Here is a 72,089-nt window from a genome sequence, read left to right as displayed (position 1 = left end):
TTGGCTACGGCTCCGACATTGGATTATCCCGATTTTGATCGCCCTTTCATTCTTGATACCGACGCGAGTGACACAGATAATGGGGCGGTATTATCACAGTCTGAAGGGGGCGTAGAGCGCGTCGTGGCGTATGGTAGCCGAGTCTTGTCGCCTGCGGAAACACGCTACTGTGTCACTCATAGAGAACTTTTGGCGGTTGGTTTTTCCTACGGCAATTTCGACCGTACCTTTACGGTCGTTCTTTTATTGTGGGTACGGATCATGCGGCCTTGCAATATGCACTTAAAATGGACCAGCCATCGGGACAGTGGGCACGTTGGTTGGACACGCTACAGGCATTTTCCTTCCAAATTCAACATCGGAAGGGAGTGCGCCATGCGAACGCTGACGCACTTTCCAGATTACCAGGGCGCGCCCCTTGTAAATGTGCATCGGGGACGCATAGGTGTTCGCCGATTCTAAACCCCCCTCAGCCGCTTACGTTGGCCGTCGAGAAGTCGGATACTCCGATGGAACCGGGACCGACTGACGGGGTTTTGAATCTGCCGCGGTCTGTCTGGATTCGGGAACAAATGATGGATGAGTTGTTGTTGTCCATGCGGAAGCGGTCTATGAGGGACAATGGGAGTCCGAGTACGGCTGTGGGGCCGCGAACCGCTCTCCGAGATGGTCTGCTTATGTGGCGAGAAGGGTTCCAGGAAAGCTGGCGTGTGGTGCTACCAACGTCCTCGCGATTCGAGTTGATGAGAACTCTCCATTGTGACACACTATTGCATTTAGGGGTGCAGAAGACTTTGTTGACGTTGCAACGTCATTATTTTTGGCAAGGCTGGTGTGTGTCCATCGCTGATGGGATAGTAAGGGAGGAGCATGGCCGAGTGCTGCTCATCCCCGAAATGGCACTAGCTGAGAGTATGGTAAATGGATGTTGCCGTGGGTTGACGACCACGGTGAGGGTTACGGCGAATTAAACGTTACCGCTGGGGAGCGTGGCTCTCTCCACGCGAGGGTGTGCGATTAGGGGTTGTTGGTTTGTTGAGAGTGACTGTGGGTACATGCTGTGTACGTCTGAGGTCTGTGCTGGTCCTCAAGGGAGGACTGCTGGTGGGTAAGAGCAGAAATTTTTTTGTTGTTGTTTTCACGTGTAAATAATATTGCTGTTAAAATGTAAATACTGGGGCGTCCATCGCGGTTATTTGGGTAATTATTGGGGTTTTCTTAAGCGGCCCGGAATTACATCATCTCCACTATCCTGGGGCCGGGTGGCTGTCGTGTACGACATGCGGATGTGCGTTGTGTTCTTTGTGCTGTTGTTGTTCTTGTTGTTATATTACATGCTTAGTGTCCTTTAAGGGGGAAGGTCGGTTCACCGCATTACGCTTTGGTATTGTTCAGCCGAGGTCGGCTGGGTTTTTTCTATGGGGGAGGGTGGTGTAATGCGGGCGTAAGCGACCTTCCGGATGTGACGTCACGAGGAGGCGGAGCCAGGTGACGTGGGTGAAAGGTAGGGGGTCCTTAAGCGGGTAAACCGGAAGGAGAAGGCAGTCGGGTTGTGAATGGAAAAGGGTGAGGCCACGAGGGCGAACGAGAGGAGGGGGGCACCGCCGGCGAGCGGGAGCCGACCCCAGAGTACAGCCAGGAAGGCTGTGTGTTAGAGGCAGCGGTGTGGCTGCAGAGAGTCGCAGGAGCGACGAAGAGAGAGGAGAGTACAGCCAGGAAGGCTGTGTGTTAGAGGCAGCGGTGTGGCTGCAGAGAGTCGCAGGAGCGACGAAGAGAGAGGGAGACAGCACGAGGCTGTCAGCGCTGCGGAGTGAGCAGCAGCGATTACAGCCAAGGGGGCTGAGAGTGAGTAACAGCAGCGGAGCTGCTGTGGGGGCTACAGGAGCGACAGAGGCCGACAGAGGGGCTGCTGGTGGAGAAGAGAGAGACATCGGAGTCGGCACTGTGGAGACAGCCGTGTGGGTAATACAGTACGGACCAAATAAAGGACACTGAGCCAGAGATCGTGGTCCAGTCGTTTATTACACATGTAACACCTGCTATACAAAGGTCTCTAGAGAAATTCAAATGGCTTTTCACAGTTAATTGAGTTAAAATATATGGAGCATTGGGGTGAAATGACAAGGCCTCTGTGAACGGTTGACTGTGCCTTAAGTGAAGGAAAAAAAAGTTAATGCGGGTTTTCTTTTTTATACGTCGGGAACAAGTATCCTTTGTCTCCTATCCAGTAACATTGCAAAAAAAAAACACGCACACTTTGATCTAAATCTGGTTGACAAAAACTACAAAAATGTAAAAAATGCATTTTAATAACAATACAGCACGAAGTTGTTAGTGTGCACGAGACAAAGCCATTTCGTGAGCATCCAGTCGGTATCCATCTCCCTGTTAACAGCCCGAAGCGAGTGGTGGAAATTCCAAATTCCTATGGGTGTGGGAGTCGACCCCATAGGAAAACCACTGTTGACTTCTCCACAAAGTGGTACTTGTTTTATTGACCCCCCCCCCACAGGGATGATGGGCTGAGTCAACCAACTCCAACCGTTGTGATTTAAACTCACAACTTTTCCAATGCGAGCCGCTTACTCTGCACAATAAACGATGAAGAATTTAAACTAATTAGTGGACGCAAGACATCAAAGGAAGATAATTTAAGTTATTTTGAGATACTATTCAGACAACCAGCATATGCCCCTTGTTGCTAAACGCAACCCAACCCCAATTATTATTTTTCTTCTTCTTCTTACGCTGTTGAGATCACCGGAATGCTAACATTGAACTCCGTGACCAGACTCTTTGGTTCAGTCGGTAAAGTCACGTAGATAGAAAATTTAATAGATCACGACGTTTCGATTGCGACACAAGCAACCGTCATCAGGTGGGACAACCACAGCAAGAACAAACTGCTGAAGTAGGAGACAGATCTGCCGTGGCACGAGGTTATATAGTAGTGTATAGTGTAGTGTATAGTAGTGTATAGTGTATAGTGTAGTGTATAGTGTAGTGTATAGTGTAGTGTATAGTGTAGTGTATAGTAGTGTATAGTGTAAACATCCCGCTAAGAACAGACCCACTCGTCCTACAAGTGGCGATGTGACCTGCATCTGGATGTTTGCCTGCGAGACCATGTTGCAAGGGACTGGAAGCACAGACGCACTTCTAAAGAGCGCATTTGTCCATCTAATTAATGTCACAAACATAAATTGTCCTTCAAGCTGTGGGTCTGGCAGCGTGTTGGCTGTCCCGACCCTGGTGTGTGGTTATCCCCTAAGGCTGTGAAGGCCGGAATAAAAAAGAGAGAGAGAGAGAACCTCCTACTAGTGTCTGTGAATTAGTACACTACACAAGCATGAACGTGCTCATAATCGGACATCCTTCCACCAGCAGTGACATGAGCAAGTAATGCCATCGCTGCAGCTGTTTCTATGCCAATTAGAGTTTGCCTGGCAGACCCCTGACGTCAATCAGTCGTCTCTCAAATCCAGTCCTCGTGACCACCCTCCCCCTACCCACACAGAATTCAGCTTTTTGCGACGACTAAGCATCAGGTGCATGCAGTGTGCACTGGCTTAATTTTCAATAGCAAAGGTCAGGAATTTCAAAAATGTGAAACGTGGGCTTGAGAAGCGGTTGAATTAGCAATGAGTACGGCTCCTCGCGCGCACACACACACACGAAATAAATGTTCAAAATACAGGGTGATCCGTTTATAGATATCCCACTGATTTATGAATCCTCTTGCTTGCTTCTCATCAGTTGACTGAATAATGCGAGAGCGACGTCTCCATATCTTCCACGTGGGAGTTTGACAATAATAGAAGTCATGCATTGAGATTGAAGGGAGACGTGTAGCGGTTGTCATATGTTCACGCTGCTTTATCCCGATTATTTTAGGATGGGTATCTATAAATGGATCACCCCGTATAAATGCAAATATTACATTAAATTAGGGTTGCACATAAAATGCATAATGACGTCAAATGTTTGCAGCCTAATTACTATTAATAATCACCATGCTTGCACTGGCGTGATTTTTTTTTTATATATAAATACACGTAATTTTCCATAATAATGATATCCATCTGTGCAGAATCGCGATCACAACACAGCCAAAGAATATTTTAAGAGGGAAACGAGTGTTCAAACGCCAACGCAAAATGTTGCTGATTTACCCCGAATACCCTACCACGTCCCAAGCTACCCCCAAATCAGCGCCGACTCGGACACTGTGTATATGTAAAATACGCGAACCAAACCTCCAAAATATCCCACGTTAAATTTCGATTTAAAGCTTTTGTGACTGCAGGGATTCATCTTCTTGGTTCTTTCGGTAAAGTCACGTAGAAGGGAAGTAATAAAATAATAAAAATAAAACATAATAAAATTATTATTTTATTGTATTCTTAGGTTTTTTCGGTAAAGTCACGTAGGTAAAAAATTAAAATAAATAAAAGTAAAATAAAAATAAAAATCACGACGTTTCGGAGGCAACACAAGCTTCCGTCTTCAGGTTGCCTCCGAAACGTCGTGATTTTTATTTTATTTTTATTTTACTTTTATTTATTTTAATTTTTTACCTACGTGACTTTACCGAAAAAACCTAAGAATATGAATCCTTGCAGTCACAAAAGCTTCAAATCTAGAATTATTTTATCATGTTTCATTTTTATTATTTTATTACTTTTTTATTACTTCAAACATAATAAAAATAAAACATAATAAAATAATTATTTTATTGTGTTATTATAAAATAATTATTTTATTATGTTTAATAATTATTTTATTGTGTTTTATTTTTATTATTTTATTACGTCCCTTCTACGTGACTTTACCGAAAGAACCAAGAAGATGATGTCCCACGTTGTCAGAGTGACATTTAAAAATCGCACGCGCAAAGCCCCTGCGTGGCCTTCGCACGAGGCTGAACGGCGCTGCAAACGTGCAGCCAACATCGGGCCAAAGGCATTCTTGCGATACGACCAGCGGGCTAAGCTATCGAGTGCACAATGCGGTGCAACTGCCACAGCTAACAGCAGCGGTGAGCAGCATCCACATCAGTCCTGGGGTCACCGCCACCACCATCCTGCTCTGCCCGGCATTGTTAAACAACCCAAGAGACCGATACGACATTGGCAGCCGAGAGGGGAGATAAGAATCTTGGTCATTTTATAAAACTGCAGCATTGGGTCATTGAACACATTCCTGCGGAGGGAGCTGGTAGGAACGTTGGGTTGCTCGGTCAATGGCCAGGGTCAACGGCGGCGTGGTGTATTCCGCAAATATGCCCGACTGTGAGGGCGGGCACAAGCCGGCGTGAGTAGGTTAAACGTTGAGTTTTATAAGGGCACCACGGGGTGACCAGCCCCTCCCCTCCCCACCCAGCCCCACCCCTCCCACCGCCCACCCAGCCCCACCCAGCCCCTCCCCACCAGCTTCTCCCCACCCAGCCCCTCCCCACCCTCCCCACCCAGCCCCTCCCCACACTCCCCTCCCCTCCTCACCCAGCCCCTCCCTCCCCACCCAGCCCCTCCCTGCACGACGGACGGACACAATAATCCCCTGTAATATAGTGTTAGCACACTGGAGGTATGCTAAGCTTATGTTGTTACATATAATGATGTTTTAAAAAAATGCAAACAGCAGTAGTAGCAATAGCACACTTTAATTAACTCTTGATACATACTAACCATCCAATTAGATTTTTTTTTTCAACTGTGTCCGCGGCGAATATGGAGATATTTCAGTGCATAACGTGGGATTTGAATGCAGGACTGTGTCTCTGGGTGCGTGTTTGGACACATTTTATCAAAATTCAAAAGGTGTTCATACTCTTAGTTCTTTCGGTAAAGTCACGTAGGTAAAAAATGAAATTAATAAAAATAAAACAATAAAATCACGACGTTTCGGAGGCAACACAAGTCTCCGTCATCAGGTGGGACCGTCACAGCCAGATTTGCTGCATCAAGTGAGGCAAGGATTCAAGATGTATTTAAGGGCTTGCATCTTGAATCCTTGCCTCACTTGATGCAGCAAATCTGGCTGTGACGGTCCCACCTGATGACGGAGACTTGTGTTGCCTCCGAAACGTCGTGATTTTATTGTTTTATTTTTATTAATTTCATTTTTTACCTACGTGACTTTACCGAAAGAACTAAGAGTATGAATCCTTGCAGTCACGAAAGCTTCAAATCTAGAATCAAAAGGTGTTGCCCTGCAATTTCTCGCTCAAACCACTGCTGGCAGAGGAGCCTCCAGTGAAGGGAGCTCTCGAGAACCCCTCTTCGAGGGTAGTTTTGGCCTACTCTTCCACACCGACCGAATGTCTCGTAAGTGGTGGTAGTACTCACACTTTACCCCATCACATTCAATCTTCCGATTCACGAAACTGTGCTGGACCCGGTTGTTTTTTTTTTTTTGCCGAGTGGACAAAGGCATGGAGGGAATTTTAGAAACTCGCTCAATGGTTCACTGCCTCGCGGGGCGAATGAACCTGTGACCTCTGTCGAGATTGACCTCTGAAGTCCAGCGGTGCTAACCATTGCCCCGTGGCATCGTTCCCATATATGATACACAGGTAAATAAAACAAAAACTTTAGTCCATTTGACGAATGTGCCTTCACACATAAAACGTATTCCACTGACAGATTTGCAGTGAATTTTCCACCCTTCTAATTGTAAAGTCGATTACAAAAATGTCTTTGCCCGTTCAAAGCCCCCAGTACAATATAATTAGTTTGCGCATTCACGCTCGCTCTGATTGACAAAGGCATAGGGAATTAAACTGCCTGCACTCAAGCATGTGGTCATGACTGCGCTCTGCACCGCCAATGCAAATTCGAGTCTCGGGTTACGTGCATTAGGCTCCACATTACTTTCACTGTAGCCTTTGGTCCAAAAAAGAGAAAATTAAAAGCTTTGGACTGATCATTCACGGTGGAGCCGCAGTGGAGTGGTGAGCGAGCTGCATGATGAATCCTGATGTGACCGCAGTTTGATTTCTTGTTAGGGGAAGCAAACCTTGGACCATCTCCCGAGATGCCCTACAGCGTCACAATGCACTCGTCAAGATTTGGCAATGCCAATACCGGAAGCGGTGGCCTGTGGCGATATAGGTTGGATAGGAGACACAAATTAAGAAGAAGTTTGATTTGTGGAGACAGCTAACAGCAGTGACAGATATCGTCAGAACCGGTCCTGCCCTCCACCCCCCCAACCGTACACCAACCCATACCAACCAGCTTGGTGAAGTATGGTCAAACAACCCCAACGATTGCCATGGAGTTGGGACGTCTTCATCCGCTGGTGGATTGAGAGTGGCTGGAATTTATTTCGATTCGTTTTGTTATTGACAATTAAACCGAAACCTACAAAGTGTATGTTTGTGTCTCATCGGCTGTAGTTAGGTGCCCAACTCAGAAATAGCTCAATGTATTCTCAAGTGAAGTGTTTATAGTAACATCAATTATGCAAGTAATAAATGGTACATTTATAGAATTACACTCATGGTTTGCGCTACAAACCCTATTGATAGGGCAGTTTTGTCACGACTCCCACACTACGATCAAACGCGATTGTTCCCGACCCTGATAGTGGTAGCGCCGTGTGCACAAACGCCGGTGGAGAAGTGCCTCTATTGGGTCGATGAAGTTCATTGTGCTACAGGGGACCAGAAGCTGCTGTACTTCCCCCCCCCCACTCCCCCTAAATTGGATTGCCAGGCACGATAGACCGCCAACTATGAAATGCAACAATCCAGACAGCCCTCCAGAAATATTGGCAAACGTCTCGCGCCACGCCATCTCGGTCCCTCTCGTCTTGAGCTCAATCCGTCCCACGTTCCCCTCAAGCTCTTCATTTCTCTCTCTCTCTCTCTTAGAAGCAGCGTTCACTTCGGTGGGGTGGGACGCCTCTCCCCTCTCCTCTGCTCATTTGCGAGATTCAACGGCTTCATATTCAACGGCTTTATTTGCACAACGCAAGCGCCAAATTAACTACGGGCGTGTTTCTCCAAAGGCTGCGTTTTTTCATCTCGGGGGCTTCTTGGAAACAAGCTCATTACGAATGTAACCAATTGTACGTGACATTTCGATGTAAATATATTTTTTTCTCGACAGATTTCAGCATCAGTTGTCGTCGCGTGCTCAAACACGACATTGCGGGTCCGTTGACGATCAAGACTGCGCTTTAACTGCACCGCCAATACGATCACCGGGAATGACCAAGCCAAAAGACAACTTCGCAGCGAACGTATAGCAATCGTACATAGCGCACCGCATCATCTTTCCACGTCAGATATCTTGTCGAACGTGCGACACGCGCGCGCGCGAGCCGCACACGCTTTCAAAAAGGAGGGGGGGGAGGAATCGATGGCATCACTAAACTCGTCGCGACATCACGGCAATGCGTCCGTCGGAGGCAACTTTTCCGAGGGACGCGTGGACGGCAGTGACCGGCGGCGGGACGAGGTGGCTCTGTCGCCGGGCGCCCTCTCCGTGTGCGCTCTCCTGTCGCTCATCGACATCGTCACGCTCTTCGGCAACGCGGCGGTGCTGCTGTGCCCCTTGGTGGAGCGGCGTCTGCGCACGGTCACCTACATGTTCATCATGTCCCTGGCCACCGCCGACCTGCTGGTCGCCTGCCTCGTCATGCCGTTCAGGTGAGTGGCGTCGTGCGCTCGTGCGGCAGCCACACGCGGCACAGCGCGACGTCTGTGCCCTCCAGCGAGGCGCTACACCGCGAGAGGTTCACGCGACCCAGGAGACAATTTAACGCGCCGTCGATTGCTAAGCACGCGATGCATGCGTCGAAACGCGTGTGTTGAAGATCGATGCTTTCCGGACTTTGTCCAGCAGTGGATTGCTCATGGCTGATGATGATGATGATGTGTTGCATGCCACTGGATACAGGTTTACCTGCGGCCACTGTTGGCCGTTTTGTGTGTCACATTTGTTCAACAAAAGAATGGATATTTAATTAAACTACTAGCAGCTGTAGAATGTATTCCACAAGGTAAGAATAACCCATTGAGACGTCAGTTATATTTTGCTATGGCAACCTGGGTTGCCGAGTGACTGAACAGACTCAGTAAGGGGGCGAATCATTACACTCCTACTACCCCGAAGTACCCTTCAGGCAGAATATATTTACAAAAATTCACGCAAGGAGACATTGCATCGTAACCATAACTCACTCGAGAGAGAGAAAGGGCTAACCATTATCACGATACAATGTGCAGGCGAGCCTGGCTAAAGCACTACTTATTTCATTATATCCGGTACCATTTTCAATACGCACACCTTACAAATGCTACGCAGTTTGTATGAAGGTTTTGAAGGAGGCTTTATCTGCGTGCGTGGGTTTGTTTGTATCCGTGTATGTGGACGCAGCATCATATACGAAGTCACGGGCGTTTGGATTTTCGGAGAGCTCTTTTGCAAAGTGTGGATTTCTTTTGACGTGATGTTCTGCACAGCCTCCATCGTGACCCTCTGCTTCATCAGCTTGGACAGATACTGTTCCGTGGCCACTCCAAACCACTACCCAACGCGCATGTCTGGGAAAAGGTCAGCATGCTCAGCACCTTATTGGCGCGCGAAGTGCAAATGCACCACGCTTTTTCGCACGCTCTTGAAGCCTCGCGCGATTCGAGAAACGCGTCGACTCCGCTCAGTCGCGACTCTTCACAGCGCCGTGATGTTGCTGGCCACTTGGAATGTTTGGCCTTTGAGCTTGTGCTCAGCAACCGCAATAGTGATAGCAACAGAAAGCGCTTACTGCATCAAGATTGGAGATATTTTTTTTTGTGTGTCCGAAATAACGAGACACTTCTAACCCCACGATTATGGGTATATTTCTTTTTTTTATTTCTAACTACGTGACTTTACCAAAAGAACCAAAGAGTACAGCAATTTTATTAGACGCATAATCAGCATGATCTAAGTTATTTATACATTTTTCTTTAGATGTGTGTAAACACGTTGCTGCGACACATGCGAGAAAACACCACCCCTTACGATTGCTGGGTGCCAAAACATCTCCGTATAATCGGTGATACGCATAGTGTCTTAGACAGAGCGTATTCTAGGTTGGTGCTTCACTTGCTCCAATCGCCTGCGCTAATATCAACGCGGATCAGAGGAGTCACATTCCCAGATGCCGCGGGTTCTTTGCCAACCATTAGAACAGCTGCAAGGTGTCTTTGGACACTGCCGAACTTTACAAACATTTCCTTCGTCCCTCTGGCCTCGTTTGTCCGACAAACCACCGTCATTCACCCCCCCCCCCCTCCCCAGGTGCATCGCGATGACCGTATCCATCTGGGTGTACTCGCTGCTCATCTCCTTCCTGCCAGTCACGCAGGGCTGGAACGAGATTCCGGGCGTACGATTCGACGCGCGCCGCGAGTGCCTTTTCATCACCAACTGGGCGTTCGTGCTTGTCGCCTCGACGCTGGCCTTCTACCTGCCCTTCATGGCCATGTGCACCATGTATTTCTTCGTGTACCGCGCGTCGCGCCTCAAGGCGGCGCGCATCGCCTCCCAGACGCTCGACATCCACTACCACCCCAAGAGCCAGCGGCCCAACAACCCTCAGCTGGAGAACAAGGCCACGCGCACCATGACCATCATCATCTCGGCCTTCGTCATGTGCTGGCTGCCCTACTTCGTCTTCAACGTGGCGATGAACGCGTACGGCTCCAAGCACGACAGGGTGGTGGTCACGATGTTTAAAGTCATGACGTGGCTCGGGTACTGCAACTCGGCCATCAATCCCGTGCTCTACGCCTTCCTCAACCGTGACTTCCAGCACGCGCTCAAGACGCTCTTTCTGTGCAGCCGCATGGGGTCAAGGGTTGGCAAGATTGGAGAAGACATGGTGTCCATGGTGACGATATCCAAGACGCTGGCGACGGAGCAGGAAGAGCCATGAGCGGGGAGTGAGAGAGGCGAGGGGGCCGTCAAACCTGCACAGAAAGAGTACAAACAACAATCAAATCAAAAGCCAGGTCACTCGCCCATTGTCCGTTTGTTAAATTGTATTTTATCGAAAGTTCCCCCCTGTGTCCGATTGTGAAGTGTTTTTTTCTTCCCTTCTTAAATTGATACCGCTGAAATAAATAACAGCGTGTAACATTATTGATGTTTTGAAAGAGTAGCACAGCGTTTCACCACCGTTATTGTGATTCGTGAATGTAAATGTCAATATACATTCCATTGGTACCTTATTTGACAGTAAATAATATGATAATTGGTTTTTTACCCTTTTATCTGGCAACAAAACTGACACCTTTTTTTACGAGGAGTCATATTTGCATAGACCACGATACCTGCAGTCATAATGCAAACAAAAAACATAACTCTGATAATGTATGCACTGTCCTTGAAGTTGATTGGTCCACACCCGAGACAGCTTTCCTTAAAGCCTAGTCTCACATGGTGTTGGACCAGATGACGCCAAAAGGCGCACAACTCAAAGACAATGCACCATCAGACTATGAGAGCACGGGCAAGCATTTACACCATTGGTACCTCATTTGCCAGTAATAAATATGATAATTGTTTTTTTTACCAATTATCACCCTTTTTTCTGACAACAAAAAGGTGTCAGTTTTGTTGCCAGATAAAAGGGTAAAAAAACAATTATGACAATATTTTTTTTTTAATAGAAAAAAAAAGCGTAAAAAATATATTTCACTGATTTTTGTCACTGCCAGACGAGGGCCTGCCCATGCCACGTGTAGTCATGAGGATATTGTTTGACCGTACTTCTCAACGCTGGTCAATGGGAGACTTTGAGTGTGGGAACTCGGTGCCGGTTCAGATATTACTCGCCACTGATCATGCTCGAAGCCATGGTTAATGAGTTCATAACTCAGTGTGCAAACCACTGGGCCCTGCTCCACCCCTTCTGATATTTAATTGAACATGTTGGCATGCTCAACCGTTCATTAATAATTCATTTTACTTTTGGATTGCTGCGACTTTAGTCGTTGGTGAACACACAGAGGAAGCTCGTGGAATCCAGCAGGGGTCACCAAAAGCTATCACAAACGTCCAACCAGTGACCCAGTGTCTTTTTCAATAAAGAAAAAGTGTTTACGATTTTTTTAAACAACGGTACAGAAGTAGAGTGCACAATTAGTGAGTGACTGGCGCACATGTGAAACGCCTCTGTGTCCCCCCATGTTTGATCTAGGAGGCCGAAACAGAAAGAAAAGAGGGGAAAGAGGAAGGGAGAGATAAGGATACGGGAAGAATAGAAGGAAAAGAGGAAAATTAGAGGCACATATTGGGAAACATAATTACGAAACGTAACTTAAAGACAACTTAAACTCGACACATGGAAGCCACTAGGATTGTCCGTGTGACCCAATAATTATATTTATCATCAATCAGACTGCTTACGGCGAGGAAACAAGATAACAAATACTAAACATTCGCTTGTCAAACAAATGTGAGAAGAGCAATTAAATCAAGCGTCAAGGTGAACCTTTATCTATGTTAGCTCGTGGTATTCAAAAGCCTTGTGCTGGATGACAGTGGCTGGTAATTACCACGCGGTATGCACCCGCACATGAAAGCACCTTTCGTCAATCCACTTCTGGATGAGGTTCTCCCCACACCTGTGTAGGTTAATGAAGGTGGGGAGGGAGGGGGCAAAGACACGAGAGCATAGAAGCACAGTATAGGTTTCCCTCGCTTTATGCGGTTCGGTTTCGTGCGATTTAGCATTTTTGCAGCTCACCTATTTCTACTCAAAATTCGCGATATGCTGGTTTGAATTGTACTCATGTCGCGATGCGGTCGGGCGTGGGATAACATTGTGTGTGTACTGGAGGCGCTGCTCGGCAAGCCAGCCAGCCAGCTGTCTCGTGCTGTCTTCGCTTTGTGCGCCCCCTTTTTGGAACGAATCTACCGCACAGAGCGAGAGGAAGCCTACATAGAAATGACGCAAGCCCACAAAGCAACACAACGGAGTTGTGCGTGCAGGTCAGCCGCCCATGCCAAGCACTGCCCAGGCTCGACTCCGATTATGCCGATGGTTCAAAATCCTCTTTTGCCGCATTGACTTCACAGGACTCTTACGCTGGTGTAACGGTTAGCACACTGGACCGGGCAATCCAGAAGTTCGCCAGTTCAACCTCCTCGTGCTGCGGTTAAAACGTGGGCAAGCCGATTCAATTCCCACCCCTCTGTCCCGCCCAGCTAGAATGGATGGGCACCACCCGTCATGTGTCGCGGGTTTTCCAAACCTACTCCAAGCTCAAGCAGCCGTCCCTTCTACGTGACTTTACCGAAAGAACCAAGAATATGAATCCATGCAGTCACGAAAGCTTTAAATTATCAGAGGTGTGTTTTTGTTTGTATTCCGACTGCAGGTATTGTGGTCAATGCAAACATGACTCCTTGTAAAAAAGGTGTCAGTTTTGTTGCCAGATAAAAGGGTAAAAAAACAATTATCACTACTCCAAGTTATCTGGTCAGAGCGAGAGAGTAGACCAAATACCCCCCCCTACCTCCTCGTAGAGGGACTCTTCTCGACCAGCGGTTCCCAACCTTCTCCGAGTGTGCGGACCCCTTTTCAACCTTCCAAACATTTCTTGAAACCACCGCACGCTACAACTAGTTTTTTTTTGGAATCGTACACAAAAAAGAATCGTACATTTCCTCGGTGAGGACGTTACTATTATTATTTTCTTCTTCTTTTTTTCCACGGACCCCCCCCCCACCCTCCTCCTCCCCACACCCCGTAGCAGCCTCGCGAACCACCAGGGGGTCGACGAGGCTTACCACAGACTGGGAACCGCAGCTCTCGAGCTTCGAACAGAGGCCCTTTCGCCTGCAGTGGCGTGAGCGAGCAATCCGCAGGGCTTCTTCGCCTCTTCACTTTCCACTCATCGACATGTCAATTGCGGTGCTCTCAATGCTCAGTCCTGCGAATCACCGCAACTTTACCTGCAAAGCACTACCAAATCACCACGAATTGACTACAAGGTACCCCAAAGGGCCCCCTCCCTCCCTGCCAGCACCTTCCCTTCTCCCCGATGCCCTCACCGCATGTTCCATGCGTCACGCTAAACTACTGCGATGTGGAGCTCGGCTCTGGAATTTATCCAAAGGGATGGGAACCGAGAAGCTGTAATCTCCGCGGGGCGTTAATGTTTTAACATTTACTGTTACACAAAAAAAACTAGTTTAAGTGTAAACTCTTACGGGGCTCGTTACTCGGCATTTAATGATTCACCTCCGTTCACAAGCCAGGGTTCATGGTTAGACTCCAGAACGCATTGTGTCATCTTGCTTGTCCGGCCTTGTTTGAACTGTCGGTCTGATCTGTAGCTAACATGCTTTAACGTATAATTTGTTATTTCTCATTCATGCCATGAGCCTAAAGGTAACATTTAAATGCATCTTGCCAATAATTTGCATACAGTACATATTAAATAATTGATGCATGCACAATTCTATACTTGTATCGTACACATGCCAATCGACGCATCATTGCGTGCCTACTCATCACCCTACTGGGTAACAGTTTGGCATATACGCTTACAGTTATCTTCTGCCATGAGACGAGATTAAAGGTTATGCTTCGGGTTATGGGCAAGGTTCAGAGCCAGGGTTGGGACCACCCCAGCCCTAAAACCAGACTCAAGCCTAATCCTGAGCATTTCCAGTGACCAGTAAGTGTACAGGCGGTGCAACTGCATTGGACCCCATGGGCCAAAACAGCAAAGGTGCCAGGCTGCAAATCAATTGGGTCGGGTAGACAAATAACCATGTTCAATCCTTTGCACTACGGCTCACACTATGCTACTGGGCATCGCCTTAAACTTAATTATCGAAACAGGGTTTTTGGTTAGGGCGAGGACAACAGTAAACCATAACTCTAAACGCAAACCTAATTTTCAGCCTCGGGTTTAGTGTTAGGATTTGTGTTAGGTTTTTTTTTATATATATAATTGTTTTAAGTCAAAGTTAATTGCGTGATAAAATGAACGTAGAGATGGTGCTCATTTTCCTGTTGATAGCCTGGAGTCGCCAGTGGTGGAAATTCCTCATTCCTATGGAGGGGACGAGTTTATTCACAGGACAACTGTGAGCAGCATTGCTCCATCTCTGAGTCATCTGGCTGGGTAAGGCTAGGCCTGGGAATCATTACCATTCTTACAACAACAACAAGAACTATGAATATTCTTACAATAACAATACTTCTCAGAAGTAGATTTAAACACCCATTTTTACGTGGGGCTCGTCACTGTATCATCAAAGCGGAGTGTTGAATTAAAGTAAATCTGTAGTCATGCGGTGTATGAGAAGTAGGTCAGTGCATCGCGTAGGAGAGGGTTCTGCATCACATCAGCGCTGACGCTGCCTTTCAGATATTTTTTTTTCGTTCCGAGACAGTGATACATTCCCGGACTCCTCAAAATGACAGCAAAGGGCTGCTGATAGAGTACGACTGATTGGCAGAAGTGGAGGGTGTGTGCGTGCGTGCGCGTGCTGTTTTTAATTTCTAGAAATGTTGGGCGAAAGCCACTGTAGGGGCAGCATGGGGACATGGGAATCAAGAGAGAGAGAAAGAGGAATCAAACCCGGGAGGCACGCCACCGATCACCGAGGATTGATGGCGCGTTGCTTGAGTATACGCGAAGGTCTTCCAGAGCTATAAATATTGATTCGCTTTAATTACTCCCGTCAGGTTGATGACTTTGTGCGTGCTCAATGCGTGCGACCAACGCAGTTTCACTTCGCTTCGTACAACGCCGTCGTCGCGAGCGCAATCTCTCACGACGCATCATTAGTCTCAGTCTCTACAGCTGAAGAGGAGAGAGAGGAGTAGGGAATTTCGCAAAGCTACGCTTATTAGCGGGGCGTAAAATGTGCAGGTTGGCCCGTTAATGTATAATATATATTCGTCAGCTTGCGATTTGGGCATTGATGCGCACTTAGAAGGAATTCATGCTTTCAATTTGTATGTCATTGTGCAAAGGGCTTGTACGACTCGAAATATAGGATCACAGAGCATGGCCAAGTATTGCGTTGTCTGTGGTTCCCGCGCATCTGAATCACTCACTCGGAATGTACAATAAAAACTGTGCCCATTACTACTTGTTACTTTTATGATGTTTTCGAAAATATTTTTAAAACAAAAGTGACGGTGAAATGAGGGAGATTTTGTTTTACCACACATAGGCATTAGCGAATCTGTTTTTTTTTATATATAAAGAAAAAAATGTTAAATGTATGTGTTTTAGCCATTAAACATAAAATAGTAAGTGCAGTAATTTGCTTAATTATTTTTTTCAAAGTGTCAAGAGTGAACTCAATTAACCATGAACGGGGAAACTGAAGCTGCTGCCCAAATTTTTTTGTATCGCTCCCACTTGCCAACATTCAGTCGATCACAAACGCACGCTCGCTAAAGAGTGAATACAATCCTCGTGGAGAATTCGATCCAGATGCTGGTATCTGGAGATGAATTATCATCGGACTTTGCAGCTTAAATAAAACACATCAATTTCTAAGAGTGGTATCCTATCAGCCCGAAGCTTTCTCCAGTCGACACATTGACTTGACAATAAAGCAATCGTGCTCAAAATAAAATACTGCTTTACACACGATGCACGGGTTTCACAAACTTTGCCCAAGCATTTTCCACGATTCTATGTTTCAGTCAAAAATACGATTAATTTTTATATGTACAAAAAATACGGTAAAAAACAAGGTCAAATAACATAAATCATATCTGTTCCACATGGAGGCAGTTCTTGATCAATTACATAACGCTGGCAATTCATTTCTGTAAGTGTACTCATGACCAGCCTCTGACCTCCCTTCAGTAGTTGATTTTTTTGGACCAAAGCTCCGTAGTAGCAGTAATAACAATAAACATTAAAGATGTTTGAGCCAAAGTGTGTAATTCAACCGTTGCCATAACGAATGGTGGGCTAAGAAGATGTGGTGGGAGGGACTCTTAAAGTGGGCCACACACATAAAAGATTGAGCCCACCCATGGCATGGGTATAGATAGGGATGGGTGTTGCCCACATACCATTGGCTATTTCTGGAAAATATTACGTCCACCCCTTTCTCTCTGCACTCTCCTCTCTTCTCCTAATGCACTCCCGCCTAGGGTGCTGTTTCACCTTAATGCCATGTGTTTTATTGCAAGTATTTGTGAACTTTATCAAAGGACACAAAACAAATGCCACTGTCTGCATCGGTGGCGTGGCGTTGACAAGGGTGATGTATGGGCCCCACTCAGGTCACCCTGACACCATGGAAGAGAATGCACTTAGCTGCACGCAAACACTAATGTTGCCCCCATGAACTTTGCGCATGACCCTTGGTTTTTGTGAAACTTAAACTAAACCATTTTTAGTTTTTACCAGGTAAGGCCCACTGAGCTATATAGTAGCTCTTTTTCAGAAGGAACCTGGCTATCACAAATGATAGCTCAACGAAGTTGCCCATCACATGGACATTTATATTGGCCAAATACTCTAAACGCATGTTCGCAAAATGTGGAGGGGACAAAAAAAAAACGGTGGACACGGAGAAAATCTACGCAACCACGGGGAGAACACGCAGACTCCAAATATACATGTGTTAGAGCCGGGATCGAACTCACGACCTCCTACAGGAGAGGGAAAGTAATTTTGCCTAACTGTTGGTTGTCGCTGCTAAAACATTGTTTTTGTTTGAATTTGTTGTCTGCGGCTGCATTCATGGGGTTGTCGTTTCCTGAGTTGCTTGAGGCGCTTCTTGTGCGTGTGTATATAAATATGCATCATAAGTTATTATAAGCACTGCCCGCACTTCTTGCGTGGGATCTAACTTCACCGCATCCTTGTCTGTGCTCACGTGATGATTTGGGTGTTAAGTGCGATTATGTCACCACGGCGTCACACAGCCATGTAGGATGATGTCACCACGACGTCATACAGACCTGTATGGTGATGTCATCACGACGTCACACAGACCAATAGGATGATGTCACCACGACGTCACACAGACCTGTAGGATGATGTCACCACTACGTCACACAGACCAATGGGATGATGTCACCACAACGTCACACAGACCTGTAGGATGATGTCACCACGGCGTCACACAGACCTGTAGGATGATGTCACCAAGACGTCACATAGACCTATAGGATGATGTCACCACGACGTCACACAGACCTGTAGGATGATGTCACCAAGACGTCACATAGACCTATAGGATGATGTCACCACGACGTCACACAGACCTGTAGGATGATGTCATCACGATGTCACACGGACCTGTAGGATGATGTCACCACGACGTCACACAGACCTGTAGGGTGATGTCAGCGCGTCGAAGCTATAAGCGACGATGTCGTTGTGCGGAAAGGGTTAAAATACAATTCAATGGGGATTCACACGTCCAGACAACTCTTCTAATAGAATGCGAGTCACCTTTCCGGAAGATGTTGTCTCCCATTGGTTTGTATTGGGCATTATGACACCAGATATCAGGGGCTGAATGCTCATTTGGAGAGGTGATCATTTGGGGGGGGGAATGTCGCCAAGAATGTTTTCATGTTCGTTTCGTACGACGAACCGTTTGAGAGATCCAGAGCGCATTCTGTAAACTATTAGCAGTACGGGTTGACATTTAGGGAGGCAATTAAGCAATGTTCTCAAATTCAGCCCTTCGTGAATCTACTGCTGGATGAAAGCCTCATCGTGATATGTCAGTGACGGAAATTGTTTGACCAGTGTTATCTGTAGGCTGGTCAGTGCTGGTTGGAAGTTGTAAAGAGAGGCAGGACTGGCTCAGATATACGACCAACTGATGTTAGGAATTGAACTCGGATCACTAGATTAATAACGCAGTGTGCTAACTACTGTACCACCACTCCCCCCTGTCCCCAATGATTAGCCAATTACTCACAGGATACAAACTTAATGTACTGGAAAGAAAGATGATTGAGCCCATCCCGACCTGGACTGCTGCTCTCTCAGTGTGTCCACTCACACAGGTTATAAGAGGGCCTCATTTAATGCATGAGGAGCTTCAAATGAAGTCACTCTATAAATATGTTCCTTCAAAGCCAATCTTTTTTGTTCACAGGCAAGGCTGTTTAAATTTGTATAGACGTCATTGGCACGGACGCCTCGCACGGCCAGTCAGAATTAATCAGGGCATTATGTTAGGACATTCAAATGGCTAGCCATGAAATTAATTGTTTAAACGAATGTATGATTGAAACGTATAGAATGGGTAAAACTCTTGAGACGCATTGTCAATTATCATAGTTTTGCTACAATATGGCGTGATTTCTCGAGAAAATGCCAATGTGTATGACCGAGTCACGACGTGAACAGTCGATTGAATCAAGAAGTTTCATTGGGTAAAGTAACATTTTTACACAGGTTCATACCATATGCCATGTGCAGGTGATCCATTGCAATTACTTTCACCAAACCCTTTAACAGCAAAATCCACACTTAACTGGAAGGAGATGCCAATTACGAGTGAAGCTAAAGGCGCAGCCTGGCAATTTCTTGCTCAAAACACTGCTGGCAGAAAGGTCTCCACGAGATGGAGTTCTAGAGGATGTTTGGTCTACTCTTCCATGCTGGCCGTACATCTTGGAAGAGGTGGGAGTGCCCTTTATCCTACCAGATGCAGCCAGCTGGTCGACTAATTGTGGTGGATCAATGTATATTGCTATTGGGGTCAGGTGGTTGGGTGGGGCGATTTAATGAACATGCCCATTGTTTTAATACACTGTCGATGGACGACCTTTGGCCCACTCGGGTAATACGATTGTTACCCGGTGTTCATTGTGGCACAAGTGGACTGACTGAAGACCGAAGCATTTTATAAGCAGGCAAAGGCAAAATCCCTGCTACGTGAGCTGCAAAACACGTGGAGGGCAAAGGGGTGCAGCGAACGCAGTCGAGGCATGTCCGCGTGGCACCCTGTGCGACTGTGGGAAGATGGATGGGATTAGTCAAGGCGTGAGGATGAGTAGAAACAGGCACATATTTGAACCACTCCTGACTCACGGAGCGAGGGGGCCCGTTTCTACAGCACGTGAGGGCAAACAGAGGGTTCCCGGAATAGTGCAAAATGTGACTGGTGGTGTGCTATCGAAAAGCCAAAACTTGCAGCAATTAATGAGAAGCAATAGATGGGCAAATACTGTGTGGGATGAAATTGTTTTAAATTACAGGTAAAAAATATTTATCTTTACTCCAGAAAATGTAATCTGGGAAGTGTTCGTTTCTAAACTTCCGTTAAACAATATATAGGGCTTATCTGTGTATCCCAACCAGGGCATGCCACAGGGGCATTTGACATTTTCCTTGAAACCACGAAGTTATCAGGGAGTACTGAGCTCTGTGGAACTTCTTTAATACAAAGTGGAGCGCCACTGTCGTAATTTCCAGTACCTGTGCATTTTAAAAATATAATGAATCAGAATAAAACATCTTTATTTAGACTACAGGAGGAATCCGATGAGCTATGAATCTTTTTTTTTCACAGATGTTCAGTATGGGCGGGTCAGCAATGAAGATGACCCTGGTTCCAAATTCCCAAAGACATGCAAGATTGCATGAATGATCAAGCGATAACATTTCCTATGGAGAGATTTTCAAATTCATCGGTACTCAACTCAATGAATAAATGCTCAAGTTGGCGACAATACAATGCAATATTGTTTGCACCACACGTGTGATAAATTTAATGAGCAACTTGGCTACAAAGGGAAAAAATGCATAGCCTGTTGCGTGTACAACATCTCCCATAAACCCCACACCCCGCACTCCGGCTGACATCGTGAGATTGACAGCTCACACTTTTTGGTGCCATTAATTTATCTGGGTTGCCCCCCCCCCTCTCAAAAAAGGTACAGTATAATTAAAGCTGTCCTTGTGATATGCGCCTGGGTATGCGATAAGTGAAGGAATTAATTTCACACACAACGCAGCATTTGTTCCCAGTATTGCAGTGGCAGAGTTTGCCAATAACCATCTGTTGATAACCAGGCCTGTAACCTCTGTGACACACACACCACAATATAGAGTTTAACTCCAAAGTGAGGTTGTGGTGGGAAGACGAAGAAGAATTAAAAAAACATTCCCCTTCGTAATTACGTTAAAAGTGTCAGCCGCATAAAAGGTTTTGTAAAACACGTAAGCACATTTTCTGCAAATATGACAAAAAAAATCTTCCGTCAAGCCTCCAGAGACCGTCGGGGCAATGAAGACCGGGACGTCGCAAGACGAGGTGGCATGAACAGCACCACGCCCGGCCGCCTTTGTCTCCCCCGGTTCTGATGTTTACAGCCTGTAACAGGCACCCATGTCAAGCCAAGCCAATTTAGAAGAGGCACAAGAGCGGGTTAGTCAATAGCCACCGATGTTGGCCATCGTCGGGAATAGAAATCGGGCAGCCAGGTTTGGAGAGCAGTGTGCTAGCCACTAGGCCACTGCTCCCCATACGTTTTTGCCCACACACACACACACATAGACACAGAACCCCACATCAAAGTTTCAACGTAAAAAAACGATGTACATGCTAAGGAAAATGCCGCACTTACCCAGTGAAAAATAAATCATGTTGTATTGCATGTTGTTAACGTTGGTGCTTTTAACACAGCGAATATTGTGTTGCAATACTGCCATTTTAAGTTTGCAAAGGGCACAGATGACACTCATCAGAAAATTTAAGATGACATTTTTACAACATACATGCCAATCAATCAGTGCCCAGGCACTGATTGATTGGCCACTCGTCCATTTGAGAAAAAAATATCTCGTCGAGTGACATGAGCCTCGTTTAAAAATCAGCATTAGGAGAGTGTCATGTGCGTCACGCGTAATTCCATCCGTGGGATGGGCTGTCCATTTCATATGAATAGGTAAACAAAGCACAATGAGTGTACACAATTTTGTACAAGAGAACAAATGATGTAGGTCAGTGTGAACGTGAAAGGTAAAGGTGGAGCCCTGCAACTCCCTGCGCTCGGCACTGCTGTATGTATGGATGTTGAACTTTGTGTTCTCACCGCACGTAGCCAACCGTGCTAATCGGATGCGTTGATGGAAAGGCCCCCACTCGAGAAAGCTCTGGACAGCCAATAAATGATGATTTGCCTGCTCTACTCTGCTCGAAAGACATTTGGAAGATGTGGGATTAGCCATAAACATAAACCCACCACGCCACCTGCCCATCGACTAGCAATGGTGCATCCATTTATATTTCTCAGTGGACAGAAACGGCGGGGTGGGGGGGGGGTTAAGAAACGTCCACGATTTTGACTGCCGCGCCAGGAGTTCGAATCGGCAACGTCTGGATTGCAAGTCTGGTGAGCAAAGCCACTTAACAAAAATGGCAGAGAGTTGAGTTAATTCCCTTTAATTTGACAGTGACCTCACCATTTGTGTTGGTTATTTAAACCGCTCCATCAACCTGCCGTTGCAACAATCGCAGGAACGTCCAATAATTGGGGACTCCACGGCCGGGAAACTGGTGTACAAAAATCCGTGGGAAAGCCTTCTGTTACAAGCTAACAGGTTTCAGGTGTATGATCGGGTGATGACATTTGTGGCTCGCTGCCAGCGAGTCACCGCTGACGGATGAAGGGCAAGAGAAGGCAGCGGTGACAAAATGACATTCTGTGGAGCTGGCGGCACCTTTCAGGCTACGCGTCGCATAAAGAGCTCGCGGATCTCGGCCGCTTCTCAGATCAAGGCAATTGCGCTCGGCCGGGTGGGCGAACGCCAAGCCTTGGTGGCGTGTGCCTGTCATCTGGACGCTCTCCGAACGTTGTGGGATGGTGGGCTTTTTTTTTTGCTCGAGGATGGGAGAATTGCGTCCACTGTAATTTTCGGTGGCATCTTTCTGAAACACCGAGGAGCACCTTGGCATGGAGTCCTGGGTAAAAAAGGGAAAAAATGTTTTCTTTATTAACATGCCAACATGGGTAGAATTTTTTTCCCTTTATTAAAATGCCAAACGCAACATCACAGAAAGCTTTCACAATTTCAAAATTTCATATGATGACCTTCGAGTTATTTTGCAATGTGTTATTATATACAGGTTGATAATTTAAGATTAAAATTCAAGATATTTGAATATTCCATAAAGGTTATATTACAAAGAAAAGTGAAAGTGATTTTCTGCTCAAATAAGCTTTGAGGCGGTGTTCATTTTCGATTCACAACCCTCGAGCCAGTGGTGTAAATTCTGTATTCCTATGGTAGGATCGAGTACATCCATGAAATAACCACTGTGGGCTTCCCCACCAAGTGGTATTCGTTTTATGATCCCCAGAGCTGTGTTTCAAGTTTCATTAATTAGGTATAGCCCTGTGAGCCATGCGACTCTTGAGTCGGGTGCAACCGCAACAAACAAAATATGAACAGAGACCATCTTAAAGCGACGAGGCGCAACAGAAACATCCTGGATAAACCAACAAATCTTCCAGAAAAAAAACCCACCGTATTACAACGCTGTGTGCAAAAATCCCAGTGCGATGCAAGTCAAACAATAACAACCATTAGATAATTTGATTTAAAGCTTTCGTGACTGCAGGGATTCATATTCTTGGTTCGATCGGTAAAGTAACGTAGAAGGGAAATAATAAAATAATAATAATATAAAACATTGTTTTTTATTTTTATGTGACGTTACCGAAAGAACCAAGAATAACCATTAGACAATATAGATGTAATGGTGGATTGAGTGAAATACCGGACCACGGTTTGAAGTTTCAACCTTCCGATTGCGATCAGCCCACTCTATCACCAAGCCACCTGGCCAAATAAATCCAAGGCATTTTCAATATTCCCGTTCTCCAATGTGCAGCTGCTTAGGGAGGCCAGAAAAAAAATCCCAGATGAAGCACCGCAGAGTAAAACCCGATTCCATGAATCAAGGGCCCGACAACAATTTGCAGCTCGCATTTCAGGAATCAAATCTAAACGAGATGAAAAATCACGCGTGTCAGACAACTTCCAAATTGAATCGCTCTCGGAGCATAAATTACGCTCGCTTTTAATGGAGTCGCTTTTTATATATATATTTTTTTATAAACGGCTGCCTGTTATGATAGCGCTGATGTAACGCGGTCTCCCACATCTGGACATCCACAACCGGTCATGGGTCAGCGCTCAACCCTGATCTCCCACGAGTTGTATTTTTCCACAAAAACACAGCCCCCTTTACAGTACGAGCAGATACGCTCCCACCACCACCACCTCCCCCACCCCCCACGGAGGCCAAACGTCTCCACTGGCGACCCGCTGGTGCTGTGGCGTGAACAAAGGGACAAATCCCGAATCGTGTCGAGATTGACGACCGATTACTTCTTCTTTGCCTTCCTATTTTTGCCGGAGAGCCCCGTCACTCGATGCGACAACGAAACTTTTGCATCATCGCGTTCAAAGCGCGCGTTACGAAGCACGTAGCATCGTCGTCATCATCAGCAGTCACATTGCATCGTTACATGTTCTGGAAAAGGTACATCCTTCGAATAACTTTCTCGAATCATTGCACTTTGCGTAGTGTATACACGTGCCCTCTCTGTGTACCCGAACGGTTTGTTCAATAAAAAAACACTTTTGGAAAATAACTTACTCGTGACACGGCTGGCATTGGTGGGCATCTGCAAGAGGTGGCGGGGGGAGGGTGGTGGTTTAGACAGCCCCTCTAGAAGGGTATGTTGGCCTGACATCCACATTGGGCAGACGTCTTGCAAGGGGTGAAAGTACTTACACTTTACCCCCACCGTGCATGACCTGACAATTGACTACCGTGTACCCACCTACACTGCTGTGCAGACAGAGGTGGAGAAATGTGTACGCATGTATGTATGTCGAATTTCTTTCGCACCGCACGTAGCCAACCGTGCTAGGGGGAAGGAAGAAACGTTCCCGTTCTTTCAAATGCCCCGCTGGAATAACGAACAGGCGACCTCTGGATTGCACAACGGCAGATTCCACTTTCGAGTAACGGGAAACACAATCTTCGTTTTCCCACGGACACATTGCTCTGGTCTTGTCAGACCTTGGTTTCAGGCTGGCTCGTACTCGTATGGGAGACTGCGTGAATATGCTATGTTTTAACACGTAGGCTTTCGCGACCAATATAATCCACGATTAAGGTTTTTTTGGGGGTTAGATCGCGTAAATATATAAATGTGTCGTTAACCCCGCCACCACCTGACAGCTGTACTAGTAACGAGATACACGCACAACACACCGGTGTGTTGTACTAGCAACGAATTGCCATGTTCTGTTTACGTGACAAACCTTACAAATTGGCTGTGTCGGGTGGTTGCGGGTTTAACGACACATTAATATATGTATGCGATCTAACCCCAAAAAACTGTATTATGGATGCCCTGTTTTGTTGGCTCGGTCTGCAAAGGTGGCCAGGAAGATTGATGTACGGCAAAATATTATTGAATCCGTCTATGCGGAGGTTCGTGTGTTTATGCCCTCTTTTTTCGTGGATTTTCTCTACGTACTCAAGTTTCCTTCCACGTGAGAAACAAGTGAGATTAGGAACTTATTCTTTCCTGAAAGAGTCTTGAGACCTGACCTCTATCTCCTAGGTAAGTAAAGATTATTATTATTATTACCACCACTTCATCACCACTTTATCAAAGTGGTGGTGATAATCATAATGGTCCTTTTTACTTTATTTACCTAGGAGATAAAGGTCAGGTCTTAATACTCTTTTAGGAGATAATATGAACTTTCATAAAGTGGAGGCGATAATATCAATAAATTACATTTCATATATCCAGTTTATTTATAAACACACAAGAGCCCATAGAAAAATCTTTGGCGAGCAAACTAGAGCTTAACAGATTGTGCATACCACCATATAGCAGGTGGACATGGAGGAGGCCCACACCTGTAATCCACCAGCACTTTGGAAGCAAGCGTTGGTGGATCACCCAATTTTTTTTAAATATCCTAAAAAGCAGTGCGCTGCGACGTGGTCGGGTGATGGTCGCACGGATTGTGGGCCAATATATTGAGGCTTTTGAGTGCGCAAGTTTTTTTCTCAGGGTATGTAGGTTTCCTCCCACACACACACACACTCACTCTCTTTAATGGAATTGGCCAAACATTCCAAAACAGGACTCTATTGAAAGAGTTGAGACTTACAGCGGCTTTCTTGCGTAATTAATGGCATTACGTGGCGTTATCTATATTTGCCTGCCCTTCGTCAATCGACTGTTGGAGGAAGGCCTCCTTGTGCAATGTGCATCATGGGCGTTGTTCGACTTTACTTCACCGTGCTGGTCAGTGCGGGTTAGTCAAGGGGGTACAGGGATTCAAGGGGATGCCACGGTGGCGAGATGTTAACTCCCTCGCCTGGCATACAGGAGGTTGTGGGTTCGATCCCGACCCTGACACCTGTGTATGTGGAGTTTGCATGTTCTCCCCGTGGTCACGTGGATTTTTCTCCGGGTTCTCCGGTTTTTCCCTCCACATTTAGAAACGTGCGTTTAGAGTATTTGGCTGCTATAAATGTGCACATGATAAGCCACTTCGTTGAGCAATCATTTGTGGCCAGGTTGCTCATGAAAAAGAGCTACATAGCTCAGTAGGCCTTACCTGTAAACATAAAACATAGTTTAGTTTTTAAGTACCACTCAGCATTGACGCCAAATGGATGTTCACGATATATATAAAAATACACATATTCAGCATTTGCATTGGTGAAAATCACTGTAAACACGAGCCCATCCACAGATTTTCCATTCGAGCTCACAGAAGTTGCTGGGGCAAGTGCTGTTGAGCAAGCTGCTGTTTTAAGGCCAGCATGGCACACGAGGGGTGGTGGAACTGGATTCTTCTGCCCAGTGCTGATGTTCATATCCCGCACCAGGCACTCATTTAAGGCTGAGTCGAGCTTGGGGAGAGGCTAGGGAGCAATTTACATGTTTGCCATTCATCATTGGCTGTGGCTAAGAATCAAACCCAACCCGCCGGGTTTCTGACTCAGTGGCACTAAACCGCTTTGCCATCACTATAACAAAGACAAAGATCCCCCCCCCCATATAGCCTTAACAGACTATTAGGGCAAGTGCTCTTTGCAGGCACCTATCAAGGCCAGTACGGCACATGAGGGGGTGGGTAGCCAGCACCACGCCCGGCTGCCTTTGTCTCCCCAGTTGCGATGTGTACACATCGCACCAGGTACTCATTTGAGGCTAAGTTGACCTCGGGGAGGTCCGAGACAGGTTCAAATATTTGTCACTGGTGTTGGCCGTGAGCGGGGATCGAACTCGGGTCCCCGGGTTCGTAGCACAGTGTACTAACTGCTGCACCACCGCTACACACACACAGCACTAACAGTTATTGGTGGAAAGAACATGGCATACCCACAAGCATCCGCACAGAAACGCAGGCACAAACAGAACCGACCTGTATATTTTTTTGGGGGGGGGGGGGGGTAAAAGTGGGTTCACCGAGAAGATGATGCTGGGGCACATGGCCCCCAATGTGGAGCAGTCGCCGATTGGTCAGATGGCTAGAGGCCCCATCGCCGAGTGAAGGTGCGGACCGCCCACTTAACTAATAAATGATGCCAAGGGACGCATCCTCCACAGAAAACACGGAGTAACGAAGGGCAGTGCTTATGCACTGTAACCTGATCGGACAACCAAAGAGACGCCGCAGGCAAAGAATTTTGCGGGGTAAGTATATTACACAATTATACGTGTAGGCGGTTATTATTTATTACGTACGGATTAATACAAAAATATTGTTTTTTTTTTAAGTGCCAGTTGGCCAATTTGTTTTCAGAAGTGGAATGATAAGCTACGACTGTTTGCTTAAGTTAGCTTAATTTGCAGGCAACTGTTATCTTTATTTTAAAAAGAAATAAATGTTCCCATGTAATCGCAGCAAAAAAAGAGAGAAAATTCCACTGCGTAACCACCGCACTTGTATATTGTAAACAGTTCTGCCAAGTCACTGCAAAAAAGAAGAACGGGACAGCGGAGGAAGCACAGAAGCCTCTCGAAACTGCAAGTAACGACTTTCCGAAGCGTGTTAAGGTGAAGTGTTCCACGAGAGATCTCACATTCGCACCGGAGTTGCGGAAATTGTGAAATTGCCGACGCCACAGCAGCCCGAGCAGTGGTTCTGCTGCTTTGTGATGTCGTCGTTGTTAATATTCAGCGGAACTAAATCTGACCTAGAAAAGTGCATACGCAGCACTTAAAAGTGAGGCATTTAAAAAAATGTTAATTTATATTTTACCATACCAAGAAACTTGTGTTTTTGTTTAAATTATGTATAGCTTGCAAATGCACTCTATATAGATATATATAAAGTCTCAAATGCGTCAGGGACGACTGAAAAATGTTTGCAAAATGCATTTTCAGACAGTTGGAATTGGCTACTGCCTGAATTACCAAGCAATCTGCATTACATTAGCAGTAGCTTGCTTTAACGTTCAGGCCTGTTTGACTTATCAATAGCCTCTGAACATACTTGAGTATAAGTGATTTTCCCCAATATTTTTTTTGCAAGTGTGCTCGAAAATGATAACCAAGTTGCTGTCAACGCTCTAAGATATCGCGTACACCAACCCTCAGGACTAACCCATCATCGTGGGGACATTGGTGGGGCAGTCGAGTGGAAGATGGATCGGCGGACAGCGGCTGTTATTTACCTGGCGTTTCCTCTCCTTGTGGCCACCCTGACGGGAGCCGAGATGATCTACCATCGCAGGGATCACTCAGACATCAGCACTAACCACATCTCCGAGCCGGTGAAATCAGCGGATTCTGCAGAGGTATATCTCTAACCGGGAATGGTTTCTTTGGGAGGGGGGGGGGGGTTGAGGTGGGGGGGGCTGTTGGGGATTTGTAGAGAATGGGGTGGGCAGGATGACCCCACACAAATGCCAATGGGGAAATCCCTGCAGCAACAAGGGGGCGGAGGGGTGTGCGGCTGGTAAAGATTGCTCGTGTTTAATGCCGGTGTCGTTTGGCAGCACTACCTGTCCAAGTACGGATGGATAGAGGAGGTGAACTGGGAAGAAGTCCCTTACCACGACGTGCCAGTGCCCACGAACGACGACCCGGCGCCGAGAGACACCGTGGAGCTGATAGAAGAGGCGGACTCCTCACTCCGCTCCGAGGGCGGCGACGCGGCACCCCACGGCGAACCCACGCAGAGCCCCGCTTTCGCCCTCGCCCTCGAGCACTTCCAGGAGGCAAACGGCCTCCCCGTCACGGGCGTCCTGGACGAGGCCACCAAGGAGGCCATGAACAGGCCACGCTGCGGCGTTCCCGACCAGCCGGAAGATCTCGACTCCGCCGCCACCGCCACCAACGACACCGCCAACGACACCGCCAACGGGACCGCACGGAACGACTCGGCGGTGGCGGCGGAGGGGCAGCCCTCGACCTCCTCCTCTCCGAGCGCAGGAGAGGAGGTCAAGGGCAGGAAGAGGAGGTCCTTGCAGAGGTTCGTGGACAGGGCCCGCTCCAAGAGGGCCAGGGACGAGGGGGGCACGGGGCGAGCGGTGCAGGTGTTCTCCAAGCGGCAGCTCAAGTGGAGGCTCATCGGGGAGGGGTACAGCCAGCAGCTGAGCGTGGACGATCAGAGGGCCATCTTGCGCCTGGCTTTCCGCATGTGGAGCGAGGTCACCCCGCTGGAATTCATCGAGGACCTGACCACCCCCACGGCCGAGCTCGACGTCAAGTTAGGCTTCGGCAGAGGTGAGCAGCGGATACGCGGATGAGCGACTGAGTGGATAACTGAGTGAGTCGCTCTTGTGCCCCCCACATTGAGCTGCATGTACATTTCCAGGAAGGTTGCCCGACCCAAGTCCCTTCAAGCGCATTTCGGCAGTAGTGGTCAAGGATGGCGATATTTTTACTGATGAGGGTGAAATTGATATATCCAGTTGCTTCGTTATCCTACTGCATAAATACAACCTTGTTGCTTTTGAGATGATGGCTACAATGATAAAAAATATATCATGAAGTGGCAATCTGCAGAATCTGCACAAGAATGACGATGTCGTCTTGACATGCCAAGCATGCTGTCGTTTCATTTTTTTGCCGTTGAATGCACCTTTTAACGTGCTGAATAATTGTTTCGCACATATTCATAACCCATTGTAACAGCATCGCAAAAGTTGCAACAAAAAAACCTAAAATATATTGAAAAAAAACCACCGTTCTTATTATATGATATGAAGAAAGTTCATTGCTTAGAAGCGAGCCGAGCTACCATATTATTTATAGGGCGGCGTCGATGATGAGGCGTTGAGTGTTTCAGTGCGTGCGCATTTCTGCCAGCACATTCTCATATTTTTTAATATATATGACAGGACTTCATCCAGAAGTGGATTGACCATGGCCGATATTGATTACATTGTAGCATAGCTTACATGGCCTTAGATATAACGATACGGCTCAATGCATTGTGCGACCTATTGGCTGCATGCACACGGCTGTATAACACGCGTTTGGGGCTTCGTTCCTGTATAAAAAAAAATATAATATATAAATAAGATATGGGTAATGATGATGATCATTACGTTATTTGGGTGGCATCTTTCATTAAATAGACGTTTTCCTTAACGTCAGCCAAGTGAACATGCCGAAGTTAGACCAACGTTGGCATTGTGGTTATAACCGTTGGCCCAACGTCCCACGTTTTGCTGCGAGAGTGTTGGGCAAATGTCCGTTCCACAGTTATCATTCCTGAAGGGTGGCAGAGCTAGAGACCGCATCCATCGGAGTAAAAGTCGAGAGGGTGCGTCTTGTAATCCGGAAGGTGCGCGTGTGTGTGTGTGTAACAAGACAACAAGTTTGAGATGCGTCATATTACGGTACAGTGGTAGGTCAACAACACACGGAGCCACGTGTGGGTGCCAATTCACTTTATTAAGGCTGCATTTGAGATTACTATTCGCTGGTATAAACCGACTTAAGATATTTAACTTTTACGTGGAAATACGAAATGAAGCTTTCATTACGTGGTTATTTAATCACCATAAATGCTTCAACGTAGACGCGTCAGGTAGCAGGTATTTATTTATTTATTTGCACTACATTGCGTTTTCTCTCAACATGGCCCCATCATGCAGGGGAGTGCTCTTGCCCATAACATCTGACAACCCCAGCAATGTTTGCTCAAGCAGCTCGACTGCCGATGAGTTCCTTGAGGTCAAAACCGGTTACACGGTTTGCCCCCTGAGATACACAGCAAGGCCCCGAATCCGATTGAGCGCGCGGCAGTTTTATGTGAAGAGAGACGAAACGATGTGGACTCTTGCTGTTACCTTCGTGACTGGAGCGGTGGCGCAGTGGTTAGCGCACCCTGCGCCATGAACCCGAGCACGGCTAACTCAAGTGGCGAGTGAACTTTAAACGCGTCCTAGGAACCCTCCCTGCCCAGCCCCACCGCTTCTTCACACATTCCCACTAACGAACGTGGTGAAGTATGGTCAAACAACCCCCCCCACTTATACAACTGATTTGGTAATATTGGCTTGGCAGTGGTGCACAAGTAAATATAACAGAACAGCTCGCGTTTGTCAATCAGACCTCCTTAATCGCACAAATGTATGTGCTGTGAAGGGGATCGTTGCCCGAAACGTCACTCGTTATATATTTTTCATGTTGAAGGCCACGTTGGTATTAAACGCGCTTTACACACCCACCGCTGGGCCTCCACATGCCGTGCGGGTCCCATGGGCGGAGTTATTGGACCGTACCCCGAACAGCGCGGGTTGATGAAGCCGGGCAGCATGGAAGTTTGGGTACAACCGATTGCTTCCTCTCCGCCTCACTCCATCCCCGCACCCCTATCATAAAGTCGCCCAATCCAAGCCGTCACTATCCCCGGCTCGACAAACCCCGCTCGGCTTCTTCTGAGACCACCGCGGGCGGATTTGGTCCGAGGCGCCAAATTGCGTAAACCGTGACCAGGATTCCGTGTGCACGTGCCTCGGCACCCACTCTCCAGGGCGTCACCTGGGCTGCTCCCAGGTGTTTGACGGCAGCGGGCAGGAGTTCGCCCACGCGTGGCACCTCGGAGACGTCCACTTTGACGACGACGAACATTTCACGAAGCCCCGGAGCGAAGAAGGCATCAGTCTGCTGAAGGTGAACGCCGATCAGACAAAGCGCAACGGGTTTTTTTTATTGTGTTGATCGTTTTTGTTTTAAATCGTGGGGCGCGGCAGTGTAGCGGTTAGTGCTAAGAAGCCGGCGACCCGAGTTCGATTCCTGCTCACGGCCAACACCAGTGGCGATTTTCTGAACCGGTTCTGGGCCTCCCCTAGGTCGACTCAGCCTCAAAAGACTACCTAGTGCGGTGTGTAAACATCGACACTGGGGAGACAAAGGCGGCCGAGCGTGATACTAGGCACCCACCCCTTCGTGTACCGTTCCGGCCTTAATAGGTGCTCGCTAACAGCACTTGCCCCAACAGTCTGTTCAGGCTATACGGGGGTCTTTTTTGTCTTAAATCGCCCAGCGAAATAATTTAACGTTACTCTGCGATGTGTCGTTCAGGTGGTTACCGCGCGTTGCCTGACGTTTCGCGTATCGTCACCAAGCGCAGGAAACTCTATTCCAAGGAACTTAATTTAATATCCTGCATTGGAATGCAATTTAGATTTGAAGCGTTCGTGACTGCAGGAATCCATACTCTTTGGTTCTTTCGGTAAAGTCACGTAGGTAGAAATAAAATAAAACAAATCAAGACGTTTCGATCGCAACACAAGTGCCTGATGGCGACCGCTTGTGTTGCGATCGAAACGTCGTGATTTGTTTTATTTTATTGTATTTCTAACTACGTGACTTTACCGACAGAACCAAAGAGTATGGAATGCAATTATCAGTTTCTGAAGATCCTACTCAGCACTTAGCGTTGTATTATGTGGCGGGGGGGGGGGAGCTGTTTAGGTAACCGAATTGGATATTATTTTATTCCAAAAGCATTATTTTATTGAGCATACACATAGTATACAGCACACTCCAAGGGGACAACTGGAGAAAGACGCAGACACAGGCTCATTTTTATTGAATAGCAAGTTTTGTCGTGAGTGTAAATATAAGAGAGAGAGAAGGCCATGGCGAGTGCACGAGTGGGTGGTGCTAAGGGGAGCGGATCCTTTGTCAATTGTGTGAAGGGCAATGGAGCAAGTTGATGAAAAAACAACCCAATATCCTCAGGGAATTAGAAATTATTAATTGCAAGTGACTGTTCAAGTTACTCCGAGCATGCTCGCAATACCAGACCGTGGAGCAAAACGTCCAACGCGATGCTGAACAAATGCCCAGTAACAACACGCACAGGAAGATAGCCACAGAGTACAACCCCCGCAAACCCCAAGCAAGAATATTCTAATGCTACTTAGAACTCGTGAGCTATTTTGGGGAGGTCTGGATGGGTGGGATGGGGTGGAGCAGTGGGGGGGGGGCAGATTAATAACAATTTGCGTGCGCGCGTGTCTCACAAAGGTCGCCGTTCATGAAATTGGACACGTGCTCGGCTTACCGCACATTTACCGGAGCGGATCTGTCATGCAGCCAAATTATATCCCGAAGGATTCCGGATTCGAACTGGATTGGAACGACAGGAAAGCAATCCAGCGTCTCTATGGTGAGTAGTGTACGCGTCGGCCGATGCGCGTGCATCCTTCGTTGATGCCCCTTGTTGCCGACATCACGCACACCGCGACGCGTCGAGTAAATGATAAACAATGATTCTCTTATCCCATTAGCGTCGTCACAATAACGAAGGTCACAGCAGTGGGTGCGCGCGCGCGCGCGCGTGCACAGGTAGTAATCTGTTAACATAGTCAAGAAGTGCCGCATTGCGAGAGAGATTGCATCAGTCCAGTGGAATGGGGACATGGAAGGGCAGTAATCGTACAAAGTCGGCCACCGACGTTAATGATCGTCCCACACTTTAATTGAGTGTGATTGTAGATAGCGAACGTCAGTGAATGGTGCATTCTGGTTCAACAACATCGTAGTGAAATGCTGTAATCACAATTCATTATTGCAGCATCGTGTACACTCAGTCTGTTACTGCCAGTCCACACTGCTGGATGAGGGCCGTATCGGTCATGGCGATTGTTTTGACCATACATCGCCCCACTGCTCAGTGCGTGTTTGTGAAGACGGGAGGCATAGGCGGTGGAGGATAGTGCAGTACAACGATGGGTGTCGCTGCACCGCCTTCGACTAACAGCGTAGCTCCGCAGCAGACTGAGCCGATAAGTGCCACGTCTCTTGCACACGTCGCATGCAAGACCACCGTTGAACCGCTTGCCGAGCAATACCAGTGTGGTGAATGGTCGTCGACCAACTCAAGCACTACCCAGGCTGAACGCTGCTTAGCTTGCCAGTTCTCACGAGATGCGATGCATTCCGCGTGATTTTGGTCACGGGCGGTTGTGGTATATTAAGTGCAATATCTGGAAGTGTTTCAACACTCGTGAAATCGTTCCGCTCTTTTTAAGTGTTCCAACGAAGAAGGGAGGCAGTAAATGCATTTGCTCTGTCCGTCCGTCCGTCTGTTTGTCACGTTATCTCTCGTAAAGATAACACAATATAAAAAAAAAACACATGACAGTTGCGCTGCTATTCGAAAACCGGCCAAATGTATCAAAGTAGTGCTCAAAACGTGGCATAAAAAACCAGCGCTAAAAGATTTGTGGCTTGGAAATCAGTGTGACGTCACAAGTCCTGCGCGGCGTGACGTCACATCACGCGGTTATAAACGTTAGGACGGGGGGGGGCGGGGGCGGGGCACGTTGTAAAAGCGTTTCAAAGTCACATGCGTGTGCATGATTTGTCCTTTCTTGCTCGCTCTTTCTTTCTTTTTGTTCTGTCCGTCCGCTCTAGGTGTTTGCGAAGGTTCATTCAACGCCGTGTTTGACTGGATACGCGAAGAGAGAAACAGGGACGGGCAATTAATTCGTCGTCGTTTCAACACCTATTTCTTCAGACGCCAGTGGTACTGGATGTACGAGAACGCCAAGAACAAGACGCGCTCGGGAGACCCAGCGCCCATTGCACGCGGCTGGAAGTCCATCCCAGATAGCGTTGACGCGTACGTGCACGTGTCCGGCCTTAGCAGGGACGAGGCGTATTTCTTTAAAGGTGCGAAAGCCCCATGGGGCCTGTTTACACTGGGTCACAAGGTCACCCCGTAGGTGGCTGTGGAGTTCTATTTAGCGAATGCAAAGACCCTCTAAGCCAAGCGGTTGCTTCCGGTTCTGCCGTGTCGAGGGTGAGTCGGCGTCTGCTGAGTTTGTGGATTTGGGCAGACTTCTAGGATGCGGTTGGCATGGTTTGCTCCACCTCGCAGGGACATTGGGGGCTTGCTCGTGTGGCACCCATTGGTGGAGGTTGGCGAGGCATGGCCCGTGACCAATCCTGAACCTGTTGAGGGTGGAGTGAAAGAGGCGATTGAACTGTCCTTGATTATTTTTTTCTGGGTAAAAGGTAAAAGTGCGGCCCTGTAAATTACTTGCTCACGCCACTGCTGCCGGACAATCATCCTCAAGAGGGAGCACGAGAAAATCCCTCTCTCTCTCGAGAGAGAGACCGACTACTCTCTCTCTCGAGAGAGAGAGAGAGTAGTCGGTCTACTCTAACACACTGTCCAGACGTCTTTGAAGAGGTTGTATGGGTGCATACTCATTTATTAATTTATTTGTATTGTCCAGATCCGTACTCTGGTTTTCTCCCACGTGAATGTATGTTGAGCTTCTTTCGCACCGTACGTAGCCAACCATGCTAATCGGGGGTGCTGGGGGAATGACAACAAACTAAACGCCAACATCAGGTCTAAATAAATGAGTTTTCAATTTAATTAAATGAGTTTTCAATCTAAAAATGAGTTTTCCGTCACTAATAAATGGAACCAATAATGAATGGAATTCAACAAATATCCCAGTGCAGTACAGGACCCTGCATGCTGTTAGCCGTGGCTCAGAAGGAATCGAACTCAGGTTGCCAAAATTCACGGCACAATGCGCTAACCACTTTGACCACCGCTCCCCTAACTTCACTTTCCCTCTAAATCGCCTGCGCTGATATCGGCAGAAAACTGATAGCCATGGCATGGGCTGCTGAGGTTATGAAGGGATGTGATTGGGAACTTTTGGACCGGAAGAGCTGGTGGGAGTGGAGAGCGACGGAATCGGTGGGATTTGACCCACGCCTGCGCTGCTTATCGAGGCGCTCAGCCGCACACGTGCTCTGAATGCTAGGTGCGCAAGAGAAGTCCACTCATCTGGATGATTGGCAACGCAGACAAAATAGAAGTTCACTCCTCTCCCCTCCTCCCCTCCCCTTCCTGCCACCCTTTGCCCATAATGTTCCTATTGCTACGTTCATAAGACATGTCTATCTAAAGCCGTCTACTGTGTGTCCAAGCGAAAACAATAAGAACATCCCTCTCGGCACGTTTGCAGTCTAGGCTCATGTTAACCGGCAGCATATTTGAGCGTGTTAACTTTGGGCCAGTTTCGACGTTTTTGGATCTCATGAACAAGTCACGCTTGCTTAGCAAATACTCCGGGTTTACCAGCTGTTATGGGTGACAATGTTCGAGGTCAGATATCGCTTGCCACTGATGTTAACCGTGGCTGGGAATCGAGCGAAGCTGATCGCTCGGTATTGGGAGCTCAGTGCACCAATCGCTGAGCAGTAATCCAGTTTATGAAGAAAAAAACCCGTCGTGAAATAACTCACGCGTTATCGACATATTAAATCTCGCCTTTAAAGCGCAACTTCACGAAGTCTAATCAACGTGTGTGTTTTCATCCGTTCAGGAACGCAGTACTGGAGGTACGACAATCAGAACGACTGTGTGTACACAGAGGATCCGCAGGGTCTGCCTTACCCGAGACCAATTTCAGAGAAGTTCCCAAACGTCCCGCACCCTATCGACACGGCTTTCTTCGACGGCAGAGATCAGAACATATACTTCTTTAAGGCGAATAATGTGAGTGTCCCTGTTTATTTGGATGTATTCCTATCGCAACACGTGGGTATTGGTGCCAGCCGGATGTGCCACGGCTTGCCTCGTCTTGCAAAATCCCCCCTCGCCTATTCAATTGAACGGTCGATTACACTGGTCAACAGACTTTTTCTGGCATAAGGTATTCCAACGGGTTTAAGGTAATTCTGGGGTGCTGATTCCAAATCTGGCATCAGTTTTTGTCTATCACATCAGGTTTTTGAGATATCAAAACTTGCATTTTCAATAAAAACTGCAGAAGAAAAATATTAAATAAATGTTGATATCTACATAATATTTTATTATAAACACACTATCCTAAAAATACAGCACCATATTTGAACACTAAAGCAGTCACTGACTCGCAACAACTTGCAATCATAAGTGACAGAGTTCATTTCGGGTAAAATCAATGAAAATGGGGTATGCCGATAGCATAAGATGAGATGTGATAGAGCAAATCTGAGATCAGATTTGGAATCAGCACCCTGAAATTAGTCTAAAACAGCTGCAAAAGTCCAGGCCAGAAAAAAATGTTTTTTTTTTTACCAGTGTTATTTTATTTTGCCAGTCGTCGTGGTTCACGTAGGGGTCGCGAGTTTGGCGCCGTCAAATTGTTGGCAGTTCATCGAACGTCCACCGCTGATGGCGATTCGCTACATTTAAGAGGCTTAAACACCCACCGGAGATCCAGAAGGCCTGTAAGGGGGGCAGCACAGCAAGGCAAATAACGGCAGATGCTTCTGCGTGCGAGTGGCGACTCAAGGGACGAGGGGTAAAACGGGGGCACAACTAAGTAACGAGGGGGGCGTACGTACAATCGCAGAAATATTACAGCAGCATGGTGTCACTTTATGAAAAGTAAGAAGAGGTTTCACGCCTTTTTGGCAATAAAAGAGGTGTTAAGATGTTCAAACACCAAATAAAAACCTTTTGCGAGTAAACAAGTGTGCGTTAACCATACACAGTACTTGTGGTGAACATGCAAACAAACATGCTCTATAATGTCTGCATTGTCTTTGAAACTGTGTCAGACCAGAGAACGCCAAAAGGCGAACAGTGCATAGACAATGCCACACGTATCAGAGCATGCATAGCTCGGGATGAGAAGCTAAATTATGGGACCTGTTTTCCAGTATCAAAGTATGAAAAGTAAGAACACGTTTTACCATTGTCTGGTAATAAAATCTCTAAACACCTGTTTTATTGCCAGAAAGGGTGAAACGTATTCTTATTTTTCACATATCGATACTGCCAAAATGGTCCCACAGGTTTCACTTTATGAACACTGTTGACGAAGGCAAGAGGAATTCATCGCAACTGTCCTTCCCGAGTCATGGCTCAAGGAACCCGAGTACGGAGCCCGTGGCGTTGCTAGATACAAAGGGGCATCGGATAGGATGGAGTGAGCTGGAGCCGCTAACCTGGAGAACTTCAGGCCTGGGAACTTAAGAATGGGAAGAGTCCACACCTACGACGAGTACGGTTGCCCACGTGCTGTACGAAAGAAGTTAAACTTGCATGCATACAAGTGTCCCTTTTGAAAGACACCACTGCTTGACACAGACGTTTTTCGCCTGCGACAAGTCACGGCGTTCAACAATTGATACAGAAGTGTACAATAGAAACGATCGTACGATATCCCCCTCCCCCCTATTGAAAGATTTTTCTACCCGCTAAGCCTCGGCAAGGTAATGTAATTGACCCTTTTACCGGGTAAAAGGGTAAAGGTAAAGCTGTCGACATGCCAAGGAGTAAGGTAAAGGGTAGGGTAAAGGTAGCGCAAAGTATTACCCAGTAAATACCTTGTTTACCGCTCGCTAAAAGCTCCGTGGCACAGTCCGTGGCCTCCATTTAAAATTTGAATCATCGAGAGTATTCTATACGAGCTTTACTACCCAGCTTCGCCCGAGACTTGAATTCTTGTCTTGGATTAATACACGGCCTACGCGGAGGGTGGGGGGGGGATGTGTGACGTCAGCAGGCACACTGCGTGACGCTGCCGCATGCGGGTGACATCACAGATGTGACGTCACCACTCACTTGCCGTGCAAATTATATCCATTATTGCCCACCCCCCCCCCCCCAAAATGCCAAAATCTATTTTTATACTTTATGCATTGTGTACAGTCTGGAAGCTACCCTCATGCCAAATTTCAAGTTTGTTGCATGTCGGGAAGTATGCTAAACATTTCGAACAGACACACATTCACAAATTTCCCGTTTACATATAGATGAATAAAGCGCTCTACCTAGCATTTACCTGTCATAAACCTTTTTCATGTGTAGTACCCCAGTAATTACCCTGTAATCGGGTAGTTTGTATGGGATAAGGGTAAAAGGTAGGGTAAAGGTAGGCTCGTTGCTTTTGACCTTTTACCTTACCTTGCCGAGGCCTACTACCCGCACTCCAGCGATGCGAACGGCACCGTGACAATCCCCTCCGACGAGACGCTGACGCTGCATTTTCCCCGCGCGTGCCCCAGGTCACGGCGTTCAGCGTGAACACCCAGCAGAAGGTGAGCGGCTACCCCAAGCGAGTGACGGACGTCTTCCCGGCCGTGGTCGCGGGCGACCACCCCGGGGGCAACCTGGACGCGGTGTACTACTCGTACTCGCACATGGCCATCTTCTTCTTCAAGGGCGGCTACTTCTGGAAGGTGGTGGACGACCGCGACCGCCAGGGCAACCCGGCGCTGCCGTACAACGGGCTGTTGGCACGCCGGCGCGTGTCCGACCATTGGTTCGACATCTGCGACGTCCACCAGACGATGCTGCTGAGCAACCGCAACTGAGGGGCAGTGGCGGGGAGGATCGGGTAACTGTACTAGACGGCCCAGTTTGGCTGAGAGCATGGGAATTGTAAGTGTTGATGATGTTGTTGTTGTTATCAGCCTGGAACAACTTCCCACTGCTTGACAAAGGCCTCCCCCCATCTTCATCCGTTCCATCCTTCCCCCAGTTGCTACTCTCCAGTCGTGGCCTCAGAACTCTGAGATGTCATCTCACTCATCGCTGTCTCACTCTGCTTCTCCTTCCATCGCTTGGCCTCCACTCTGGAATGAATTTCGTCTCTCATCTCTCGTCAGCTGCTCTCACGTATGCGTGCTGCCCATTTCCACTCGATTTATTTCGCTTTAGCAACATAATCGGTGACCCCCCTGTTCTGTAATTTATTCATTCCTTATCCTCTACTCTTCGACCAACTCTTAAAATACTATTTTCCATAGAATCAGAATCTTTTCTTATCTTGGAGAAATCCGATGAGCTATGAAGCTCTTCACATATGTCCAGTAGGGGCGGGTCAGAAATCTACAACAACGAACAATACACAAACTATCGGAGTGCAGAGCATACATCTTTAGCGAACTTATAGTTTGTTTTTACTTGTTTATGAGCATACGACCCTGTCTGCAAATTTGGCAACTAAAACTGGAAATGTACACGTTGGTTTGGAGGGAGTCCTTTACGTGGAAGGAAAATAGAAACATACGTGGGTTGTTTTATTTTTATGGTCCAATTCATCTAAGCCACACAGACCACTCGGGTTTGGCTAATTAGGGCCACTCAAAGTGCAGTTTGTCGGTCTGTACAAATCCCAGATAATTCCGATGGCAAACATCTCGCACCACGCCACCTCGTGACTGGACTGCGCATAATGCCCATACCTCGCTAGATGCGGCACACAGATGCCCATGCAGGAGTTATAGGTTATCTGGAATTTATACATTTAATAATGAAATAGTTTTAACATATATATCAGAGCCCTGAGTACATCTCTAGAGCTCCCTCTCGTGGAAATCGTTTCACCAGCCGTGACATGAGCAAACAATTGCAGGACTGCACATTTACCTTCAAACACTGGCACCAGTGCATCTTACTTGAGCCCAGGTAAGATGACCTTATCTGCTCTATATATCCAGCAAAACATACACTGCCCACACACAACTCTCCTTCTACCGAGAGACTGGCGTGGCCTGAACTCTGCAGTACAATTTCACCCGTCCAGTCTCACACCACCACCACCACGTGGTCAATCTAATCTGTCCTCGTCGTGCACTGGCGTCGCCTGGTGGAGGCGTAAGGGCACGTCACCGTCTCGAGTACACACAAACTCATGGTGCGTTGTTGCGGTGCTGTGTTGGTAAAAGCGTATACGAGTACGAGCATAACTCCATCATGCATCTCCACATAATTATTTTTAGTCCGTTGGCCTATTTATTGGCTTTCCAAAGCAATATAGTCCTTGGGCCAGAGCAAAAATTGGTACGAATAATGAGACAGAACGTTAATGATTCAAATGAATTAACTTGGGTGAATTGATGCATTTCAAATGATTATCATACAATTCCTTGTTATTGGCCTCATAAATAAATTTGAACCGCTAATATTAAGCCACATGTGGTACCGACATGTGATATATCTGGTCAGGGCTCGTGGACTGATCTTATCCAAGTGGCATTTGTTTAAGCGAGCAAACGCTGGACCTGTTTCGACCCTGTTGTTCTCTTCAGCAGGGTCGGGCTCGTGAAACGAATGCTGCTGGGTTGCCAGGTGTTATCGGAAAGAGTGCTCAACAATAGTTACACTGTTCAACGCAAAAAAGCAAACTGTTTTTTAGGATCACTTGTTGCGTTGTTGCATTATGGGTAACGCATATATGAGCAGAATTCCGTTTTGTGTTTCTACATACACAATTTTTTGTTTTAGTCCATCGCCCTGTTGGCTTTCGAGACAAATATTATCCAGCAGCATTTGTTTAAATAAGCAAAGTCTGGGCTGATTTTCGACCTCATCACCCTCGTGGTTCTCCCTTCCCTGCCACAAAGAATATTGACTCCGAAGAGACACAGCAATCCGATTCCTGCTTGCCAAATGACTCTTGCCAAATTCACGCACCAAAGCAGGATAGCTGCGTCGATATTATGTAACACAATACGTTTCACTTGACACGGGCAGCCCTGAAAAATCTCAACTTTCATCTCATATGCGGCTTTGCCTTTTTGTATTCTAACTGCCAATCTGATACAGGACTTTTGGTAGCAACTTTTGCACTTAGTAATTCATAACCAATATGTTGCTTGAGCTTCTAATATCGTAGCCAAATATTACGTACACTCTAAAAATGTATCAGTTAGAGTTGAGGCACAAACTCGGCAAACGATTATTGGAGACGTGTCGAATTTTCAGGTCATGCTCGAATGGCTACTGCCTGAATTATTAGACATTCCGCATGACATTTTCAAGCAATTTTGATGAACTCTAAAATTATAGGTCTATCTAAACAACCTAAAGCATTCCATGTTATTTTCTTGACTTTTCTTTTTAAAGAGTGCAACAACAAAAAACTGCCGAGTACGTAATCCGTAGTGTCTGCCAAATTCTGCGGACAATTTAAATGCCACGCGCGTAACAAAGGGAACTCTAGCTCTAGTTTTCTCTGCTATTCTTTGCAAGTTGTACACGACAACGCAGTTAAATACGGGCGTGTTAGGCCATTAACAGCATATGCACCGCTGCCTTCTCACTGCTTTTTATAATCACCAAATGCCCTTCGATTGACCAGAAATTGACTCGGGACGAGGAGATGTCTCAAGGTGGAATTTTCAGAATTTTGAGATTTGTAACTTTTGCGATGCTGACGATACAGGAAGGTTACTCTTTTGTTGAGAGGGTGCTTGCTTTGCAGTATACGTATTTAAGCTGTAATTTGACTGTGAGCTCTGAAACAAGTGCTCTCGCTGTGGAATGACATATCATAATAAAGAAAAAATATATAGCTTTCTATACAAATAAACTTTTGTTCTAACCATCGATGAATACAGCGTTTTTTGTTCCACTCCGACATTTACACAACGGCACTGAGCGTGCGCACAGCCCGTGCTGAGTTGCCTCGTGCCGTACAGGAATAACGACCACTGGGGGTCCCCTTCGAACGGTTGAAACGAGATTAGATGTAAGGCATTTAAGTGCCCAATGAAGCAAATGATGACGATATTTCACAGGGATATGGACCATATGGGGATGGGAGTCCGTTGCGCCCACAACTTTTGAGACTTGGAAGAATGTATTTCTTTAGGCTGGTCTCCAGATTATTTCGGATTGGGCGGGGGGGGGGGCAGTACAGCTGTTGTGTGGGGGTCACCATAGAGCAGAATAACCCACAAAGGAGAATGACCTTGGGTTGGACAATGGGACATTGTGGTGGCAACGAGCCCACCCCGGCACCCGCCTAGCGCTGGCCCTGTGTGTGTTTCGTACCTCATGTGCCCCTTGGCTATAGATGCCCCCTCAAAGTTCAATATCTCCCCCCAAGTGCCTGGTGTCCCATGAGTGAAAATATCCTGCACGCACACGGGTCGAGACACGTTAAATGTGACCCGAGAAAAGGCACCGTGGAATTTTTCCCAGCTAGCATTTAAATTTATTTATTCCCATAGGATGAGGAATTATTAATACATCTGATGCATGTCAACTGTTTGACATGCCCACTACATTCCGTTCGAGGTGACTCAAATATTGACAGCGTCTAGGAAAAACGTGATAATGCACAGAATGTCATTGTCCAGAAAGTAGGCTTTTGTTGCTGATTCCGTGGTTAGGAAAACAAAAGTGAATTGCAGATGCATTGCGTGACCATCTATGAGAATGTTGAATAATTAATATGACGAAAAGTGGATTGTAAAGTGTATCGATTGAAGCTATCATGGGTTATTTGTAATATATGTGTGCGTTATTATGTTTATAGACAGCCTTTAATTAACGCCGACCTCTTGAATGATAAGGTGGTAGGAATGGCTATTTCTTAATTTTCATAGTTTGAATGACATCGTTAGGCAGTATTGATCAATTCGCAATGGTTTAATAACAGCTAATCAGGTCTTACACCAGCAATGAATTGGCTGATGATGATGATGATGACAGATGCCTGACCCTCTCGAGTGTCGAGAGAAGCATTTTACAGCAGCACTGCTCAAGCAGATAAACACTCGGCCGGTTTCGACTGTCTGGATCTGTTGCGTTAAAAAAAAAAATTGCCGCGTTATTCTTTTCTCCAATTCCTAATGTGTATACTCCTGAACAGTGGCGGCTCCTGCAAAATCTCTCAGGGGGGGCAAATGTCTGGATGATTGATAAGGATAAGGTCCACCCATGCAATGGATAAATTAACAGCTTAAGCATGTAAAGGCAACTTCACTTCTTTAATATTAATGAAAAATAAAGTGACTCTTACAATACATCTAGTTTGTTTATATACTCACTATTAAAAGAAACCATTCAAGTTTCTTTTATTAAAGATTCCACTAGGTGGCGACAAATTATATTGTTGGATGAAACGCGCTTACGTATGATGACGTAAGCACGTATGATGACGTAAGCACGTTAGGGCGAGCCCTCCCGGAAGCCATAGAGAATGCATTGCAGCGCCCCCGTTCGAAAAAAAACATCTTTTAATGTAAGTCTATGGGACCACTCGGGGCGATTCTCAGCTGGAGGGAAATCGCCCAAAAAGAGGCGGTACTCCACAGAACGTAGCATGACGCTGATTGGACTATATCCAGAGGCACAGTGACGGCTAGCGTGACTCTGGTTGAATGACATTGGTGGTGTGTCGCCCAATCGCCCTAATCAAGAAACCGCCCCTGCTCCTGAATTAAATACGCTCCGGATTCATACGACTCGCTCCCAACTTTTTAGCTTTAAAAATACTAGGTAAAAAGTGCACCCTGTAATCCAGAGGTGTAAAGCGACATCGCGGCTAAAGGTTAAAACAACATTAATATCAATGCAAGACACACAATACGGGCATTCCCAAATTCTCGCTACAGAGCAAACTTGTTTCATTAAACGTGCGTGTGTTTTAATGGCGGTTGCTATAGGGGGCCGTCCACAAATGACGTCACGCACCTAGGGGGGGGTCAGACATTTGTGACGATGTGTGACGAGTGGGGGGGGGGTTGAGAAATGTGACGTCACATCAAAATGTGCAACTTTAAACAAATATAGACAACACGTTCTACTTAATTAAATATACTTTTTATTTATTCTACAACATCAGAGTGCAGCGCCACATTAAATACGCACTACAATGACAATAGTTTAAAGCGATTTGAAGCATTTTTTTTTTGGGGAGGGGGGCAGAGCTTTGTGAGGTCATATTTGAGGGGGGTCTGACTTTTTGTGACGCCGTGTGTCGAAGGGGGGGGGTCAAAAATCGTCCAAAATCGCGTGACGTCATTTATGGACGGCCCCTAAGCGCTAGTCCGAAAACGCCAACATGACCAGCAACAATCAGCATTGTTGAACGTGTAATTGTTTAGAGTTAAGCTCTTTCTTAAATTTCTAGCAAGGTTATGAAACACTCTGGGAAAAACATGGGCGCAAAGTGCGTCTTTTAATCCGGACGATAAGATAAATAGTTTGTGCCCGAAACGAGCAGATTCATATATGAGGCCTATACCAGAACGTGATGGACCGGATAAGCATTTTCCAAATCAAAACAAAGAACATTGCGCCCCCTGTTGGCAAGAAAGCGCGTTGCTCATGAAGCGTCGCTATGGGACATGTTACGAACAAAGCGAATAATAATTTGGTTCTTTCGGTAAAGTCAAGTAGAAACAAATTAAATTAAATAATAATAGAATACGACTTTTCGATTGCAACACAAGCAACCATCATCAGGTACAAATGAATGAGAAAACAAACATAGTAAACTTGGACACTCTGTCTACAGGAAAGCCACCCACACGGATGCCTATATCAAGCCTGACTCCCACCACCATCCAGCCCAGAAGAATACCCTCATCAAAACACTACACCATAGGGCCCGTTGCATCTCCGACCAGCACCACCTAGCCAGTGAGCTGGAGCACGTACACCAAGCCCTCAGGATGAATGGATATTCTGACCGTAAAATCCGCAAAGCTGTCTCCCCAGCCATGGGGAGACAACCATCTGAGGATTCAACCAATACCATCACTTTGCCATACCTAGCAGGGGTTTCAAAAAAGATTTCCAAAATGTTAAACAAACACAAGATCCAGGTCCGTTTCAACACAGTACACAAAATCCGTAATTTAATCCCATCTGTAAAGGATATGAATTCCTGATATGTAATACCCGGGTGTCTACAAACTGAGTTGTGGCTGCGGCAACAATTACATTGGGGAAACGAAACGACATGTCTCGGACCGCGTTCGTGAACACAAAGCAGATCTGAAACACGGTAGGACCAATACCTCTGCCGTTGCTGATTATTGTTTTAGCGCTGTGGGCTCACACGAAATTGACTTTTCCCAGACGGAGGAACTCTGCAAATCCACCGGCTATTATCAGACATTTGTTCATGAAGCCATCCAGATATATAAACACAGACACAACTTCAACCGAGAAGATGGGTACAAACTTAGCAATCATTGGAAGGACGTTATTAACCAGGTAAAGTCTTAACTGACTGTGATGTTGCAATCCTACCTGCCTATGTCAGCTGTTATTTCCGACTCTCTCTGTGTCTTTATCTCTCTCTCGATGCATCTCTCTCCGATCTGCCCCCCCCCCTTCTCTCTCCCCCCCCCCCCGGCAGACGACCTCTCCAGTGCTGCCGTGGTGGTCCACTTTACTCCAGTGACCCGGGTGCTGCGGCGGGGTCCACTTTCTGCCCCACCTCCTTCCCCCCCCCCTTCTCTCTCCCCCCCTACTGCCGAGGCCTACTATACACTACTATACACTACTATACACTACACTATACACTACACTATACACTACTATACACTACACTATACACTACTATACACTACTATACACTACACTATACACTACACTATACACTACACTATACACTACTATACACTACACTATACACTACACTATACACTACTATACACTACACTATACACTACACTATACACTACACTATACACTACACTATACACTACACTATACACTACACTATACACTACTATACACTACACTATACACTACACTATACACTACTATACACTACTATACACTACACTATACACTACACTATACACTACACTATACACTACACTATACACTACACTATACACTACTATACACTACACTATACACTACACTATACACTACACTATACACTACACTATACACTACACTATACACTACACTATACACTACACTATACACTACACTATACACTACTATACACTACACTATACACTACACTATACACTACTATACACTACACTATACACTACACTATACACTACTATACACTACTATACACTACACTATACACTACACTATACACTACTATACACTACACTATACACTACACTATACACTACACTATACACTACTATACACTACACTATACACTACACTATACACTACACTATACACTACACTATACACTATACACTACACTATACACTACTATACACTACACTATACACTACTATATAACCTCGTGCCACGGCAGATCTGTCTCCTACTTCAGCAGTTTTTTCTTGCTGTGGTTGTACCACCTGATGACGGTTGCTTGTGTTAGCGATCGAAACGTCGTGATCTATTATTTTTCTACCTTACGTGACTTTAACCGAAAGAACCAAAGAATAATTCCTGCAGTCACGAAAGCTTCGAATCTAGTTTAAAGCGACTAATCCCTCACTTCGCATACCTACCTCTCCACACAAGTACAAATACCACAATGTCTACACAAACCGTCGATCACACGGCCTTCCTGGAATTCACCTGACCAGCACCGCTGGTTCATGAAAGCAAATATGGGGGTGTAGGTCTGATACGTTATTTTTAGACTACAGTACTGTGATGGATGATGGGTGGGCGGGGGTATTTTTAAATAGAACAAAAATAAACATTAGCGTATGACCGCACAGGACCCAAGCAGATAATAGCAATTGTGAACAAAATTGCCATATTGTGTTGGACAAGAACCATCAACAACAACAACAAAAAATGGGCCCTGTGTGTTGGTGCCTCTTTGGGTGGCCATGGTGCTTATTCCAGGCACGCCCTTCCCCAATGTTCGTCGCACGCCCGACAGCTCCCTTCCAATTCTCTCGCTCGGCGTTGGTCACACACACACACCCACCCGTTCACTCCCGTGCCACTGCTCCGCGCGGCTTTGATCTCACCAAGAAAACAACGGCGCTCCCCTTGGGACCGAATGGGAGCAGCAAACCCGGTCGCCGAGAACCACACGATGGGACCGAGCAATTGCTGTCCTACGCCCGCTCTCCGGCGGACTGAGCGGTTATTAAGTCGCGCAACGCCCGAACTTAATCGCATGGCTCGCAGAGTGAAACGTGGACGCGTGATTTACACAGACCTGCCCCACGCTAGAGGATGGAGGCTCCCTTGCCAGGCATGGCCTGCAACGTGTCCTTGCTCTTATCCTGTGGTCAAGCAACTGCATTCGTTAACTGATTCGCGACAGCCTGCCTCTTCCTGTATCCACGTATGTATGTTGAACTTCTTTCGCACCGTACGTAGTCAACCGTGCGGGTGAAGGACAACAAACTAAACACAAATAACTGTTCTAAATAAATTAGTTTAAATCTAGATCTAAAAGTGCATGGCTCCCAGCGGCTTCCTAATACAATATAGGAAGGAGAACGTTCCAGACGGCCGCAGAAGCGCATCTGAAAGCGCGCGATGCAATGACCGACTTTGTCAGATCGTTAGCCAAAAGCCGCTGCTGTGATGATGACCAGAGTTGGTATGAAGGCTTTGAGCAACGTAACTCGTCACCACGGTGGCGAGATGTTAACTACCTCGCCTGAGATACATGAGGTCGTCGGTTCGATCCCGAGGCTGATGCCTGTATGTTTGGAGTTTGCATGTATCTCCCCGTGACCGCGTGGATCTTTCTCCAGATCCTCCGAGTACCCCCATCCACATTTAGAAACGTGCGTTTAGAGTATTTGACCGCTATGCATTTCCACGTGATAATATTTTCATTTGTGGCCAGGTCACGTAGGTATATGCATTTTATACCTACGTGACTTTACCGAAAGAACCAACGAGTATGGATTCCTGCAGTCACGAAAGCTTCAAATCAGGAAGAGCTATATATGTCAGTGGGCCTTACCTTGTAAAATAAAAATTGTTTAGTTTTAATCTTGATTTGAAGCTTTCGTGACTGCAGGAATCCATACTCTTTGGTTCTTTCGGTAAAGTCACGTTGGTAGAAAAAATAAATAATAAATCACGACGTCATCAGGTGAAGAGATATAGCAGTAGAACTGCAGTTCTACTGCAGTAGAACTGCAGTAGAACTGCTGTATCTTTTCACCTGCTGACGATTGCTTGTGGTACCATCGAAACGTCGCGATTCATTATTTGTTTAGTTTTAGTTCAGTTTACACAAGAAACTGTCTGACCGTCCACAATTGTCCGCCAGACCTCTCACACCACCGCCGTACTTGTTGCCAGTGGCGGACTAAGAACACCAGCAAAACATCTTGGGTCTGCTAAGTACGACCACCACCTAATCGTGCCACCCAAGACAAATGGACCCCCCACGTGCCGTCTCAACAGCTGGGACCCATCATCATGGAACTCGCTGCTGTCGAATGCCCTTGGGGCAACGACGTCTCGCAACATCCGAACGTGACCGAGTCCCAACGTGACTCGTGTGTTGCCTCGCTGATTGCGTAACGCGCCAGAGATTCGACACCGAAGTGCGTTTTTTTGTTAAACATCCCCATTATTATTAACGACAGGAATTTCCACAGTCCAAACACGGACATATTTCTCAGTCAGCCGACGGCAGGGGTCGGCAACCCAAATAACAAGAAGAGACATTTTTTTTCGAATTCTGTAAAAAAAAATGAAAAAAGACCCCTCGATATTTCAAGAACCGCCAATGCAATGCGAATACGAGACAGACCTCTTAAAAAAGAACATCACGAAGCCAGTCGTTCGAGAGTGGTATGCGGCTCCTGAACCTCAGCTTGCCGACCTAAGGTGTATATCAACACTACGCGGTTTATTGTGATAGAGTTCTCTACGCACGTACAAATTCCCGGAAGGTTACGGGTCAAACCCCCTTCCTCGTCAATTGCATTCGCTCGCCACTCTCTCGCAGCATCCGTACATCGTGCACGTCATTCATCATTCGCACCTCCGATTGGCACCGCCGGATACGTGCGGTGCGAAAGAAGTTCAACGTGCATACAAAGCATGCTCAGATGATGAGACCCATGCAGCAACTATATACAGTGCATTACGTGTGCACTGTGTTTAAATCGAGGTCGCTGAGCACAGGCGCAAGACGCTAAGTGCCCAGCAACAAACAGCACGATTGAAAGTGCAATAAATAAGAGTGAATACGATTCCGCAAGTGAGCCAATTCGACGAACTTGGGAAAAGAGACGACGCGGGAGAGATTTATTTTCGTTGTTTTTTTTTCCAGCGTAGGGGGCAGTGCGATGGAAATGAGCAGTAGATAGAAAATGGTTGTGACGTGCAGTGTTTGCGGTGGTGAAAAACACAGCAGCGTGGGTGAGATCCAACACTCAGGTCAAACGAGTCCCTGACCATGGGTGGAGGAATCAACAAGTTCAAGTTCATTTATTAGGTATAGCCCTGTGAGCCATTCGGCTCTTGAATCGGGTGCAACCGCAACAAACAAAAAACAAAAACATGAACAAGAAAACATCTTAAAGTGACTATGTGCAAACAGAAAATCCAAGAAAAGACAGCAAAATATTGCAGAAAAAATCACTGTACACCAACCCTGTGCAAATATCCCAGTGGGATGCAAGTCAAAACAACAACAACCACAAGACAACTTAGATTACGGCCATCAGTCTAACTCTGTACTACAACAAACAAACAAGTAAAGTTAATGCGAGCAGTGACCACGGCACGGTGGTGAGTGCGTTACGTCGCAAACCCGCCCACCTAAGTTCGATGCCGAGACCGCGGCTGACAGCAGTGAACGAGTCCACGGCATCGCGTGGTGAATTAGGGTCGAACTAGCCCTCGTCATTGACACGGACCGGATAGAACTGCATCCAGTTGCGGATTGACAAAGGGCTGCATTTAATGATAATTGTATTAATAATTAATTAAATGTATTATTATATTTCGATTTAAAGCTTTCGTGACTGCAGGGATTCATCTTCTTGGTTCTTTCGGTAAAGTCACGTAGAAGGGAAATAATAAAGTAAGAAAAATTATTCTATTATTGTTTTATTTTTATTATTTTATTATTTCCCTTCTACGTGACTTTACCGAAAGAACCAAGAAGATGTATTATTATAATTAGGGTAAATAATTTAATTAATGTTATTAATATCGTAATTGCTTCTTGGAGTCACGGTCCTTTATGTCTATGAAATATTGTGCGCGTATACATTTCATCATCATTATTATTACGACTACACTATTGCAAAAGATTTACCCAGGAAAGCCTCGCACTTGCACCCACATACACCCTGACACACTTACACCCACGTACACCCTTGGACACACTGACACCCACGTACACCCTGACACACACCCACATACACCCTGACACACTTACACGCACGCACGGACATTATGCTTACCTCCGCCCTTGTCGCTGGCGGCACGGATACGCACGCGAAGACGACACATATCTGTTACCACCCAGCACACCCTCCCCCCCCACCGCCTCCTCCTCTTTGAGCCACCACCCTCCCTCCTCCCTCAAGGCTCAACGCTATCCCCATCTCGTCGCCTTGAGTGTCACGGACTCTCCGAGCCACTCAAAGCTCCCACATGACATCGCACTTTTCGCGCCGCGCGCTTTAAAAAGCCCCGCACGGCATCCGCTTCGTCCACAAGAGACACCCGCCGCTGCCGCTGCTGCTGCTGTGCTTGCCACACAAGAGGCTCGTCTCGCTCGCCTCCTCCTCTTGGCTGTTTGTCCTCTCGGCATTCTATTCGTATCGTCGTCGTCGTTGTCGTTATTATTCTTTCGGTGAGTTCGTAGCGTCGCTCCGTCATCACCGCTGTCAAACTCTGCATCGGCAATGCCAGCGGCGGCGCACCTGGCGATATGCGCCGCGCTCCTATTGGTGAACGCGCGCGCCGAAAAACTCTTCCACGACCGCGACCACGGCGACATCCAGCAGACTCCGGACAACGAAGCCGACCTCATCGACGACACCGAGTCCGTGCAGGTGAGTCTCGGGCGGCGAGCACCGCGAGACTCGTTGGTTACGCCCGACGCACACACACGCGCACACGCGTGTGCACACGCGCACACAAAAAAGAAAAAGGTCGTCGCAAAACTCGCCAGACGCATCCACGCGTCCTGTCCATCGTTCGCGCGCCTCCTCTCCGAGCCCGCCAGCCGACGCATTCGCGGAACGCGCCTGCTCCGTTTTCGCGCACGGGACGAGCGAATGTGTCACGCCGCGTCGCGGCACTTCAGGGCGTAAATGTCGTCAGTGTTGTTGTTTTCATTGTACTACTTCCCGTACTACGAGGTCGTGTCTAATTAAAACAAACGGCTTGTGTCCAAGAAGTATGAACGCCGGGTCCTTACGCACGCGCGTCAGTCGACACGCGCTGTTTTGCTCGCGATGCGTCGCGTATTGCGTGCCCAGCTCGGCACGTTTTAAACACCGTAGCGTTCTCACTCCGCTTTGACAGCTCCACGGCAGCCCCCCCGCCCCCCCCGCCCCTCTCCAAAAAAAACCTGAAGCTCTGAAATCTTCAAAACTTGAATTTATATCACGAGCACAAACGCAGAGTCACCTGCGCCCGATTGCGACATGGTCATTGCTCGCTGCGCTTATTTCACGTTGCACATTCATTCGAAGCTGTGCATGCGCTCTGCCTGAATTAAACCATCTATCTGCGTGTGTGTTGTGTGTGTGTGTGTGTGCGCGCGTGCGTGTGCGTGTGTGGGGGGGGTGGCCGGACAGCAATACCTGCTCAAGTACGGCTGGGTGAAGCCCGTCAACTGGAAAGCCATTGAGTACGAGAACGTGTCCATTCCGCTGAACGATGACCCGGCACCCAGCAACGTGATCGACTCGTTGTCCGAGGGTGACACCGTGAGCCGTGACAAGGTGGAGGAGACGAAGGCCGACCCAACCCAATCCCCGTACCTCGTGGCTGCTCTCAAGAACTTCCAGGCCGCAAATGGGCTGCCCCAGACAGGGCAGTTCGACGAAGAGACCAAAGCGGCCATGAACAAACCTCGCTGCGGCGTGCCAGACAAGCAGGCGCGCAACAACAACAGCAGCAGCACGAGGCCCTTGAACGAAACCCAATTTAGCGACGGCAACAGCACCAGCAGCAACAACAGCAACAGCAACAACAACTCGAGGAGTGATGGAGCAACAACCCCTTCTCGGGGACTGCTGGCTGACCTGGTGACCCACGCCCGGTCCCGTCGGGCCGTGGTGGTCGATGCCCCTCTCAACCCGGGCCTGGCGTTCCCCAAAAGCAACCTCAAGTGGCGCCTCATAGGCGAGGGGTACAGCTCGCAGTTCACCACGGAGGAGCAGAGGTTCATCGTCAGGCTGGCGTTCCGCATGTGGAGCGAGGTCATTCCGCTCATATTCGAGGAAGACCTCAAGTCGCCCTCCTCAGATATCGACATCAAGTTGGGATTCGGAACAGGTGATTTATTGAGTGATTGGAGTGATCGGCTGACTTGTTGATTTAACACACAGTATGCTTTCGCGACCAACTTTGGCTGTCGCCTGATGATGCTGGTCGCAATTACCGGCGAAACGTCACGGTACTTGAATGGTAAATGTTGTGTGTTTACTCTCCGACACGCCGGTTTGCTGAACTAGTAACGAATTGGCAGGTTTTGTTTACGCGACTAACCTTACTAATTGGCTGTGTCGGGTGGTGGCGGGTTTAACGACACATTTATATTTACGTGATGAAGCCCAAAAGAAAACTCGATGACGGATGACTTATTGATTGATTTGCTGATAAGCAGCCGCCAGGGATCGGCTATCGAACTCGCTTGGCCCCCCTATAAAGTTGGAGCGGCCCCCCATTATCGAGCCGGTCCGCGTTCCTAGGCGTCCATGGGACAAATGGCACGTGTCATAGTGAAACGTCGTCGTATATGGGATCGATGTTAATGTAAGCATTCTTATTAAATGTTCGTCTTGCGTGAATTAAAAAAGGAGCGAGTACATGGTCAGAACGGGTAACGTTGGGCAGTGTCATCGTGTGAATATCAGCTAGAAACGGCGCCGGTCGTGATAGGCAGCATTGTGCTCGATATGATGCATGCAGACAGTGGTATGCGCCTTGGATTAAGTTATTCGGTCGTGCACGTGACACATTATACAATTGATGCAATAGACATCGTAGAGACCGAAAGAAATGAGTTGGTGATGCTGCTACTGCGTTGGCACAAGGACACGATGAGCAAAACAAACTCAACACATCCGTCAATAACACTGTGTGGCCTTAAGAGGTACAAAAACTGAAATCATATGCGACGTTTCGGGCAATCCTCCTTCTTTATAGCGTGTAAATAAACAAATAAGTGCTTCCGTTTCAGTCACTTTCTTTTGTGACAGGCGAGACACAATTCCATTATTGTTTCGTCGGCCAGGCTAAAAATAGTCGCGTCCTATCACGAAAGTGCGAATCCGTTGACGGGAGTTTCAGCGATGTGAGCGAACGGAGCTATTAATACTTCAGGCCACGGCGGTGGACGGGCGTTTGCACTCTTCGCTGTAAATTTAAACCCCCTTAACTTGTCGACGAGCGACTTTAATTCCGTGCAGCCTAATGCACACAGCACAGTCGATACGGGGCTAATTGCACGTACACACAAGTGCACACTCGAGTCCCACGTGACACGCGCGACTTCGCATTCACGAAATGTGTGCCTAAAGGATATTGCGTACTGCCCGGTCGATTGACCGAGAATAATGACCGAGTGGCCGCCGAGGAAGGAAGGGGGAGGGGAGGAAGTACGTCTACTCGGGAGATGGAGCGACGAAAGGAACTGTTGTGCAAGCGCTGTTTACATTATTGTTGTTGTTGTTACAACGTGGGATCATGGGAGATAGCGACCACGTGGGTATGTCTTCATCCAGCAGTGGATTAACCACGCCTGATCCTGCTGTTGCTGCTGCTGATGCTGATAGAGGAAAGAAAAACAATATCCTCATAACCAATGATCCAACATGTGCCTCGCTTGGCTGTGCCCCTTGTAAGGCGATAGGAGGACAGGAATGAAACTATCGCGTGCGGCGTGCCTCCAGGTGCATTCTGCCGGCGTGATTCATAGCGCAGCAGGGACGAGTTGTAATCTCGGCGGCCATCTGGACAAATGGTGACGTGACGGTGTCACAGTTTCTCGGTTTCAATTAACAAAACACAAGAAAGGAGGGGGAGATGCGGGGAGGAGAAAACCAGTTTGAAAAGAAGCAGAGTGTCCAGAAAAAAAGCAACTTGACGTTTGCGACTCTTCTGGTGCCTTGCGTCACTCACGCGTGCGTGTCAAGGATGCACGTGCGGTCAGTTTTCACTTGACCAGATTTGCGGACGCATTCTCTGATGTCTCGCAAAATGTGTTTTTCTTCTTTCTTTCACATCAACAGCGTTTTTACCCCAGCAGTCTACGCCCGGGCTAAAAAAAAAAAACCCCAGCTGGTGGTCACGATAGTCGTTGTGCGTGTTTTTTGTGTGTGCGCGCGATCAAACCTCAGGGCGTCACCTGGGCTGCTCCCAGGTGTTTGACGGCAGCGGGCAGGAGTTCGCCCACGCGTGGCACCTCGGAGACGTCCACTTTGACGACGACGAGCAGTTCAGCACCCCGCGGAGCGAGCAGGGCATCAGCCTGCTCAAGGTTCGCCGCGCCAGCACCCAGCCCACCGCAAACGTGGCAGCAGCCACCCTCCTTGTTGTTGTTGTTGTTGAGCGACGGGCACACGAGCCACAAAGGCAGCGTTGATGCAATGCAGCGTGTGCGTAAACAAGCAAATACAAACTTAAATTTCGATTTAAAGCTTTCGTGACTGCAGGGATTCATCTTCTTGGTTCTTTCGGTAAAGTCACGTAGAAGGGAAATAATAAAATAATAAAAATAAAACATAATAAAATAATTCTCATTCAGACGCTGTCTTTCCGACAGACCTGTTCTTCACCTGAGGATGGCTGCTTGCGTTGTAGCCGAAACGTCGTGAGAATTATTTTATTATGTTTTATTTTTATTATTTTATTATTTCCCTTCAACGTGACTTTACCGAAAGAACCAAGACGATAAATACAAACTTTACACGCTCGTCAATAACGCTGTGGCTTTAAAATGAACATGAATCTATCATGTGGACGGCCTGGCACCAATGCCCACTGACTCAGGTGCAGGACTACGTAGAGGTTGGGGTTGGAAATTGGACAGCTGGCCCCTTTGAATTCCTTGCACCATGGCTCATGCCCACCACCACCACGACCACCACACTATGCAACTGCGCGTTATACTGGTAGGAACGAAGTGGACCAGACCACCAATAGATTATATCGTCCGACCGTTTGTCCGTCCGTCCGTCCGCGTCCGTTTGTCCGTCCGTCCGTCCGACAAGATGGCCGCCCGCTCCCCCTGCGCGTGTGTGTGTGTGTGCGTGTGTGTTTGCGTGCGTGCGTGTGTGTGCGTGTGTATGCGCGTGTGTGTGCGTGTCTGTGTGTGCGTGCGTGTGTGTATATGTGTGACTGTGTGCGTGCGTGTGTGTGCGTGCGTGTGTGCGTGTCCGGCCCACTCGAGCGGCGTGATGAATGGGCGCTATTGGGCTTCGGATCGTTATTCACGGCGAACTGGAAGCGTAGCAACACAACTTCATTACGTGTGCGTGTGCGTGCGTGCATGTATGTGTGCGTGTGGTGTGTGTGCATGTGTGTGTGCGTGTGTACGTTTATGCGCGTGTGTGCGCGTGTGCGTGCGGTCGATATCCCTGTACCGGTATTAGTATTATATTCCTACCAGCCCACCCCGCAGGGTCCTGTTATAATCACATCGACGTAATCTGAGAAAACGACGCATTAGGAACGCACAGAAAGTCATTAAAGGGATCGGCAGCCTCTTAAATATGTAAAATGAGAGCCACGTTAAATAAAATCGCAATCCCCACAAATGTATGAATAACACAATCAATAAGCAATAATGTCTCCTTCGTTTATCGATCTCTTCATGTAAAGATTTAATTTTTTTATCATAAAACTAATCAGCCGCATGACGTCTTGGGAGCGCATCATTTCCAACACTCCCAGAAGGCCTTGCAGCCGATGGGTTCTGTAAGAGACGGATATGTGAAGCAGGCATCGTCTGCTTATTTATATCGCCATTTATAGTTTGGACAGCTATGCTCTAGATTATTTTAAGTTATTGTAAAAGTGGTTTAGTTAACTCAGGCACCAATGGGACTGTAATGAATGAGTACCATAAAACACTGCATTTCAGCACCAATATATGATCGTATAAGCACCAAAAAAAACCCCATCGTATCAAAGTATATTTTTGTGGAATTCACCATATATCCAGAACTGTGAAATACAGCTTGTTTGGCAGGATCTCCATATGATGAACACATCTATATTGCAGGGTATGTGAGAAGGTGGTTTGGAAATTGAAGCAATCTCTTGAGCGGTTTTGTGGTGTCACCTTGCAGAGGCGAGCTCTGAGTTGGGGCATTGTTGCACGGACTTGAATATATATATTTTCGTCTCGTGATGTGATGATGATTTAAAACTTAAAATTGTAATTCATGAGATTGTTGTTGTATATATGAATGGGGATGTTATGGAGCTTGCTATAGCTGTAAAGACAACTGGGAAACATAATTTCGTGCGTTGCCGAGAGCTGAGACTGGATGGCGATATTCTTAATCAAATTGAATAAGCAAAGTAATTTTTTAAAAAAAAATTAATTAAAAGAGACAATTTTTTTTATGAACACCATCGTTAACACTGCGGCGGTGCAGTGGTTAGCGTGCTGCGCTGTGAACCCAGAGACCTCGGTTCGAATCCCTGCCACGGTTAACATCAGTGGCCAATGATAAATTAATCTGATCCGAGCAAACCTTTACCACTCCGTGATTACTAGTGTGGTGAGGCATGGCCACAAAATCTAAAAACATTTTTATTTATTTTACCAGGTAAGGCCCACTGAGCTTTATAGCTCTTTTTCAGAAGCGACCTGGACACAAATGATAGCCCAATGAAGTGGTTTATGATGTGGAAATGTATAGCAGCCAAATACTCGAAACGCAAGTTTCTAAATGTGGAGGGGAAAACCGGAGGGTCCGGAGAAAAATCGATGCGACCACGGGGAGAACGTGCAAACTCCAAATATACAGCAGGCGTCAGGGTCGCTATCGAACCCACGACCTCCTGCATACCAGGCGAGGTAGTAAACATCTTGCCACCACGGCGCCCATGCCTGACACGGTGATGATATACTTCTGTAACAAGGCAGTGTTAACGCTGAACATGATGAGCGATTGTTTTGACACTTTCCAAAATCATCTTAAAAGCGTCTGTCCATCTGTAACAGCTTGCATTACATCTCTCATGAAGATGATCCAACGTGAATGAACCTGCGGTATAGGATTGTGCTGCTATTTGGGACCAACCGCTTTGAAAACCAGTCGGGCTTCCACACTGCTAATGAAGTACTTCTGAAGACAATCGCATGTGGGAAAGCATTACGAAATCCATGCGTGTGGCATGATTTTTATCAACTTGTTGTAGCTGTAGTTTTAGGTTGTTGATTGGAGCGTGGCTGTGTGCGCGTGCATGCTCACCCCCCAATGGGGAGCGGCAGTGTAGTGCTTTGCTCACTGCGCTTACGAATCCGGGGACCTGAGTTCGATTCCCGCTCACGACCAAAATCAATGGCAAAACTTTGAACCGGCCATGGGCCTCCCCGAGGTCGACTCAGCCGTAAAACGAGCACCCGGTGTGCGTGTGTCTAAACATCAGCATTGGGGAGACAAAGGCAGCTGGGCGTGGTGTTGGTCACCCCCCCCCTCGTATACGTTGGCCACGTATAGCTTCTCGCTAACGGCACTTGCCTCAGCAGTCTATTAAAGGCGATGTGCGGGGGGGGTGTTGTCTTTGTGCGCTCACGTCACAGGTGGCGGTGCACGAGATTGGCCACGTGTTGGGCTTGCCGCATCTGACGCGTCAGGGCTCCATCATGCAGCCCAACTACATCCCGCAGGACAACGGCTTCGAGCTGGAGTGGCTCGACAGGAAAGCCATCCAACAGATATACGGTACGTGCCGGGGAAGTCTGCGAGCGGAACAAAACGAGGCCGAGCGCGAAAAATGAATCGTCGAGAGCGTTTCGGCGATGCGATGAATTGTCATTCTGGAGCATGCTAGTCACGTGATTATGATTATAAAGGAGCAATTCGATTTGTATTTAAGTCATCCTTCAAACGCTTTGTATGTACGTACGTTGCACTTCCTTCGCACCGTACGTAGTCGACCGTGCTAACTGGAGGTACAGGTGAAGGACAATAAACTAAACGCAAAACATGTTTTTGCTCTTTCCCCACACTGCCGATTAGCAACGTACAATACAAAATAAAAAAAATTATTTAAAGCTTTCGTGACTGCAGGGATTCATATTCTTGGTTCTTTCGGTAAAGTCACGTAGAAGGGAAATAATAAAATAATAATTATAAAATATAAAACAATTAAATTCTCACGACGTTTCGACTGCAACACAAGCAATCGTCATCAGGTGTGAAATCCACAGCTGTGTATTACATGACTTTACGTGACTTTACCGAAAGAACCAAGAATATAATACAAAAGCAGTTCAACATGACACATACATTGATGAGATAAACTAAATCAAATATTTGTTTTAATATGAATTTCAATATTGTGGTATCTAAACTGGCTCTGCCTTCTCTGCTACCTCCCTGTTCACCAAAGTGCACTGACCAGAGGGGTATGGTCAAAACATTCCCATTCCCAGGCTGGAGACTATAACTGCTATATGTCCGATTTCAAAATAAGTTTGTTAAATCTTCTTGGTTTTCACCTGAGGACGGCTGCTTGCGTTGTGGCCGAAACGTCGTGAGAATTATTTTATCATGTTTTATTTTTATTATTTTATTACTTCCCTTCTACGTGACTTTACCGAAAGAACCAAGAAGATGAATCCCTGCGGTCACGAAAGCTTTAAATCGAAATTTAAGTCGGTTAAAGTTAGGGAAACTGCACATTTGCGTATTAATTCAAAGTTATGAAGAACACAAATTGCAGAATGACGATGTGAGTGGAGTAATCTTAGCGCTTTAGATGCCCCATTAATACGTGACTTGATTATAAACACAGTATACATAGTCATATTTATATTGTACCCCTTGGCTATGACGACTGCAGTATTTATATATGTGTGTATATTGAAGTTTTGAGCCAAGCTGGCCAGGATTGAGCTAAGACATAGCCCCCGTTTTCACCCAGGCAACCAGAGAGCACATACTTAGATATTTCTTGACTTATCGCTAGAACAACAAATAAGGACGCGTATTGAAGAATGCATACTTTTTTACATAAAGAGCAAATATAGACTTAAGAGGAAGGCTTAAAATTACATTCTCTAAAACTTTAAATCTTATCAATGATTCTCATACTGCCTAGGGCGCTATTCCAGTATACGCATTTTGGTGTCATATCATCAAATTGTAAGTAACATAAAATAAACCTGTCACGTACATTTCCATCTTAAGCCGAGACTGATTCTGATCTTGTATGACCCTTCTGTGCTTGGTTATAAAAAAAAAATGCCATTGTATAACGCATTCAGAAAATCCTTGATGAATTATTAACTGGACACGTGAAAGTATGGAATAATAGTGTTTACGTAGGGCGCGTGAGATCAAATAAAAATGTCCATGGGCCAAAAATAACACTGAGACCTCTAACATATAAATAGATAACACAGGTTTAAGGTGACTGCAGATAGTGGTTGTTCCATTATATCGGGAGTTTAAGTCGAGGACACTGGACCAGTGGTGGTCTGGTCCACTGGTCAAGCCGGTTATGTGAGCCGATGTAATATCTGGTGACTGCAAGTTTGTAAATTGCACTTAATGTTTTGTTGTAGTCCAAACACAATCAATTCTATTCTCCGCGACCCCACATGAACCAGCTGTTCGCGTTTAAAAATACTCTCCACACGTTACATAATTCACAAACACGGGATGGTCAAAAAAAAATCTGTAGGACGCACAATGCGATATTCTGTAAAAAAAGCACTCACATTCACACGCACTGCTTTCTGTCTCGATCAGTCACCCCTAGCGAGCATCAACTCACTTTTCAATTGTCTGATTATTACATAATGATAGGCTTCATAATAAGTTTGACATTTGGTCAATGTGACCTCTATTAGAGGGTCATTTTCAAAAGACCTCTCGTATCGGATTATGCACGGCGTATAGTGTATGTAATGTGAACTTATATATTTGTATGTATTCCTATACTTTTCACTGCTATCGTTTTTTGGGGTATTTTTGTTGTTGTGACTTTCTGATCCGCCCCAACTGGACATCTGTGAAAAAGAGCTTCACAGATCATATGCTTTGGGTCTTTCGGTAAAGTCACGTAGATAGGTTCAAAGAAAATAACAAAAAAACTACGACGTTTTGACCACGCTTGTGTTGCGATCGAAACGTCATAGTTTTTTGTTATTTTCTTTCAATCTATCTACGTGACTTTACCGAAAGACCCAAAGAATATGAATTCCTGCAGTCACGAAAGCTTTAAGTCAAGCTTCATAGCTCATCAGATTTCTCCTGGACATATAACGATTCTCACTCTGAAGATTCTGACTCTCTATGTAGACACGGTACATAGTATAGTTATGCACCCGATATATAGTATATGTACACATAGCATATCGTGTATGTGATTGTGTAACATAGGTGAGCAACTCTAGACCTACAGGGATGTCATCTATATATCACACATCGATCATCAGTCACTGCTGGATCAAGGGCTCTCCAAGCTCTCAGCGTCTCTCGTGATCTTGAAATGCAACACTCCACGTAGCTCCTGTAGGCACGCTCCATCTCCACGGTGGACGTGTTCTCTTAGGCGTGAACTCCCCTCCTTTGGCTGCTACAATCGACAGTCTTCTATCAATCACTGGAAATCGTCCTGTCGAGCAACGTGTCCTGCCACACTATGAGACATCTCCTTTACCAGTGACAAAATATAGTAATAGGTTTTTACCCTTTCAACTGGTACAAAAACTGACACCTTTATACAAGGCATCATGTTTGCAATAACCACAACACAAGCAGTCAAAATGCAAACAAAAAGAAACAACTCTGATAATGATAATGATATGCACTGTCCTTGAAGTTGATTGGTCCACACCCAAGGCAGCTTTTCTTAGAGCCTAGTCTCCATTGGTGTTGGACCAGATGACTGTTTGTGTTGTGGTTATTGCAAACATGATGCCTTGTATAAAGGTGTCAGTTTTTGTACCAGTTGAAAGGGTAAAAACCTATTTCTATGTCCTGCCACAGCCCACTGATTCATCTAAATTAATGTGCTATGAAGATGAGCCATTGGCCGAAGCATCGCCTATTAAATATGTGTTTTTGGTCATTTTAAGACCACAGCGACGTTGACGATTGCATTGTATTTCTCTTAAAAGTCTTATCAAATGTCTCTAATTTACATTTGTTCTCTTATGTTTGTGCTCCTCTTTCTGTACTCTCAATGTAATTCCAAGCGTGCGCCTGCCTCTCTCTCTCTGCGTCTCTTTGAACACCTTTTCTTGGCTTTTATTCCTTTTTCTATTACTCGTAGGTATTGTTCGACCGTAAATCTCCCGCGTGAGCTTCATTGTCCCGTGGTCACTGCAACATCGCCACGATGCCAACAGTTTAATCCTGGCTGCCACGAAGCCATTTATGCAGAAAATTGCCAAAAGCTCTGCCATGTGTGGCCATCGCGTGCCATCTTTCCCAGGAGTAGACCATTGTGAAGCGTAAAGTTTGAAAATTAGCCACACCTAAAGCTAAAAATAAACAAGGAACTGTTTCTATTACAGGAGCTATGACTCTCTGCTCCCGCTCTGTTAAATGAGTCAATAACTTAAGTGACATTTACAGTATAATAATAACAATGCTCAGTGAAATAAAATGCATTTATAAAAAAAATAGTTTGCAGATTTTTTGTTAATTCACGGACAAGTCGAGTCCTCCTCACGTCACATCGGTCGTGGAGGCTGTGTGACCATATTTCACCACGCTGGCCATCGCAGGTTGGTGAAGAGGTGGCCAGATAACGCTCGCCACTGATGCTAGCCGCGTGCATGGAATCAAACCCAAGGTTCATAACACCAATGCACGAGCCACTTGAACAACCACACTGCCACAATATAACACACAGAATCTAATCTGAAAACCTGCACTTTAAACCAGCAAGGGGCCCCCGTCCCCCTGCTTATATCGGCCGAAAGCCATTGCTTTTTCACGGGAGACACGACTCACGTTCGTCGCACGGCGTGCGTTCGGTCGAGGAGTGACACCGCGATCACGCGTCACTCCGCAGGTGTGTGCGACGGCTCCTTCTCCGCCGTCTTCGACTGGGTGCGCCAGGAGCGCAACCAGCTGGGCGTGCTGGTCACGCGCTTCAACACCTACTTCTTCCGCGACCGCTGGTACTGGATGTACGAGAACCGCAACAACCGCACGCGCTTCGGCGACCCCATCGCCCTGTCCGTGGGCTGGCGGGGCATCCCCGACTCGGCGATCGACGCCTACGTGCACGTGTGGACATGGAACATCAACGCCGCCTACTTCTTCAAAGGTGCACGAGTTTGCACCCGAGGAGGGCTTCGAGAGGAGCGGTGACGTGTGGTGGCGTCGTGAGAGCACCGGTCGCCAGTTCGATTCATTGCTCTACCCCCCCCCCGCCCATTAGAGAATTGAACCATGAAACATATTTAAAATATTTAAACTATAGTAGTAGGTCTTTACCCTTTTAAACTGGTACAAAAGTGGTGTCAGTTTTGTACCAGTTTAAAAGGGTAAAAACCTACTACTATATTTTGCCACTGGTAAAAGAGATCTCATAGTGTAAATATTTAAACTGATGAATAAAACAGGTGTTAAGATACTCTTTGGTTCTTTCGGTAAAGTCACGTAGGTATGAGCAGGAGATCATGCTCAGCAGCAAATCATGCTGAGGCAGCAGCAGATCATGCTTTCCCACCTGATGACAGACGCTTGTGTTGCGCCCGAAACGTCGTGATATAATTTTATTTTATACCCACGTGACTTTACCGAAAGAACCAAAGAGTATGGATTCCTGCAGTCACGGAAGCTTCAAATCAAGGTGTTAAGATGTTCAAACGCTAAATAGATATATTATTGCAAGGCATCAAGTCTGCATTAACCACACATACTCGTCGTGAAACTTGCAAACAAACGTGCTCTGATAATATTTGCGTTGTCTATGAAACTGATTGGCCTACACCAGAGGCAGCCTTCTCTATGGCCTTGTATCACCAGTATTAGGCCAGAGAACGCCGAAAGGCAAATAGTGCAAAGTCAATGCAATTATCAAAGCAGTAATGGCTCGGATTGAGCTGTTACAGTATATGTTTTTGGAAAAAATGTCCATATATATATAACTATATAAACTATTAAACATTTTTTTATATTACCAGGTAAGGTCCACTGAGCTATATAGATATTTTTCAGAAGCGCCCTGGCCACAAATGATAGCTGAATGAAAGTGGCTTATCATGTGTAAATTTATAGCAGCCAAAACCTCTGAGTGCATTTTGATTCTAATTGCGGAGGGAAAAACCGGAGGATCCAGGGAGAGCATGCAAACTTCAAATATACAGGCGTCAGGGTCGAGATCAAACCCATGACCTCAGGGATACCATGAGAGGGAGTTCACATCTCACCACCATAGCACAATATCCAATGGGAATGAACTGCTAGACATGTTAATGTAAACGTGGACAGCTAACCGTACCGGTGCATCTCTGTGTTGGCTGGTTCGTACCGCTGCTGGCGCAAGGAACTTTACTCGAGGGCATTCGGCCTACTCTTCCATATTGGCCCAGTTCTCTCACAAGAGGTGGTCGTACCCATGCCCTACCCCGCCACACACAACGTGCCAATCGGCCTACGGTGGTGTAATAATTCATAGCGCTCGGTGGACAGATGGAAGGGGGGGGGGTGGAGATTTAAGAAACTTGCCCCATGGTTTCAAGTGTCGTGCAGGGAGATCAAACCGGCGGCCCTTGCATTGCAAACCCCCAGTGCGCTAACCATTGCCACCACAGCAGAATCCCACCTCCGCCCCCCCCCCCCCATATTTACCCATCTGTAACCATTATTAAGTATACTATGAGACCTCCTTTACCAGCGGCAAAATATAGTAGTAGGTGTTTACCCTTTGAACTGGTACAAAACTGACACCTTTATGCAAGACTAGGCTCTAAGGAAAGCTGTCTCGGGTGTGGACCAATCAACTGCTTGTGTTGTGGTTATTGCAAACATGATGCCTTGTATAAAGGTGTCAGTTTTGTACCAGTTTAAAGGGTAAAAACCTACTACTACCATTATTAAGCATCTCATTTGTTTCTAAAAACCAACAACAACAACAGTTATTCCAACGAAGTGTCACCTTCGTCCTGCCACATTAACCACGGCACTTCCCGAACGCTTCAGGAACCCAGTACTGGCGCTACGACAACGCCAACGACCGCGTGTACACGGTGGACCCGCAGGGCGTCAGCTACCCCAAGCTCATCTCGGACGGGTTCCCCAATGTGCCCAACCCCGTCAACACCGCCTTCTACGACCGCCGCGACTACAACATCTACTTCTTCAAGAACAATGACGTGAGCGCCTTCTCAACGCGGGCAAATTCCTGAACGGGGGATTTTCACCCAAAGAGCGCACACCACTTTTGCCGGCATTTGCGAAGCACGGTGAAGTCCAAAAACGTTTCAATTAAATGTTTGACTCACGTGTACATATAGATGTACAAATATATACATAATGTGAGGTGTGGGTAGATTTGCGTGTCATTTTTTGTTAAATAAACCAACCACTTATGAAAGTCACGTGCGTATACGCGTACAGCCCCTTGTGTGGTGAATCCACTGCTGGATGAGGGCCTCTCTCCCACACCGTGCGGATCGTGGGTTTTTATTTCACCGTACTTCATCGCGCTGATCGCTGCGGATTGGTGAAGGCGGAGGAGAGTGTAGATGGATCTTGCCGCGCTGCCCTCTAGGTGACCACCACGTGGCACAACCCCACAGCCACCTATGACAACCTGGCATGCATTGTGGTTCCCCCATCCAAACACTGTCCAGGCTCAACCCTACATGCTGATCTCTTCAAGGAGCATAAGCCATCAGGCGAACTCCAGTCACCCTCTCAGCCATCGAACAAAGACGGTCACTGCATCGCGCGCTTTGAGATGCGCTTTTGCGGCCGTCTGGAACGCTCTTCCTTCCGATATTAGGAAGCCACTAGCGCCATTGAAGCTATTGAAAATCCATTTCTTTAGTACAGTTTTTTGTTTAGTTTGTTGTCCTTCCCCCGCATCTCCGATTAGCACGGTTGGCTACGTATGGTGCGACATAATTTCAACATACAAACTTAGTTTTCGAGATCTGACGACATTGAGTGCGCTGCGGGTGATTTGGTCAAGATTCATGATAAGGATATAATTACAAAGTGGGATTTGCCAGTTTTCTAACGACTTTAGGGTCACATTTAATGAGAGACCAATGACTTGCTTCACTGATAACTGACGATGAGTATACTGCACGCAAGTTTAACATTTTCACAGGAGACAAATTAGAAAAATGTGGCTATCAGAATCAACTTGTTATATTAACATAGATGTGACTATTACATTCCTGTGAAATATGAGCATTCAGGCCCTTGTGAAACATCAGTCACGATCGTCTATGTGTATTGGATGAAGTCAGTGCATTTCGCTATTAGCTCGGCGACCCGAGTTCTGTTTCTATCCGTGACTAACATCAGTGGCGAGCGACATTTTATCTTGTCCTGAGCATCGCCTTCACCATACCGCATTGACCAGTATGACGAAATATGTACAAACACCCACCAAGACCGACCACATGGCACGAGGAGGCCTTCACCAAGCAGTTGGCCTGATTAAGACCTGGGGCCAGAGTACAGAACGACGACGACCACATATACACTCTGACTTATGATCCGTTTCCTCGTACGACATTTAGGATCATACCACAATTGTAGCCTCCTAAGACTTACGACGAATCTTAAGTTAATTTCCCCGCACTCCAGCCGCCCCCCCCCCCCGAGCGATGCGAACGGCACCGCGACGATCCCCTTTCGACGAGACGCTGACGCTGCATTTTCCCCGCGCGTGCCCCAGGTCACGGCGTTCAACGTGAACACCCAGCAGAAGGTGAGCGGCTACCCCAAGCGAGTGACGGACGTCTTCCCGGCCGTGGTCGCGGGCGACCACCCCGGGGGCAACCTGGACGCGGTGTACTACTCGTACACGCACATGGCCATCTTCTTCTTCAAGGGAGACTACTTCTGGAAGGTGGTGGACGACCGCGACCGCCAGGCCAACCCGGCGCTGCCGTACAACGGGCTGTTGGCGCGCCGGCGCGTGTCCGACCAGTGGTTCGACATCTGCGACGTTCACATCAGCATGCTTACCAGCGCGAGCAAGTGAGGCCACCGCGCGAAGGATGGCAGGAGAAAGCGCAGAGGTGTCCGTGCGTGTGCGTGTTTCAGCGCCCGATGCTGGATTCAAAGAGGTCGAAACAGGGTTGCAATGATGTAAATTGACGTGAGGTAGATTCGATTTTTTCTTTTTTGGGAAAGTACAATTTTTTTTGAAGAAAAAAAAATAATGCATGATTCTTATTCATCTATGAGATCCTCCTTGAGCATTTCAGGAGGGGTCCTGCAAAGGTTCGCAGTGGTAGTCTGCGGGTTTAGTTTTAAACGTGGAAAATGTAGACCGTGGCGCTGACACTGATGGCCGATTTGTTGTTTTGACGACGTCGGGGCATCTTCAACATCCGCTGGGAGAAGCCGGCGGCGCGCATTCTTACGGTTTATACACCCGCAGTGTTAACCAGGGCGGCCCGCGGGGCTTAGACTGAATTGCGTAAACACCGAGCAGTTGCGGTGTCAACTTTTTTGGTTATTTACTTTGGCGAAATTTCGTTAAAGCTTGCAAACGCGGACAGCAAAAGAATAAATGTGTTAACAAGTTGTTGAATGATAAGAGGCGTGGGATAAAACAGAAATCAAAGCGAACGTTTATTCAGATAATCCAAATATTGGTTTTGTTACGGTATATTTATCAAGGAACTAATTTAATATCGTCCAAAATGCTGATTTATAATCCCCCGCGGCAAAATCAAATGGTGTACAATTATCGCATTACGCTTAAACGGTGTTATTGACTTTACATAGATTTACTGCTGTAGGTTGAGCTTACAATAATATAATATAGTTCTTTATAGTCGTCCAATAAAGGGACCGCATTGGACTGGAACCAAATGCCATGAGTAAAATGTCCTTTCGTTAAAACGTGTTGACGTGAAAGAGCAAGAGAGTGGGTGAGGCCTTCAATTGCTCTTTTGATTGAGTACTTTTTGTACAGCTTACGTGCGGAAGATCCTTCGTAATCCGTGGGGGACAGACAGCAGCACACTTTGTTGTGTTGACCCTCAGTTGAGCATTCGCCAAAGCAACGATAATTTATTACGAAATGCTTCTTTCTGTGTATGTTTACTTTTTTTTACTTTTTACCGATGAGCACTTTTTTTTGGGGGCGTGATTGTTTTTTCGGGTGGTTTCTCAAAGGGTGAAATAATATTGAAGTCTTCAAAGAAAACGGGTGATCTTGCGCTTCTTGTTGTTCCCACGGTGCACGCTTCACGGCGTACGTTGGTTCGGCGACCCTCCATGCGAAGCACGGTACTTTCTCAGGCACTTTCTCGTGAGGCAATGTCAGTATGTTGAAAGAAAAAAAACCTGAACGCAGCAATGTACAACGTCTCATGTCCGACCGTCGCATATCCGCCCTGTCCAATTAATTGCCCACGCCCGGCGCGTTATTTGCGCGTGTTGGAACTCTCATTTCTATACAGATATTCACAAACCTGACCTTTGCACAAACATTCATATTTATGGATGTGTAACCTCGCGTAAATCAGCTCACTTCTGAAGCAAAGTCAGGCGTTTTCCTCACGTTTAAAGCGGCATGCCACTGCATTTTCGTCCTCTACCTTATAAAGACGGTCACCGCTTCTGCGGCCGTCTAGAATGCTCTTCCTTCCGATATTAGGAAGCCTGCTGGAAATACTCACTTTTAAAGCGAGCTTGAACACTAATTTCTTTAGAACTGATTTGCGTGGTTAGTTTGTTGTCCTTCCCCGGCACCTCAGATTAGCACGGTCGGATATGATCCTTATGGCGGTACCCAGGCTACCAAATAATACAAAATGGCCGAGGCAATACAAATTTTATTTCTGGGACACTATTTTTTCCAGGGATGTACTTAACTCCGCGACTGGGGTACCAATCAATTCAAAATCAGTGCCACTCCGCGATGTCGAAACGCAGCGAGGATGGTGGCGTTGAAACAATGAAGGCTCGTATCAACCAGTTGATCGGGCGGGATCTTGGTGATTGGGAATCCAGGCCATTATCTGCCTTTCTCAGCGCTCTCGATGAAGTCGAGGACCTCAAAAAGATTTGTTCTTGTACAGTATTCTAAAAATATATATTATAGTTTACTTCAACTGGTTGTTTTTTTTTTTCTCCAGTAAAGTTCCTATTAAAATAACTTCAATATCAATATTAACAATTTTCAAATCACGCAAAAACCCATCAAGTAAAGAGTACCTTGTGTTTGCGCAGCTGGTCAGCTTTAGTTGCAGCGAATGCACAGCTCCTATAAAGTTGCCGTCTTCTCTCCATTACCTTGCATGATCTTTCTCAGATAACCCTTACCTTTCGCTCCATGACAAGAATAGTGCATCGTGTACAGCTCGTCGAGATTAATCGATTGCTGCATCGCCGACCATCAACAGACTAAACGTGACTGCATCACGGACATTATTCGAGAGCCGGGGCACTATGGTACTCTGGGGTACCGCCATAAGGTTCACATGCTACGTTGTACCATTTCTGGAATCGTTTTCGACGTATGTTTGTTTGTTTGTTTGAACCGAACACTGTTTCATTAAGTGTGGTTTCTGAAAATAGCATTTTACTCTTTGCCATATTCTTTACTCTAACTTTGCCATATTCTTTACTGTAACTTTGCCATATTCTTTACTCTAACTTTGCCATATTCTTTAAATGTGTTCTGATGTTTTCTACAAACGACATGCGTGTCTAGGTGACATGTGCAATATGATTGTGTATTTAATATTAATGATATCAGGGTCTTTTAAGGAATTTAAAATAAAAAATATATATTTCACTTAATTATTGAATGCTTAAAGGTATATGAGCATCTGTAACAGAGTTCTATTTTGTTTGTTTATACTCAGTGCATTAATGAAAAATGTTCTGCATGGAACCGCATAAGTGGTTTTCTTTTTAGATGAGCATGTGGCAATGTTCATCTTCTGTTTACAGCCCTGAGCCCATGGTGGGAATTCCATATTTTTTACGGCAGAGACCCAGTCCATCCAAAGAGAAGCCCTCTATTGAATTTATGGACCCTCGCCCCCGATGGAATGAAGGGCTGAGTGGACCACCGACTGAGATGAGTTCTCGTGGTCTTGAGTTGCGGGCAGGAAGCCTCAATAACAGCACTACCTGAGTTGATTCGACGGGACACTGTTGCATTAACAAATGTCACAGAGGTTTGTAATGAAATGAAAAATTGTATGCGAATACTGTTCTTTCGTTTTAACAACCATTCTGTTCTCTGACATGCATGGCAAATTTTGTACGTTCAAACACGGTCAGATGAATAAAAAAAATGACTGTTTGGACATCCGTACGTTGCGTTGTCATTATTGTGGTGGCTTGGGAATGATATTAAGGTAAATACGGGTGGATATTTTAATTAAAATAGTGTTTAATTACCATGAGCATCTGAAGATGATGTACAGGTGAAGATACAAGTGCAGTCCTACAGTTGCTTGTGCTCATGCCACTGCTGGCGGAAGGCCCTCCACTAGAGAGAGCGCTAAAGGGCCCCTCTAGAGAGTGTAACTTGGCCTACTCTTCCACGGTGGCCAGACGTCTTGGAAGAAGTGGCAATACCCACACTTTACCCCACCACAGGCGACCTGCCGATCGACAAACTCTCGAGTATGAATAAAATATTTGCCAAATGAAAAAGTTACTAATTAAAATCTTAATAATCATATTAATACTAACATATTGATACAATTACATATCAATACAGCACGTAAACGTGTGCGTATATATAAACTATATACATTGTTTTACCCTTGGGATTTTAAGTGTATTGAGTGGGGTGTTCTTATCACTCATCTCTGTGTTTTTATTCGGTTTTTACTGGGGTTTTTTTTTTGTAAATATAATTGTAGTTTTTACCTCTGTAAAAACTACTGGGTGAAAGGTGCTTTCGAGTGTAAATTACTACTCGTGTTACTGCTGGGCAGACAAAAACGAGGGGGGTGGTGGATTTAAGAAACGTTCTTATTATTTTTTTACCGCCGCGCCAGGAGATTTGATTTGTCCCGGCGACCTCTGGATTGCGTGTCCAGTGTAGAGGGCAAGCATGCAAACATCAAAAAAATCCACAGCACGCTCGACATGACATAAATCTTGAAAACCGCTCAACAAAAAGAAATGAATGAGAGTTCCCTGTGATGTGCACGTTGAGAACAGTGAGTGCTAAGAGTGCTCTCCTAAGAAACCCAAGTGGTGCCTAAGGGCTCACCGAGCCTCAGAAAAAAAAAACTCACAAATTTGTTTTACAATTGCTAAAGACAAAAAAATATTACGCGACCTTTCCTTCAATGAAATTAATGCGAGTGTCCATCAGCTGCCAGGTGTGCGTGTGTGCGAGTCGGTGAGACCAGAGAGAGAGAGAG

At 46.5% G+C, this 72,089-nt stretch overlaps 3 protein-coding genes across 3 annotated transcripts; all 3 read left to right on the top strand.

The window, feature by feature from the left end:
- Window positions 1-8,366: 8,366 nt before the first annotated feature.
- Window positions 8,367-11,122, top strand: LOC144717999 (histamine H2 receptor-like). Its single transcript, XM_078593856.1, has 3 exons — window positions 8,367-8,656; window positions 9,387-9,563; window positions 10,293-11,122. Exons 1-3 carry the CDS (start codon window positions 8,367-8,369, stop codon window positions 10,927-10,929), a joined length of 1,104 nt encoding a protein of 367 aa, XP_078449982.1. The 3' UTR covers window positions 10,930-11,122.
- A 16,479-nt stretch (window positions 11,123-27,601) lies between these two features.
- On the top strand, window positions 27,602-40,977 carry LOC144717600 (matrix metalloproteinase-21-like). Its single transcript, XM_078593094.1, has 9 exons — window positions 27,602-27,705; window positions 27,973-28,068; window positions 28,612-28,811; window positions 29,013-29,742; window positions 32,003-32,142; window positions 33,505-33,646; window positions 34,897-35,154; window positions 36,834-37,006; window positions 39,508-40,977. Exons 3-9 carry the CDS (start codon window positions 28,659-28,661, stop codon window positions 39,814-39,816), a joined length of 1,905 nt encoding a protein of 634 aa, XP_078449220.1. The 5' UTR covers window positions 27,602-27,705; window positions 27,973-28,068; window positions 28,612-28,658; the 3' UTR covers window positions 39,817-40,977.
- A 10,796-nt stretch (window positions 40,978-51,773) lies between these two features.
- Window positions 51,774-71,015, top strand: LOC144717599 (matrix metalloproteinase-21-like). Its single transcript, XM_078593092.1, has 7 exons — window positions 51,774-52,176; window positions 52,927-53,629; window positions 55,696-55,835; window positions 59,115-59,256; window positions 63,566-63,823; window positions 65,704-65,876; window positions 67,415-71,015. Exons 1-7 carry the CDS (start codon window positions 52,027-52,029, stop codon window positions 67,721-67,723), a joined length of 1,875 nt encoding a protein of 624 aa, XP_078449218.1. The 5' UTR covers window positions 51,774-52,026; the 3' UTR covers window positions 67,724-71,015.
- The last annotated feature ends 1,074 nt before the right edge of the window (window positions 71,016-72,089 follow it).

This window comes from Lampetra planeri, chromosome 4 (assembly GCF_965212315.1).
Source record: "Lampetra planeri chromosome 4, kcLamPlan1.2.h2, whole genome shotgun sequence".
Taxonomy (NCBI): domain Eukaryota; kingdom Metazoa; phylum Chordata; class Hyperoartia; order Petromyzontiformes; family Petromyzontidae; genus Lampetra; species Lampetra planeri.
Note: the sequence above shows the minus strand (reverse complement) of the source record. Positions and strands in the feature narration are given on the sequence as shown.

Excerpts from the sequence above, each read along its gene's own strand:
- LOC144717599 (XM_078593092.1), top strand. The coding sequence starts at position 52,027 with ATGCCAGCGGCGGCGCACCTGGCGATATGCGCCGCGCTCCTATTGGTG. Across the intron at positions 52,177-52,926 it reads ACGACACCGAGTCCGTGCAG|CAATACCTGCTCAAGTACGG; the intron begins GTGAGTCTCGGG and ends GTGGCCGGACAG. Across the intron at positions 53,630-55,695 it reads CAAGTTGGGATTCGGAACAG|GGCGTCACCTGGGCTGCTCC; the intron begins GTGATTTATTGA and ends ATCAAACCTCAG.
- LOC144717999 (XM_078593856.1), top strand. The coding sequence starts at position 8,367 with ATGGCATCACTAAACTCGTCGCGACATCACGGCAATGCGTCCGTCGGA. Across the intron at positions 8,657-9,386 it reads TGCCTCGTCATGCCGTTCAG|CATCATATACGAAGTCACGG; the intron begins GTGAGTGGCGTC and ends ATGTGGACGCAG. Across the intron at positions 9,564-10,292 it reads ACGCGCATGTCTGGGAAAAG|GTGCATCGCGATGACCGTAT; the intron begins GTCAGCATGCTC and ends CCCCCTCCCCAG.
- LOC144717600 (XM_078593094.1), top strand. The coding sequence starts at position 28,659 with ATGGATCGGCGGACAGCGGCTGTTATTTACCTGGCGTTTCCTCTCCTT. Across the intron at positions 29,743-32,002 it reads CAAGTTAGGCTTCGGCAGAG|GGCGTCACCTGGGCTGCTCC; the intron begins GTGAGCAGCGGA and ends CCCACTCTCCAG. Across the intron at positions 32,143-33,504 it reads AAGGCATCAGTCTGCTGAAG|GTCGCCGTTCATGAAATTGG; the intron begins GTGAACGCCGAT and ends TGTCTCACAAAG.